This window comes from Plutella xylostella, chromosome 18 (assembly GCF_932276165.1).
Source record: "Plutella xylostella chromosome 18, ilPluXylo3.1, whole genome shotgun sequence".
Lineage (NCBI taxonomy): Eukaryota > Metazoa > Arthropoda > Insecta > Lepidoptera > Plutellidae > Plutella > Plutella xylostella.
The window spans coordinates 3,508,867-3,580,955 of record NC_063998.1 but is presented as its reverse complement, the minus strand read 5'-3'; the positions used below and the strand labels follow the sequence as shown (position 1 = coordinate 3,580,955).

The 72,089-nt window shown below is 37.7% G+C and overlaps 2 protein-coding genes and 1 long non-coding RNA gene across 3 annotated transcripts; 2 read left to right on the top strand and 1 right to left on the bottom strand.

The window, feature by feature from the left end:
* Positions 1–14,864: 14,864 nt before the first annotated feature.
* LOC125489898 lies at positions 14,865–15,717 on the bottom strand. Its single transcript, XR_007267335.1, has 2 exons — positions 15,304–15,717; positions 14,865–15,196 (listed from the first exon to the last, which is right to left on the bottom strand). It is a non-coding gene; the product is annotated as an uncharacterized LOC125489898 (long non-coding RNA).
* A 2,568-nt stretch (positions 15,718–18,285) lies between these two features.
* On the top strand, positions 18,286–33,899 carry LOC105392961. The gene is made up of 13 exons (XM_038113933.2): positions 18,286–18,449; positions 19,776–19,936; positions 20,961–21,121; positions 26,577–26,721; positions 27,394–27,509; positions 29,179–29,349; positions 29,724–29,944; positions 30,262–30,470; positions 30,862–30,987; positions 31,964–32,112; positions 33,105–33,240; positions 33,494–33,556; positions 33,758–33,899. Exons 1-13 carry the CDS (start codon positions 18,368–18,370, stop codon positions 33,797–33,799), a joined length of 1,782 nt encoding a protein of 593 aa, XP_037969861.2. The 5' UTR covers positions 18,286–18,367; the 3' UTR covers positions 33,800–33,899.
* Positions 33,900–35,807: 1,908 nt separating this feature from the next.
* On the top strand, positions 35,808–53,677 carry LOC105392960. The gene is made up of 14 exons (XM_048627490.1): positions 35,808–36,009; positions 36,289–36,467; positions 36,949–37,109; positions 37,372–37,522; positions 37,931–38,046; positions 38,419–38,598; positions 38,779–38,901; positions 39,274–39,453; positions 50,280–50,500; positions 50,628–50,836; positions 51,393–51,518; positions 52,024–52,172; positions 52,553–52,751; positions 52,947–53,677. The coding sequence occupies exons 1-14, from the start codon at positions 35,928–35,930 to the stop codon at positions 52,989–52,991; spliced, it is 2,121 nt and encodes a 706-aa protein (XP_048483447.1). The 5' UTR covers positions 35,808–35,927; the 3' UTR covers positions 52,992–53,677.
* Positions 53,678–72,089: the final 18,412 nt, after the last annotated feature.

Below are 72,089 nucleotides of genomic sequence, written 5' to 3'. Positions count from 1 at the left end.
ATTCTTAGTTTCAAACGCCCTCCTGAGTCTTCTGTCTTCACAGGTGAAGCAACTGCAATCTATGAGGCCCTACTTTATGTAGAGTCTCATAATCTTCATAAATCTGTAATATTTTCTGATTCATTGAGCTGCTTACACGCCATAATTTCATTTCCTTTTCGGAGTAAATCCAAATTCCCTATTATATTCAAAATACGAGAGTGTTTACACCGCTGCGTTACCCGTGGCATCAATGTAGCTGTGGTTTGGATTCCAGGCCACAGCGGAATTGTTGGTAATGAGCGCGTAGACTCATATGCTAAGGATGCTGTCCAAACTGGAATGTCTACGCATTATACTAACTATGCCCATGACCTCGCCTCACTTGCCAAGCCAAGACTTGAAAAATCTTGGCAAAAATCCTGGGATTTATCAAAAACCATAAAAGGAAAGCATTATGCTGATATACAACCAACAATCCCCAACAGACCGTGGTTTTTTAAGTACAAGCATGTTGACAAACGCACCACGTCTACAATCTGTCGACTACGATTAGGTCACGTATGTAGCCCAGTTCATTTGGCCAAGATCCGAGTCCGTGATAACTCATTTTGCGACTGCGGGACGGACGAGGGCACAGTAGAACACCTACTGTTTAGTTGTCCGAACCTCCAATCCTCGTTATACGACTCCCTACCTTCTTCAATTCCTCGTCCTGTTAATATGAAGTGTCTTCTAACTTATGTCCATTCCTCGTTTGTAAATATTTTGTCCGCTTTTCTTAAAACTAATAACATTACACTTTAACTCCGAAATCAATACTGTAAATACCTACATGTGATTGTTTTACTAACATTAACCCTACTAACTTTTGTTTGTGGTGTTTTGTTTCAGACCACTCATTCTCTGGTTGTAATACATCAACTTGTAAATAAGGTTAAGTAAAATACCGTGCAATCTCCAAACGCATGTTATTGGCGGAATTGACAGTGTTAGTCACACACAGTCAGAGAGCCATAAAAACAAAATTGAATTGAATACATGCCAACCAACAAATGGGTCATTTTCAAATGACATTGATATTTCTGATGATACTTATCATGTAAAAAAATAAGCAGAAGCATTTTTTCAGCTGTGTAGGCGGTGGCATGCCCTGGGACATATTATATAGAGGGAGGTCATCTCTTAATACGTACTAATCAATTTTATATGATAAATAAAAAAAAAGACAGAAAGTGTCAGAACAGAATTTATGAAAATGACCCAAATAAACAACAACGTCACGATAAAACGTCAACGTCAGTCAAAAATGAAAGTGACAGTTACTTTGTTTTTAAATCTATAGGCTTTGATCATCAAAATGAATCGCACCTGAAGCATGACGTCATCAGCACTTTTTTACTATTTTATGGTTTTCTCGAAAATGATACATCCAAAAAATACAAAAACTTTTTTTTTGTGGCCTTTAGAGCTAAATCTCGAAAGGGTTTTCGATTTATAGCAGCTTTAGTTTTTTGAAATGTTGTCCATTGGACCCGCTCGCTAAGAACTAATAGTTCAGTGCTTGTCAAATTCAAACCAAGGAACATTAGTAGGTCTAGAACTGTAACCACAGAATAACGAGTACTAGTACTACTGTACTTGTTATTCTATGCTGTAACGAGAAAGTTAAAACACTGCTTAAGTCCTACTAGGTATGTCCCTGGCCGTATAGTTAGTTAGCTTAAGTGATTACGAACTATGTGTTAGTTTTGAGTACTAAAGTTTTGCCTGATTTATTAGCTTTTAAGCTTGCAGCCTAAATCTGCCGATACGGTATGGTTTAGATTAGAGTATTAATCACGATACGGTAATCTATTTATTGAAACTAATGTAGTGTGGCGGGGCATACATGTAAGCTTTGTTGATTAAATATGTAACTAGAGGGAAGTTTTTCTGTTGCAATGCCAAGTACAGTGTAACTAAAAAACGATAAGAGGAGTTTTTTTACTTCTTTAGAATAACAATTGGTATACTGAGGGAACACGAAAAATGAGAAATTCTGACTGCACCGACAGTGATTGCAGGCTTTTGTTATAATAATATTAATTATGATATATCTTAATATTGAAAGTAAGGAAACCTTATATTCCGTCATCAATCCGTGTTGTGAGGCTCGTACAAGTAGAGAATAAAACGGTCTACTGACTTTTGGCAAGTTTCCAAAACAAAATACATGACTATAGTTTCTTGTTCCCAGAAACTTGGTAGTGCGAATGAGAGAATAACTTATTATTATGTGCGAAACCCTTGTTTCTTTATTATGGATATCTTAGCAATGAAATTGAATATACTTATCGTAAGGAATACATAATGTTATTTATTGGAACTAGATAAGACTAGGTCTTGCTTGCGAGCTCAAGTTCAATTTTTTTCTTTACTGATAAAGTAATTTAGGCTAGTAATATTTAATAGTCCGCAACTTTTTATGCGATTCATTGAGGATAGTTAAACTACTTTAACGAGTTTATACCTACTTACACTAACTTTGTTAACAACACTAAACCCATTAAATAGATAATAAAAAATATTTATTAGGCTAGGCTCTCTCTATACGTATATCCACGGTTAGACGTGTTTTTATTTCTCACTATCATTATACTTTAAAGGTTTTCCTCACTGACTTTGTTTATATAAATTAGCCACTTTTTTATGTATCGCCAAAGAAGGCATAGAATGGCGTTATCCTATAACAAGTGTGTGTATGTGTGTGTTGTGTCCACATATTATTATTTGGCACTATGCAAATGAGTGAACAGTTCCTAGACTCTAGAAATTACGACAAGTTCATCACTATTTAAGTCGGTACTCGATAAAAAGTTATAACATAAATATTCCTTTGAAAACCTATGCAAACCACTTCAGTGCTTATAAATTATATCAGTGGCAGATCGAATCGAATATTATTGAGATAAAATAAAGATGTTACGAATAAATAGCACTTTTAATGGGTTCCTGAATTTTCGTAGCATGTAGAGTTCATAAATATTTATTATATTCTAAAGCCCTGATGTTTTCCCGTACATAATGATCGATAAAATACCGATTATTCAAATTCGTTACGAAGACTGATCATGTGAGCGAGTGTAGATAATGGCGGAAAAAATATGTAAAATATATTAGAAGCACTTTGCCTCCTGCAAGTTATTTAGAACGTTTATTTTTTGTCGGAAGAAAATACACATACACACATACATATTATGCCCACGACTGTAATCTCCGAAGCGGTAGTCAGACGTGATACCTGTCACGTCTCACAGTCACCTGCTTTTCACTGTACATTTGTACTAAGTACCAACGTGATACATAGCGAGCCGTATCGCCGTTTTTGTCGGAAGAAAATAAAGATAGATAATGGGTTAACTTATCCTAAATTTGGCAAAATAGTGATAATGATAACGATATATTATTGTTCAGCGTCTGAAATGGAATATTAGTAAGTAAGTAGCTACAAGCCTGCGTGACGGCGCAAATCCACACTCGCGGAGATAAACCCATCTAGACACTCATGAGCGGACCTACGTTCAATTAGGTATTTTCCGACGGCTCCATTAAGCCTAAGTCCCGATTCTGTTAATTGAATTTCCACAGTTTTTGTTGGTGGCAATTTGTGAATGATTGGAAAACAACATATTCCGTTTATTACAGTGGAGTAGAGTGTATAATGCGCATTCCACAATTAATAACTTGTCTTAGTGCCTGGTTGGACCTATCTTATCATTGTTCATTTTAAGTACATGAACAAAATCTATTACTCAATTTATTTTATCTTATTTAAGTATGTAGTAAGTTAAGGAAGCATGACGCAGCAGTTTTATACTATTATTTAACTAGAATCGGTCCCCTGGATCTAGCATGAATGGTGGTGGGAAGCGTCACATCTGCGGATATTGGGAGGAGATCAAATAACCCGTATTTTTCCGCATCTTGCGCTACACTAATCTATTTCCAAATTAATTGATTTTATCGGTTTTTCCGAAAAATCTACCAAGGCAGGTAGGTACAAATATTTTCTAAAAAAACAAGAGCCAAAAGTTTGAATAGGTGTTTTTGTTGGAGTGGAATTGCCTTTGTAGCCTAAACAATCGAGAAATAACAGCTCTAATTGGTGAAAATGTAAAATTTTGCGCAATATACGTGATTTATAAATGCAAGTTCCGTGTAATGTATGCGTAAGGTTGAAATATGTTTATTTCTATTTGGCTCGTTTGTCCCAGTATTGTAAAGAATTATATTAATAAAGTTTGTGGATTTGTTTACTTTGAATACCGTTTATCAAAGGACGGAGTTCGACACAAATCGTCGCAGTCGTAGAACAATGACGGATCTGCAAAACAGCAACTTTACAGGAGAGCCAGTTAAAGTTTTTAAACAACGTTTTGTTCGATAAAATGAAAACGGCTGAAGCAATTCATTTGAAATTTGGTCACATTATTATACGAATGGACTTTTGCAATATAGCCTGTATAATTAGTCTGTAATAAGTCTAGGTTTCCTGAAAAATCAGACAGGTCATTGTTCTATGTATCCTACTATGTCGCATTATATGATACGTCGTTTTTTTACGGACTGTTATTGCGTATCTAATGGCGTATTATACTTTTCGTCGTTGTTTTAGGGAATATATGGAAAAATTCAAAGACGGATCTTTAAATAACCTATTTAGGAGGGTGCTGATTGCGCTATATAATTTTTTGTTTAGGTCCTAATTTTTTTTTTACAAAATACAATTATTTTATAAAATGTTTTTTGAAGACCCCATTGTGTCCAAGCATCAGTCAATAACCATCCAATGCTAAACATAGGCCTCTCCCAAGGAGCTCCACAACACTCGGTCCTCGGGCTTCCTCATCCAGCCACTACTGGCTACCAGCCTACGGTTGTCTTTATTTGTGACTCGAAAATTCGTCGACCCCAACGGTCATCGGTTCTTCGGCAGATATAGCCAGCCCACTGCCACATCAGCTATGCCTTTTTTGACAGCTATGTCGGTAACCTTAGTCCTCTGACGGATACCCTCATTTCTGATACGATCCATCAGAGAAACCCCAAGCATAGCACGCTGAGCGACTTTAAATCGGTGGACCAGTACTACCGTGAGTGCCCACCTATCTGCCCCATACGACATCACTAGCAAGATGCAGTGGTTTAAGAAGACTTTTGTCTTCAGGATCTAATGATAAAAGTCTTCTTCTCTGATCAGGGATGGCCAAGGAGAATATGTGACGGAGTTTCCCAACTCAATTGTGACATTTGTGACCCTTTGCTGGGCAAAGGTCTCTTCCTGGGTCTTCCAGCTATCCCTGTTCATGGCCTCTTCATTCCAGTTCCTACTAAACACGTCTAGGTCATCCCGTTATCTTTTTCTGGGTCTGCCCCTGTGCCGGCGGCCGTTATCGGCTACCCATTTGGTAGCATTTTTACCCTACCTATCCGGCTGCATACGACAGACTACTCACTTCAGTTTGGCGGTCTTAGCACCCACGACGAAGGACGCTATCTCGCCCAAATAAATTACTCATTGACATATTGTATTTCCTGCCTATCTACCTCAACCCTACGTTTCGTGCTGTTGGTCATGTCTGTTGTCTTCGAACGGTTCACCTTTAGTCCAACTTCAAGGCTTGCCATGGATTGCTCTCGCAACATTTGTTGGAGCTCGGGCGTTGAGTGGGAGAATAGGGCAATATCGTCCGCAAAACCGAGGTTTATTACTTCCGAAATTGATGTCCTTGTCCTCCCAGGAATGTGTCAACTTCTTGAAGACCTCTTTGAGGAAAATTGTAAAGCCTGTACAGCGAGGGTCGCCTTGTATGACACCCTTTTCAATCGGAAACGTTGGACCAGTACCTACCAGGTTTTTCCAATTTCACGTTGGCTGAGCTGTTTATGTAGATAGTACCAACGAGTTCGATGTAGGTTGGATGAATTTTGTGGTGTTAAGGGCGGAAAGTATTGCTTGATGGTAGATACTGTCGAAACCTTTTGTATAGTCAATAAATACATGGTAACGTGGTGTGTTAAGCTCTATGAACTTTTCAATAATCTGATTGAGCGTGTATAGAGGGTTCGCGGTAGAACAACTAGGTCGGAAACCGGCTTGTTCTGGTGGTTGATGTTAGTTCAGCAGAGGACGGATGCGATTGTAAATTATTTATACATGTGTGATGTCAAGCTAACGGGTCTATAGTTTCCGAGGTCGGATTTCTCACCATTTTTATGGAGAAGTAAGTATAATGTGAGAATTACAGAATTTACGGGGAATTTTCCCTGAAATTAATACGTGAATAAAGTGGGCTCACCTATTTTTAAGACGAAAAGCCCCAGTATTAATCGAATGCTGGTGATTGTGAAACAGCTGAGGAAAATTATCATCCCCAAGCAGTTCAAGATGATCCTTACATAGCTACGGATAAGATGATACCAATTTCCTTAATTATTTACTGCCCGCAAACAGTAAATTCACTGCTGTCCGATCACGTTGACTCCCCCGCGATGCCATTCACCCCTAGAACTAGAGAATTTACTGATTGTGGTCAGTCAATAAAGGAAATTGCTGTCATCTTATCCGTAGCCATGTAAGGATCCTCTTAAACTGCTTCGCGATGGTCATTATCCTCAGCTGTTTGACAATCACCAGCATTCGGTTGATGCTAGGACTTTCCCTTTGCAGTTGATGTTACGGTAGCTGTTAATACAGAAATTTAATGTTTGATGTGGATTCTGCGGCTGACTTGGTTTGTATGTTTGGTAACTCATGGGAATGGCTGGAAAAACATAATTCCAAACCTACCCGCATGGTACCGTGCTCCCATCCTCACCTGCCTCTGGCAGTAGAGTTGATGAACAAAAAAAGTACTTAAGTAAATCATTTTACATTGTTTTTTAGCACATAGTTTTAAAAACATAATAAATTAGCAAAAATATACTGAAAAATCATAAATTTATTTATTTTCCATTGAAAATACGTAATATTAGGAAAGAACAACGACGTATCCTAAAATAATTCCAAAGAATAACGACGGTTATCTACACACGTCAACCACTTATCCATAGAACAATGACGGTATATACAAAACACCAATAGTTAGGACAAAGAACATAGTCGCATTTGAAATACCGTCACTAAATTTAACAAACAAACAAAATTGTTTTTTTAATACACCGTACCTAATTATAACTAACTTCTCAATGATTTTAGCTAAAACTAGGGCTTTTATTTTTTTTTAAAAAAGTTCCAAGAATAACGACGGATTTAAGAGACCGTCTTTGTCTATGGGAGAAGTATTAAAAAAATATTTACATGGAAAACAGAACTTTTTAAATTAATAATTATAGCAAAAAAACATTTTAAGTACTCATTTCGTGTTCCATGTGCTCCTACATAGAACACTGACAGAACAAACAAACCGTCGCGCGTGAGCGGCTCGCGGGGGGTGAGGGTCACCGCGGAACATCGACGGGACGGCACAAGCGCCCATGTTCTACGCGAAAAAATCAAAACCGTCAGTGTTCGACTCTGTATTTCGCTTATTATAAAAGATTTTTAAAAAAACTTTTGTTGTATAGGTAAATAATGAAATTTTAAAGAAGAATCTGCAATAATCCGAAAATCGAAAAAAATCAGATCCGTCACTGTTCTACGACTGCGACGAAATATTTGAGAGTGAAGACGTAAACTGGGTCGGCAGGAAACTCGACAGTACAGCTCGCAACATGTTTCGATCACTAATTATTTTTTATACGCCAATTTGTAAGTAAGAAATATATGACTAGCTACTTTGCTTGTTGTTGTCCTAGAGGTGCATAGGGTCTCCACTAACGTCCGCCACTTTCGCCTATGTATACATATTTGGCTGTACTTTTAGCCTCGCTCCAGCTAAAAACTACTTTGGTACTATTTACCAATAGTTAGTAAATAATGTACTCCTACATTTCCATAACTTAAAAGCTGTTAGCTAAGTATTGTAGGTACTTAAATAATAAAGTAGGCAAAACCTAGAATTAAAGAGAGTACTTATGTTTCAGACGGTATTGGTTTTCGGCCATTGTAGTTTAGTTTTTGTTTTTACGAAGCCATTGGCCTATTTTTCTTCTGATATTTAATGCTTTGTTTGATTTATTCGTAAACAAGTTTAGTGTACCAATTTTTCCCTAATTAAAACTTATTTTATAGTGTCTCCTATTGAAATAGTACTAAGTATTTAAAAAAACATAAATTTTATTATTAGGCTTTGTTGGCCCAGTATAGACTAAGTTAAGATTTACTTGGAATCGGGATAAAATATTTTGTTCTTGATCACGACTATTACTATTCCATACTGTTTTTGCGCACCTAAAAAGTGCTCTGACAAGTTAGTAATATGTTTACGAGAGTGTGCCGGCACATGATACGTCTAACAGACTATCCATCTTTGTTCTTTCAGCTATAAATCCTCAGGTGTATAAGAAAACATACATAAGTCATGAATCATGAGCGTTCAACCTAATTCAGAACTAAAGATTTTTTGTTTTTTTTAGATAGGTTTATTTTGTTAGCTGCGTATTTTAGATGAACGGAGTTCAGGATCTATTACGTCATGGATAATTAAATTATGTATTAGCTGAATGTACACTGGGGATTATTTACTAATCTGGTAGGTACCACGACGGTATGCCTAGTTAAGTAGTGAGAAATCTGTACAAGTCAACGTAATATTTCTATAGATTTACTTCATAAGTATGTACCTACCTGCCTCTGTACTATATTTCTTCGAGTAATTTAACTCACACCGATATTGTGTAATGATGTGAAAACACTTCTTTCAGATACCACAAGCGAAGGGTTAATGTAGTGAAGTAGAAATACATAAATCACGTAAAAATAAAATATAAGTAACTTTTCGATTGGATAAAATATTATCTACTTCATTACATGACATTATACCTACTTACATCTTAGGAACATTTACACTTATATCTGATGTGATGAGGTAATGAAACTGCATAACAAGGTACGGTGTAAAAGTAATGCCAGAATGATTCTACCATACGATCTGTTACCAAAACTTAACCACTTTACTAAAGAGACGTACTTTCGCAACGCAATCACTGTTGAAATTTATTTACACGCATTGTTTCATCATATTTATTGAGACAAATAAATAGATGCCGCAATTATGTATTTGAACCTCAGGATTCAAGTATATAATATTAATAATCTAAACTTTGTCACGAAATGGAAAAAAAATATAGTTTCAGTAACCTGTAAATTTAATTAATGTGGTAAATGTAATCACCACGATAACATTTAAACAAAATGTCCCCTAAAATTATTTCAGAAATGTCTTGTGAAAGGGTCAGGCTATAAACGGAATAAGGAATGCTATATCGTAATCGTAACGAGCAATGGCACCACTGAAGCAGTCAGAAGCAATTAGGGAACGAAATCAACATTTATTTGCGTACACAATGTCGCTGTAGGTACCGTTTCTATTGCAGGCTGTTGTTATTTCTTCCACTCACTCGTCATTCTAAACAACTTTTATTCTAAAACTTTTGGAATTTCCCTTTATGTAACATGCTGTAAATAATATAAATACCTAAGTTAATAGTTAATATTAACACTATTAATAAGCCAAGCTCTTTATAAGTCTGTGTCCAGACTGGGATTGTCGTCTACTGCTAACAACCCGCCGGCTAATTCCTCATAATAAACAAAATTAAGATGTTCTCTCCATGAATAAATATCACAGAATTTTACTGCATAAATTACTATGCAAATAAAGAATTCTAAACAAGGTTTTATTCCAATTTCGTTTTCGGTTTTAACGTAAAAATGGCTTTGAATTTTAATTGTACTGGTTTTCTTCAGCATATTTTGTATACCATACGTTTCAGATTATATTTTTTTTGGAATGTAACTTTATTTATTAAGAATACCTGGGTGTTCAAAATACGGGACGCGTTTCGAAATTAAACGCTACCATATTAAAATTACACTGTGAAAATATAACGAAGAGTTTAAAAGTTCCTAGGTTGAATTTTTTTTCCAGTACTTAAACGTATCGATTTTAAAATATGTTAATCATCATTTCATGCTTATTTATTTATTTAACTCTTTATTGTACAAATATTACAATTACTTATCATTATAATGTAAATGAAACTAAAACAAATACCTATTCTTGAATTAAGTAGGTATAGGTATTTGTTTTAGTTTAAACTCCATAATATCCTGAAAACACATAGGCCGTATAATGCCAGTAGTTTGTAGCGGCGAATGGTTTAATATTGCGGGTCATAAACCCGCACTCCTGAAGGTTCTGAGTGACAATAAATACATTATTCATGTCTCCCTGCCGCGTCGTTAACATATCTCTTTTTTCTTTATTGCTGTACGATGCTAAATATCTCTCCAGCCAGTGTCAGGCCACTCCAGATAATTTACGCCACTTGTCCAAACTTTTTTCTAACTTTTGTGTAGTGGCCTCCTTTGTTGTTACTTGTGCCGGTACGTTGCAGGCGAGTAGTCTCTTGTTCGTTTTCCTCTATTCTTCCGTGCCTAATATTTTATTTTCTTCCTACTAAGCCCGACAGAAAAAGGGCCACATAAAAGTCAAGCGGATAAGCGCCGGGACAGAGCATGTCTGCTGAACAATGGATATTCTACATGAGATTGTACATTTTGTTTAGATTTATTTGATCCATTTTATTTGTAGCCGCTATTGTGCATTACAAAGTAAATCAATCTTCGCGAACTTAAGATTTGTAAAGAAGATTAATTGTGAAAGTGAAAGGGGGTAATCGATGAGCCCGAGAACTATTCCACGGAATAAATCCTTCTAACGATCTGCCCATTGTGTTGATTAATGAAAATTGTGTAAGTATTTTCTAGCAGTATTGTCTGGTCTTCTATCATCCTATATTTTATTGCATTAATAACGATAAAATCTAAAAAAATACATGGAAAAGCGCTAAGAGACTGATCGTGACAATCCTTTATTATGTAGTCTGAGCCTATCTGAAACCTAGTTAAACATTGTGAGATATGGCGTTTCGACTTTCTCCGTGTTCGGCATCATAAGGGTCACAGTGACAGTTAAATAAAGTCCATTTTTCTCTCCACCTTTAATTTGCAAGGTGCGGGTGCCTATATAAATAGAGTGAGTCGCCCGCGCGCCTCAGTTGGTTTTTGATTTTTGAAGTGAACACTTCGGCAAAATGGCTCAATGTAGCCACGGTTCTCGTCGGCTTCGCTCCGACGGGGAAAAATATAATATTGAATTTGCGGAGTCCTCGCTGCCGGGAGCTGTAGCGTGATGCGGACCAGGCGGCGCGGGGCCTGCCGGCTGCTGCGCACGCAGCCATTGCTGAGGATTTCGCAACGAAGGTTTGAGTTGATAAGCCGTGAGTAAAATGCTATTATTTACTGCTTTTAAAAGCTCAGCCACTGGTCATAATGCTCCGGCGCTTGGGGTTTTTATCCCACGCAGTAGGGTCCGATTCAATAGTCGTGGTGATGATTGATCACATATTCCGGTCCTACTAGTGGCGCTTGAGCTAGATACTTACATTAATGACCGCTTTAAGTAAAGCATTATGTTAATTTTATACAGGAAAAAAAAAATTAATAAATATATATTTTTCTACCCTCAATTTCTAATATTTTTAGAAAACAGTTGATAAAAACTTTGCTATTACATACAATAATGCACTTGATTATAGCTTATGTAAGGCTTTACAAACAGGAGCTTTCCAGGACAGTCATAGGATTTTTTACAGGAAGCACGTGGCTCCGAGTTTCAGTATGTTGGGACATTGTGGCATGTGCGGCGAGTAATGTGATCCGCCTGTACCTACCCGCTGAGGGTAGGCAGGCCGATTCGGTGAAATTGAAGTTTCGTGTAACCTGCACCCGGCCCTGCGCTCCTGCCCTGGCCACCGGTTTGTGCCACCTGCATCGCAGCATACACCCGGACCTGTGCTCCTGCGCTGGCCGCCGTCTCGTGCCACCTGCATCGCAGCGTACACCCGGTCCTGGCCCTGGCCACCGGTTTGTGGTACCTGCATCGCTGCATAGACCCAGCAATGCACTCCTGCCCTGGCGGCTGTACACCCGGTCCTGGCCCTGGCCACCGTTTTGTGCTACCTGCATCGCTGCATAGACCCAGCCATGCACTCCTGCCCTGGCGGCTGTGTTGTCCCACCTGCATCGCTGCGCACACCTGGCACTCCTGTTCTGGTTGCCAGATCCAAACGCCCCCTGTCTGGGAAGAGATTTTATGCTCAGCGGAACCGCCTGCACTATTGCTAGCACGGTCATCATCATCATCAGCCATCATTATGAGTGACTTATTTAGAAGGTATCGAGTAACGTGCGCTATTCATCAGTGATTTTGGCATATGCAGACGAACGTTTACTGCCAAGGTTGGTCATGTTAGCCATACAAGGGCACACCAAGGAAGCCTGAGTAACCACCTGCAGTCGCCGTAGCCGCATCGGCATGGATGACGACAAATCGGGTAACGTGCACCGCTTCTAAAAGTGTTATAGCACTTCAATTTGATGCCTCCGCTGAGGTAGGGTATTCTATTAAAGCAGTTTTCTTCTGAACTGCCCAAAGTGACCTGTAGACTGCTCCTGGGGATAGTTGTGCAATCATTTTTTATTTTTTATTTCGATGTCTCTGCTGAAGAAACTGTCTAATGCAGCTTTTGTTCTAAACTGCCTTAAGATCATTGGACTGCTCATGGGAATGGTGACGCACGGTAAGTACAGGAGCGTTACTCTATACTGATGAGAAACGAACGAACGAGAGCTGTCGTGCAATCGGCACGTTTAATACATACAAACAGATAGAGCGGCTCGCGCCGCAATGCACTGAAAGTTCGTTTTTCGTCATATAAAGTGACCCCCCAGACACTATCTTAAGTGTCATGACACATCGGCAGATTCCAGCTTTGAGTCTTTTCTTTTCTCGGCTGTGAGCAAAGTGAATCCCACCGGCGAGTGTTCAACCTAAAAGCACTGAGCTAATTCCTGATTTCGTGAAAGTCGCTGTTGCTATACCATACCGCTTCACAAGTTACCGAATTTATTATGATCCTACTGTCGGGTGATCATGATCGGAGTGTCATCGCGGTTTCTGAGTGGCACCATATTAGCTGTCTTCCTTATGTCCCAGTGGATTGTGAGTGTGTATCCGAGCTCTTTGTTGAAAAATGCGTGAACCTCCTACGCAGCAGCTGTCTACTAGTTGTGTATCGAATAAATCGAGTAACGGTGCTCTTGCACGAGGCGACTACCTTTTGGTAAAATTATAACTTCCACTATTCTGGGAACATGCATATACCTACTGTGTACTGTGTATCACATCACGTGTAGCCGCAGCCCTACTCAATGTACGGGGCTAGATAATAAACAATGGCAGTCGTCATGAAATTTCTATGAATTTCGAAGGTCATCATTTGGAGCACAATCCAAAGGGTGAAAGTACCTATTCATGCCTAAACGGCTTCTCTAATGAAAATGTATTTTTAATTCGATTCTGGCGCAAACGTTTCATAACTATTTTTCAACACTGTATCTGCTGAAACTACTTAGACTGTTGAGTAATCCTCAACTGTTTTATGGATCTTTCAGTTAGTTACGTAACTAGTTACCAAGTAAAAAAAAAAATTACTTGTGTCATGCTCGTACTCGCATCTCATTTAGGAGCTCTCTGGCCTCTAGCTGAAGGCTAAAACTGGTATGTATATCTACTAAGCTAGTACAGAGTTATAACCGGGCAGCGGTGACATGGTAGCTGCTTGATTTATTAGAGTTTGCTGAAAACTTTCTAAATAAGTAATAATTATTAGTCATAATATTAACTCTTCGCAGTTCTTTCAGAATGCAATACCAGGTCGCTGAAGTAGGTAACCTTCCTTAGCTGGACAACAACAAGCCTTTTTGTTTTAAAGAGTGTCACAGTTATTCGCCGTTCCACTGTCATATCGATGTCCAAGGACTTTTTCTTGGGTATAGCTAACTACCTAAGTTTACCTATAGATAGCCGCAAGCTATCTGTACGTCTAGTATAGGTTGTTGATAGTTGACACAACGTTTATAGTTTCAGTTTTCTTCCATACATTTACAAGCAGCGCATCTAGCGGAAACTATCATAAACTAAAATTGGTAGTATGAGTTGTTTCAAATCGTAGTTTTAAAAAACGAAATAAGTTTACGTGTAAATTATAGCTTTTTGGTAGTACGAGTTACATGTTTGACAGATCTTAGGTAGTCAGCTTCAACGAATTCGAAAACTTTCATAGTTGTTGCTCTCACTGAAAATTTGTAGGTGAGAAGCGTTTTTGTTGTTGGTTAGGATCTAGTTAGAATTTAATTTGTGACTATCAGCGATCATATTTTGCGTGGCGAATGGCTGCAGAGGCAGAGGAAACCCTATTAACCACTAGGAACTAACACAAACTTAAGAATGCGGAGTAATGATGGCAGGAATAGTGCTTGTTATTAGAGATAGTTTATATTGGTTCAGTGACTGGACCCAGTAGAGTACTATGTTGGTACTGATCCCGCTTGGACGCTATTTTCAACCAAGTCCAATGCGACTGTGTCGTGAAATCTGCCTTACTGCGTCCAGGCACTGAACCAATGTATATCACCATTAGGGTGCTTACATAGAGATACTGGTTACCTGTATCTACCCGTACCGGTAACCTGCTGTTTATCTTTCAGCGAGTGCGCTAGAGCATTTCACGGTTTTAAATTTCTCAGTGAGCGATACCTAATCAAGTTACCGGTACGGGTAGATACAGGGAACCCGATTCTTTACGTAAGCACCCTTAGAAATGAAAAATAAATGTTTAAAAATAATCATTTATTACTTATATAGTTATCCATTACATAAATGGCCTAAATCCCCACGAGAGGACGATAGCGTCGCGGCGTTGACTGCCTCGGACGAATCACGCGTCGACGGGTTGTCCTAGGACTCTGCCTTGGTCTCAGTGGGGCAACAAGTATTGGGCTTCTTCCGACGACAGGGCATCTTGGGCTTCGTCCAACGACAGAGCGTCTTGGGCTCCCCACATGTGCAGAATAGGTCGTAGGAGATTCTACACCATGTACGGACATTTATTTATGGCAGTTAACCTGCCGTGGGGTCCATCGGCAGGCTTGTTTAGGTCCCCATTCCTGTAAATAGTACGAATAGATTAGGTCTAGTAAAATATTATTTATTCCTACAATTTTACCTTAAGTTATCGTAAACATAATAAGTATATAGGTAGGTAGGTACTTACCTTTCCATAAAATCTACAATTAGGTACTTCGAATTGCGATGCACTTGTGAGGATCATTCTTAATTTTATAATTTTTACAAATAAAAGCTTGTAAACCAAATTTCAGTTTGTTTTTGTTAGAGTCATTGACATTGATTGACATATATATTTTGGTTAGAGTCATTGACATATAATATACGAAAATCAAGACGCCAAAATGACATGTGTGTTTGCCCTTTCTTTTTACAAGCGCTAGAAAGAGGTAAAGTATCTAGAGTGAAGTTCGCACAATCGAGTTGTAGCATAAACGATATCGCATGAACTATAATAAAAAAATGTAACTCATACTACCAATTAACTTGGAAACTAATAGTTTGGCGTGCTTACGATTTCTATCAACGTTGACATATATTGCAAGCCCGTACTAGACGCTCTGCTGTTGGCGAACTGTCAGTTCTGATTGATAAGTCAGACTCGAGGTGGCTCGTCCAACTGTCCATGTTTCCGTCACCATGATTGTTGCTTCCACAGATTAGAGAGTCTATGTTGGCTGTCGTTGCATCAGGTCTGATCAGGTACAACTAACATCTTTACGTACCATCTTTATTTAATCGAGCTATTTTATTTTGTTTTATCTAGGTTGACTTAATAGTTTCAAAATCGAACCTACAACAATGTAAGTAGGTACCTACCTACGTACTTACCTTTGAAGTTGCAACAAGGCGAAGCCTAAATTAAGGTTTTGGCCGGGACCTGCCCTTAGTGTTGACGAACATACCTAAAGGTGACCTTGTTAATGTTTTTCATATGAAGTACTGAACATTTTACTTATCCTGGTGGCATGACTGATCATTTACTTACCCAGCTAAGACATGTTAGCCGGGTTTCATTTATCAACTATTACAATTGTTATTGTTGTGTTAATCAATGTTTATTAATTGATGTCATCTACCAAGGAATGCTGCCAGAGCTCATAATATTCACACATGATGATACAGAATGATAGTAGCCCACAAAATCGGTGCAAAGGCTTATAAAATAACTTTCCTTCCTAGTAGGACTGCACAGGAACTCGTTAACCGCCGAGTTAGTTAGAATACAAAATAAGACTGTGTGTTACTTGTCAATCTAGAATATGAATATAGTGACCTGCATCATGTTTTGAAAAACTGAATACTTAGTTATCCGCCAGTGTCACAGCCTTCATCTAATCTTTTCCAGTAGCTGATGAGGCTGAGATATTTAGTAAAATTATCTTCCCTTCAAGCACCACTCCTCGTTCCAAGGACTAGATGCCGCGCCAGGTGTTGCAGGCCGTGTCGTCGTACGGGGCTGACTGAGCAGGTCCTCGAGGCTCCAGGGTCGGCTGCTGCATTTCTGAGGTCAGTCCAGAATTACATACCCTAGTCAGCATGTGCTGACCTGAGCCCCAGCGGCCTGGATCGATATTCTACATTTTACAGCTTTTAAATATTGTTGCAAAGTATTTCACTGGTTCCATCCATTCGGCTAGTGTATGTTAAAAATATTGCCTTGACAATAACAAGATTTTGATCAATAATTACTTATAAGTATTGCTTTCGAAGAGGCACTGTGTGTATCCATATGTATAAATACCTACCTATATGTATAGGTACATACCTTCCATAACTTTCTGACAAGTCAGGAATAATAAGGAAGTACAGTCTTATGTATACTTATACCTTTCTTTTTAGTATATCTATTACCTAGAAATCTATGCATTATAAATGTATAGATTCAAATATTTATCTACTGATATACTCATCAGTAGCTTATGGGTCACAGTTGGTTTTCTCTCCACCATGCGATAATAAACACATCTCACAATGTTTAACTAGGTTTCAGATAGGCTCAGACTACATAATAGACGCATTTTTCCTGAAATAAAAATGACATATTATGTATCTAGCCTATCTGAAACCTAGTCATTTCTGCATGGTGATATTACAACTGAGGCGCGCGGGCGACTCACTCTATTTATATAGGCACGGTCCGCACCTTGCAAATTAAAGGTGGAGAGAAAAATGGACTTTATTTAACTGTCACTGTGACCCTTATGATGCCGAACACGGAGAAAGTCGAAAAGCCATATCTCACAATGTTTAACTAGGTTTCAGATAGGCTAGATACATAATATGTCATTTTTATTTCAGGAAAAATGCGTCTACTATTCATTATAACGTATGTACTTGTACATGCACCCTGGTCTAATGTCTACATCTATCCGCGATGCATACGTGAGTGCAATTTCGTATACTAACATCGTTATAACAATGGGTTGGTAAATATGAAATTTACTAAATTATCCAATTACCAATACCATGAATGCATCACTCCTTTTTTCAAAGAAAATAATGCATGTCAGCGCCATGATTCGGGAAATAGTTTAGTTCTAGGAATCAAACTAAACGAGTACTAGAAGAAGTTAAAATTAGCTGTCGTTGACACGTGTCGTGTATATGACGTTGTTGCTACCCCAAGGCTAAGGTACTCCAATGGTACAGAAGTACTTCACAAAAATGCGCCTCGCCGTCCAATCCTCATGGGCCAGGCCTTTCCTCAATGGACCTTCTGTAAACATCAGCAGAATGTTCCGGCAAAAAACGTACTTATCTTATTAGACTGTTAATGCAAGGTGCGTATTGCTTCACAACATAAAAATGTATAAACTGTATTTTCACAAACTATAAGATTCCATTGGAATACTTAAAACTAATTTTATAAGAGTGATTGGTAAGTTGATGTACTCCTATAAATGGGTGATAGAGGAAGGTATGTCTAGTCTATGCAACCCTATAATGCCTTATCTGAAACTTAACCATTTATGAGATATTTTGTATTTGGCAATAATCTACAATAATGGGTTGTAGAGAGACCCGTATAGAATGACCATATAGAAGTACTCAATAATTCTGCAAATTCGCGTGCATGCAAAGAACATCAAGCTTCAGCAATTGACCGATTATGCGATATTTAATGTTCAAAGTGAAATTGCACGAAGGAACGGCCAAAGTGGATTTAGTTTTCAACCGTTTCTGCAGTAGTGTCAGTTCCAGTTCCAGCCATGGAGTTTATTAGCTTCTTACTGTCTTACTTTGCATCGAAAAATATTTTATTTCTTACCGCATTTCTGTGTTGGAGTAAAGGTAAAGTGAAATCTGTAGGTTATTAATCTCTTCAGTAATAGATTTAATTCTTCAGCAATTTTGTTTTCAAGTGATAAAGCAATTATCTCGATCGGTTTACTAATTCTGATGTAAGACCTACTTACCTGAAGATAAGGTTTGCTAACAATTTTCAGTGGCCTCTCGTACTATTCTAAATCGTGTAGAACATAAATCAATCCCGTTATGGGCGTAAATTTATTATCAAATGTCTGTTTGAAGTCATATTAAAAGATTCCCATGTGCGAGTATTTTAGTCCAGTTCATGAAAGACGAAGAATTGTTTTTAATACTAGCAGAATACTTCGAGTCGAAGTCTTCGACTCCACTTGTTTAAATCATTTGTATTCAAAAATATTTAATACCTTTAATGCTATTGAAATAATGGAAATATAGTAAAAAAGCTATGTCACCCTAGAGAGCATACACCATTATACACTAGTCAAAGGTTATCCGAGTATCATATTTATTAATTGGTAGGTATTGTAATTTTAGCACTAGTAAAAGTTTTACATGTTAGTGAACAGAGTGAAATGTACCTAAAGGAAAAATTGCTAACATGAGAAAAGGAATTTAGTCACGTATCAAATTTATTGCTCTCATGAAAGAAATCATTTTGTATGGCAACATGCAAATAAACGGGATTTAGAAGGTTTTTGAGAAAAATCTCCGAGAAATATTATTTAAATTGTCGTATTATTCTTGCAGTGCAATAATATATCGCGTCAGCAACACGGGGTATTCGCTTTTGACAGCCATTTGTAAGCGCCTCGCTGGCAGCTTATTGCATATTATTTTTAAGATTTTTACTAAACTTAATATTAAAGTTTAAAAATAGCAATTCGAAACGTTTCGGGTTTCTGAGTATGATATTACATGAACGTATTATTAACAATTCTAGTTACAACCAAGATACTTACTATTACTTTATTGCTATTTATAAATGCAAGTGAAATGGGCTCTACCTCTGATTAATGATTTCGTATTGTGAATCCAAAAGGGGACTACTGAACTATTTTGTTTGTTATGGTATATAACGTAGTAGGTGTTACTACGATTTTATACTTGCAGTTATTGTGAAATGTTTAACGACACCTTTCAGTCTATAGGTACAGGGTGTTGCAAAAAAGATAAACCTACGTGTGCAGGTTTCTTTTTATTTTGTGTGGCATGTTATATCTAAGCCCGGATATGAAATCAGAATGTCAAAATTCGTGAAAAAAATAGCCATAGCAACGTGAGTTTTTATTATTGAAAATGATTTTTTTCAACATCCTGTATATTTTTTCCTAACACCATACCTTGCAGAAGACATCCTGCTACTCCAGCGCACGGCGTCCCGGCGCGGCCTCCGCTTGGTGGTTCACTCTGGCCCGGGGCTGCCCCGGCTGGAGGGCGACGGGCTGGAGAGGGTGCAGGGGTACGCGCTGGACGTGGACTGTCCCGGGGCGGAGCGGGTTATTGCTCAGGTTTGTTATAGCGAAAGCTGGAGGTGAAGATAGCTGATGGTGTAGTGGTCAGTCCCAATCATTGTAATGTAATACGTATAGGGATGTATTAACACCGATACCGTATACCTATATAAAATAAATATAACTGTTTCAGGCAATTTAAATTCATGCACATCATTTATTCATGCAGATCACAAAGATTGGAAAAGCGTTCTATAAACTTTGTTTTTAATAAGTATTATGAACACGAAAGGTGTATAAGGTTGGTATAAGCTGGCCTGTCATCAGTTCTCGAGCGGAACGCAAGTAGTTAACGTAAAGTTCATCTCTGATTTGTCCCGGGTCTCATCAAGTGATCTAGTGCAAATGGTGTAAACCTAAAGCTTGAGCTCTTTGACCTTTTGATTAGAATTGCGATTGAGAGCATATTTTCTGCGATCCCTCAGGACTGTCTCTATTGATGGAATCGTCTCTCAGAGCGGCTCCTACAAGTAATGACATAAACTTGATAGTATTTTAAACATAATCGACTTCACCAGATTCCATCTCAAGTTAAATTAGTTTTATGTGAATTGGTTGGGAGTGCAGGTGGGCTTTTGGAGGGCAACGGTTCGCTGCAGTATTCCCCGTTGAATTTAACACTGTGAAAACTATTAAATTTATAGTGCTATATTCGATAAGGAATATAATAATTTGATTTTAAATTAACAATTAATAAACATGAAAATACAGACTATTTTTTAGTTGTCTTTGTCAATGTATAAACGCCTGTTCAGTCACGCCACACTTGCCATATTCGTAAGAAACAGCACTGGTAGTAGCGAAATATCAGTAGCCAAAATACCTCCCCCAATATCGCCCGATATTTGGTAGTAGTCGGAGCCCCGAGCTGCTAAAACCCTTTTGTCAGTGCAGGGGTAACGATGTCACACGAGTCTCAATAGGCCATACGCTACCCACAGAGTACTTTGTTAAAACTGGACGCCTACCGTTGCCGCCGCAGTAGGGTCAACCAGGGTACAGCGAGACACTTTTTTTTCAGGCGTCAAATACTCGAGCGTTTAACCAGCGCCATTCCTGGTTCCTTTTTGAAGACTCCGCGTACAACGACACAAAGGTGGACTCCATTTTGTCTGACGCCGCCATTTTGCTCGACGCTGATGTTGTGTGGTTCTCCAATGACGTTGCTGTGGATTTGTACAGGTATATTCAATTTCTATAACTCTATGTTATTTTATAAGTGTTTTATGCATGACATTGCATTACCGCATTTATCGTATGAAATTTAGTAAGGATATCCTTTCATCATTATCAAGAGCTCGTAATCGTCCACTGCTGAAAGAGCCTCTAAGGAACGCCACAACATTCTCCCTTCGTCGTTCCTCATGCAGCCAATACAGGGTGTCTTAACCAGTACAGTGGGGTTAAGACCAACCGATCATTAGCAATTAAGGGTCGGCAATAGGAAATCGAGGGTTGGCATTGTCATAGAATTATGTAGTAAATGATGCTCTACAGCCTTGAAAAAAATCACACAGGTAGCCGAAGAGTCTAGGTAGGTGCTGAATGATTCGAATTCAAGTAAATGATTATGGATAACTGTAAATAAAATTCAGTGCTTGTGACGGTAAACAAAAAATCAAGACTAAAGTGGATTTCGAAAGGATTGAAAAAGTCTAGTAAACGTAAAAGGGAATTGTATTTAAAACTAACTAAGAAAGGAGGAAAAAATAACTTAATCAAAGAACAATATAAAAATTACACAAAATTACTTAAAAAATGCATTAATAAAGCGCAAAAATTATACAATGACAATATTATTAGGAATTCTAAAAATAAATGTAAAGCAACTTGGAATATTATAAATAATGTAAATAATGATCTACATGAAATTAAATCTATAAATGTAAATGGACATATAATCACTGATCCCAAATCTATAGCTACGAATTTTAATAATTATTATATCAATTTGACCAACAATGCTAATACCAATAATACAAATCACACAGTTAATTTTAAAAAAAATAATGAAGTACAAAATTCTATATTTTTATCACCAACAGACGAAATTGAAGTGTACAAAATAATAATGTCATTAAAAAATAGTAACTGTGTAGGCTTCGATGGCATTAGTACAAAAGTAATCAAGTACTGTGCAAGGCACCTCGCTCAGCCAATTGCCTATTTGATTAATTTATCATTTGAACAGGGTAAATTCCCTGACAGACTCAAGTTCTCGAATGTTAGACCATTTTTCAAAAAAGACGATGAACAAAATATGGGTAATTATAGACCAGTGACAAAAATACCTATCATATCAAAAATTTTTGAAAAAGTTATGCATGATAGGATTACTAGATTTACAGAAAAAAAATATAATCAAAAACGAACAATACGGTTTTAGGAAACGTCGATCCACAACATTAGCAGGGTTTGAACTAATTCGTAAAGTAACTGATAACATGGATGGTGGAAAACAAACAGCAGCACTATTCCTAGATATGAGCAAAGCATTTGATTTTGTTAATCATTCAATACTACTAACAAAATTAGAGAAATACGGAATCAGGGGAAAGGCATTTGAATGGGTAAACTCTTATCTTAAAAACCGAACACAATGGACGGAAATTGACCGTATTATTAATGGTAAAAAAGAGACTTTTATGTCTGAGTTTAAAACAAACGCTTGCGGAGTCCCACAAGGTAGTGTTCTGGGACCGCTTCTATTTATATTATATATTAATGATTTACCGGAAGCTACTAAAAATGAATGCATCATGTTTGCGGATGATACTACAATAATGGTTAAAAATAACAATAAAGATACATTTAACTTAGAAATTAATGACACATTGAATACTATTATTAAATGGCTAGAAGATAATAATCTAAATATCAATTTGACTAAGACCAAAATAATGCAATTTTCGACATATAGATCTAATACAATTACACTTGACATAAATTATAATAATAACAATATTGAAGTAGTTAATGACATAAAATTTCTGGGTTTTATTATTGATAAAAATTGTAACTGGAAACATCACGTGCTTAGTGTCTGTGAACGAATTAATAAATTTATATTTGCCCTAAGAAAACTACGTAGTACCTCATCATTAGAGACTGCACTAGCTGCTTACCATGGATATGTCGCATCCGTCCTGAACTACGGCTTAATACTATGGGGAAACTCAACTGATGCAAATAAAGCATTTGTAGCACAAAAAAAATGCATTCGTGCACTTTGCAAAGCACGAAAACGGCAGTCTTGCAAAAAGTTATTTAAAAAACTAAAAATACTCACATTAGCAGGTATGTACATAAAACAAATGGCAATATTTGTGCGCGAAAATAAATACTACTTCCCTACACATGGTGAATCACTGAGTAGACAAACAAGACACAAAAATAGATTGTGCTTGCCACATAATAAATTAAAAATTTACAAAAATAATTGCTTTTGCATGGCATTTAGTATTTATAATAAATTACCAAATGATCTCAGGAATGATACAATGACAGATTATACCTTCAAAAGGAGAATAACAAAATGGCTATTAGAAAAAAACTATTACTCAATAAATGAATACTTAAACGAAAGGAGTTTTTAGATTGTTATTTTATTCTGTGCGCTGATAAATATGTATTGTACAGATATATATATCTTTTTTAAATATTGTAGGCCTTTTGTATTATTATTCTTTGTATGTTTGCATGTCAAAAACTTGACAGGAAGTGCTGGACGAATTATGAAACTTAAGATCTTATTGTATTATTACCACTTTTACGCAAATAAATGATTTTTACTTTTTACTTTACTTTTACAGAATATGACGAAAAACCAGAAAATCACACTCCCGTATTGTAACAACTGTGTCGTAATTATTAATAATTTTCATATGATTTTTATCATATTATAAAGTTAAAGGCTTGGACTAGGCGCTAAATACCTTGTTTTTTAATAAACACACACTTATTTTGTGTAAATTAATCCCAAACTTGAGCAATTTTTTTCCCTCAAATCTTCATACAAATATCTATGGCGGCTTTCTGTGTTATAAAATCATAAACACAAGTGACGTTTGACTCAGTTGGCCGCTGGCCTCCAAAGAAGGGTCACGTCGGTTTAGGCAGCACTGACAGCTCGCGATCTTATCGTGTACAGATACAAAATCACTGCACATTGGTTGTCATTGCACTTTTTCAACTTTTATGACACCAACATAATTTGATTTGAAATTGAGGAAGCATAATTCTTCCAGTATATTCAATACATTAAATTAAATTAGATAGTGTGCAATATTCTCGTGACATTACAGACTCGTAAAGGTCTGATGAGGAGCAGGAATATAGCGAATGGATCTAAGTGATGACAATACGCACGAACATTAGGTTAGGGATCAAAAATACAGTCTCTTGGTGCTGGTTGAGGTATGGTCTCGTGAGGATCTGATGAGGGCAGTAACACGGTGGTGGCTCAATTTTATTTCAAAGATGTTAATAGCTAAAAGCGTCGAGGCTATTAAGTATGTTTTTCAGAGAGAGAGAAAGAGATTTTATTTTTCCTCTGGATGTGTTAGGTTTACTGGGTTTACTAAGTTCATTCTGTTAATGGCATCAAGTTGTTATGTGTTCATAAGTAATAATTATTTATTAACAAAATGCTGTTGGTTCTCCACGAAAATGTAAAAATAAAAATAAAATAAATAAAAATAAATTCGTAACGTAAAATTGTCAATGACGGAATTTCTTCTATAGACAGTAGCCACAAAAAAAACAAACGATAGATGGCGTGATTTGAAGATAAAGATACATTTATTCGACACATAGACAGCAACAACAAAAAAAATACAGATTTAAAGAAAAGAAACACATACTTATACAATACAACAAAGAAAAAAAAGGATACACATAAAAATAACTGGAAAAAATATAAGCCCCAATTTACTTGTGTGGGACAGGGAGTACCATAATTTTTTTTTTGGGGTACTCCCCATCTATGCGAAATATCAGCTTGATATCTTTACCCGTTTCTGAGAAAAAGGGCGGTGACAGACAGTCAGTCAGACAGACGGACAACAAAGAGATCCTATAACGGTTGCTTTTTTTCTTTTGACGTTCGAAACCCTAAAATTAAGTAAAAATATTATGCTGCTACCAAAAAATGTACTTACAGGTATTGAAAAAGCGGTATATAGTACTAAACAAATTATAAACAAACAAAAAACCCGACTGCACGCTAAAAAGATGAAAACAAGTCCCAATTTTAATGGAAAGTATCGTAGGCGGGGACCAGCAGAGGGTTCACCATTTAGCTGAATGTTACTTACAAAACGGCCTTGAGTGGCGGTCAAGTTGGTCCCCGCCTGCGATACTTTCCATTAACATTGGGACTTGTTTTCATGTTTTTAGCGTACAGTCGGGTTTTTTGTTTGTTTATAATTTGTTTAGTACTATATACCGCTTTTTCAATTTTTCGTTTGTTTATAATTGTATTTTTTTATTTGTAACTTTTTAGTTGTTTTTATTTTATGAAATTTTACGTCAGTAGTTCATGATCATTTTTTATTTCAATAATTTTGGTGTTGTTATTTAAATACCTTCAATATGCATATTTTTGTAATGTGAAAATCAAGCCCTTTCATTTGATACCTTACACGGCAAAGTTGAATTATTATTTTTTCGATCATCACGTTATGTCCTCTAGAGGGCGCTATGTACATTTTAATGGAACATCACATGGCCTATAACCATCGCGCCATCAATACGCTTCTAACAATACCTCATACATCAAAATCTATCAAGCCGTTTAGGCTACAGGAGGGAACAAAGAAACAGACAAACATACATACATACAATCAAAAAACATTACCCTCCTCCTTCGGCAGTCGGGTAAAAAGGAGTAAGACAGGGGGTCATTCTGAACTTTTGCTCTACGAGTTTTGGAAATTAACAAAAAAAAACCTTTTTCATAGAAACTTTGTTGGACATGGGACTTTTTACCATGGAAAACGAATATTTTTTTTCGCGAATTTGCAAATCGCGTAGAACAAAAGTTGTTCAGAATGACCCCTTGAGTCATCCCCTTTTGGCTTAGTTTAGCCCTTTTGCGACACTATGTATTTACTTTGCTTTGTCGTCGGGGTTCAGTTGGCTGGAGGATGCCCGAAACTTATTATCTACACTTTAATACTTGTAGTTACCTTTCTACAAGTAAATACCACATTTGTTTGAGAAAGCTAATCGGGTTCCGAGTATAGAGTAAAGTGGCACCCCTATTAATTTCTACTCTTTCCTGGTGCCTACCAGTGTAAGTAAGAATTATACTTACTTACCCTAAAATCACCCAAAATGTACTTGAACATAATTGTCAATAAAGTTGGCGAGTAAAAGTTTATCGACCCACTGTGCAAACTTACATGTGTGCGTGTCACTGCGTGTGCTGTGTGAAGAGCATTGAAAACCCAAAATTGGCGCGGCACGTCACCCTGTACGGGCCCTTAAAAACACTCAGAACAACGCGGACTCAGGATGGTAAGCAGCGTCGCTCGCTTGTCAAATTGTATGGATCTGACAGATGTTTGACACGCCAGCGCCGCTTTACTGCTAATGTTCGGTGGTGGTAACCCCACTGTTCTTCTTATATTTCCAGAGTAAACATCCACGAGCCGCTCCTCACCATGCGGCTGAATGTTCCTCGGAGTGTCTCGGCCCTGCAGCAGTACTGGCGCCGGCTGCCCAGCGCCGTAGCTCGGAGGAAGGACTTTGGGGGGGTCTACGTTAAAGCGGTTCTAGTTGTGAGTTATGTTGCTGAAGATGTTGAGATATTTTGTGGGTGAATTTATCGTATGGTACTGTACCCCATACACTGGTCGTATAGAAATATTCCTAAATTATGATAATTATCTAGGCACTGTAGGTTTATTTGTATTTATTGTACTTATTATTGTAGAGGAAATACCCAGCAGATGCTTGCGTTAAAGTTTAAATAGATATGTAGCACTTTGCACAATAAAATAAATTTGTAAATCATAATCGCCTGTCGTGGTAAAATAAGTAGGCTGCTGGTGTTCCAGTTGAAATAAATAAATAAAATTTCCATTGAAAATAATAACTTATTAGACTTAAGATAAATCTCGTTAATCTCGCCAATTTCGATAAAACACTTTCAGGCGCTAAGAACTCTAATTTGGGACATGCCAATTTACAATAGGGATTAGTAGACGGATAATGATGAGGAAGGTCATGCAGAGTTTTTCGCCCATTGTTTCGTTTTATTCCATTTTTCTAAGGGTGTTTTTAATATCGTGCGGATTTAATCACGCACGCGGGATTACCCTTTTTCCCGCATCCCGCGTTTGCACGCGCTACAATGAATGTATGAACGAGTGCTGCTTGACATTCCCGCGAGCGCGATCAAATCCGCATGCTGTTAAAAACAGCGTTTTGCAGTTTTGCGGATATTCCAGATATCCCACCCGGAGAGTTTCCGCGGCTGGGACGACCTGTCCACGAAGCACATCGACACGCTGCCCAAGGCCACCTACCCGCTCGTCATGCTGCTCGCTGATGATATGAACTTCAGGTAGACTGCTTTTAGCGATAAGGCCTATGCTTACTCTTACTTGTAAAGTAATTTATGTTGTATATTTTTCAATAAATTTATATTGTCGAAGACTGATCAATGATCGTGATGATTTCGGTAGTTTACACGAAGGTCTGAAAAAATAGGATTTTGTTATGAAAAAATATTATAGCTAGGGGAAATACGTCAATAGTTTCGGATATACGGCGCGATACTTCAACTCTTCGAAGCATCGTATTTCGTCACACAATAGTAGACCTCCTGAATCCCAAGACATGGATGATTTCAAATTTAATGTTAATTATCTTCATACTGGCATGAAAATTACAATTCTGGGAACATTTTCCACTTCATCTGATTGAAGTATGGTTATGAAGTTGAAAGGTTTCTTTAAATTTCAACATAAAATGAGATGGAACTAAAAATAATTTTGAACTTTTGATGGAAATACTTAGTTTGTTTCGCCGTACGTACCTACATAGGTACTCAAGGCTTTGCTGTCGTCGGCAGCCTCCGAAAGGTTCCACCCACCTTTTGTGTGAGGTCACTGATCCAAGAGTTTACAAGTTTGCGCCTTTCAAACTTGGAGACAAACCGCTGTATTGGTCATTTTAAGCTGAAGTTTTTGAATAAGAAAAATAAGTTTTAAGGGTGAAATAAATAAAACGCATTGTTCATGTGCAATTTAACCTAATGAGAATGTTTTACAAAGAGAAAAGTATTAAATAAGCTCGTAAATAAAAAACCGGCCAAGTGCGAGTCGGGCTCGCGCACAAAGGGTTCCGTAGCAGCAAAATTACAGTTAAATCAACCTATCTCAAAAACTATAAGAGATACTTTGATCAAACCAAAAATCGTTGAAAGAGTTAATTAGCATGCATCACCTCTATTTTTTTTAGAATTTTATACCCCGTAGTTATAAAAATAGAGGGGGGGGGACATACTTTTTACGACTTTGAGAGCTGATATCTCAAAAACCGTTCACTTTAAGAAAAATGTTTTTTAGAAAACTTTATATCATTTTAAAAGACCTTTCCATTGATACCCCACACGGGTATGTACATCGAAAAAAAAAATTTCATCCCTCAGTTACATGTATGGGGGGCCCCACCCCCAATTCTTTTTTTTACTATTTAGTGTCATATTTTTGTAGCGGTTCATACAACACATATTCCCATCAAATTTCATCACTGTAGTACTTATAGTTTCCGAGTAAATCGGCTGTGACAGACGGACAGACGGACAGACGGACAGACGGACAGACGGACATGACGAAACTATAAGGGTTCCGTTTTTGCCATTTTGGCTACGGAACCCTAAAAAAAGGTGCCTTATGGTTTTACCAAATTGGGGGGCGTAGACACAGGCCGACGTAGTAATAATGAAATATGAACAACACTGCGCTTCCTTTTTTCAATCAAGTGTATTTTAATTTAATATTTCTTAATTTATTATAGAAATAATTTTACTACAAAGTTACCCATTTAATCATTTCAGAGGGTTTTAAGCTGCCATTAACTTATTTATTGATGATAAAAATCAACTGAACCGCCTATGCTATGCTTTCCAGATACGACTATGAAGTCTGTTTGCATTTGCATGAGCAGGGGCAAACATTCGGCGGGCTGATGACCTCACTGACCATTTGACACCACATCTCACCTTCCAGATACGACTTCATGCAGGTCCAGACCTTCGGCGGGCTGGTGAACGGGTCCTTCCTCAACAGCGCCGTGGGCGTCGTGGAGCAGGGCCGCGCCGAGGTGGCCGCCACCAGCATGATCTTCCGAAGGGACCGCATGCGGCAGACGCACTTCGTCACTGAGACCTACGACTTGGGGTATCGTGCCTGGGGGTTATTCTCTAAATCGACGAACGCACAAATAAGAATTTTGCGCTATCGGCACGATTACTTAATATAATGAGAATAAATATAATATAATGATATATATAATATAATGATATATATATATATACAGGGTGTTGCAAAATTGGTATACTAAGCCGAAACCTACATGTGCAGCATGGTATATCTAAGCCCGAAACTGAAATCAGAATTCGGAAATTCGCGAAAAAAAAAAATAATTTTCCATAGTAAAAAGTCACGTGACCAACAAAGTTTCTATGGAAAATGATATTTTTTTTTCGCGAATTTTCAATCGCCGGCATTTTGCCGCTTCGCTCCTAACGTAATTGAACTTTCATTTCTTTCAGTCCAGCGTACATCTTCCGCCAGCCCCCGCAGTCGGCCGTGGCCAACATCTTCCTTCTCCCTCTCTCCCGCGGGGTCTGGATCGCCAGCGGTGTCGTCTTCTCCCTCATAGCCCTGTTCCTGGCTGTCTTCAGCAGACGGCTGGTGAAGATTGATAGCAGTCTTGCAGTCATCACTCCGGGAGAAACCTTCACTTTTGCGTTGGGAGCAGTCTGCCAGCAGGGTAAGAGATGGGATTAGATGTCTCAGACTTGAACCTAAGATTTCCTATTCTTCCTCTAAGAGGGGTGTTGTAAGTTTTACATGCTTACTATTTATATTTTGTTTGTTGGAATATGGTTACCTATTGGATGGAATTATATATATAATGCTTTGAGACCTTGAGACACTTTTATCAAAATCTTTTCAGGAGTTCGAAAATAGTTTAGAATCTTACATGTTTTTTTAACGATTATTTAATAAATTATTTGCTTATAAAATATATTTTGCTTCTATTTATATGTACAGGAAGAACAAATAATTAACTTCATCTCCAACCAGGATTCCACATGACGCCGCACCTCCAATCGATCCGCGTGATGATGTTCTTCTCCTTCATCACGTCCCTGTTCCTGTTCACGTCGTACTCGGCCAAGATCGTGGCGCTGCTGCAGAGCCCCTCCACCTCCATCCAGACCATCACGGACCTGGCCAAGTCTCCGCTGACCTGTGGGGTCCAGGACACGCCGTATAAGAAGACTTATTATCTTGTAAGTTTTGTGTGTCATTTTATCAGCCTGTAGATGTCCATCTAGCTAGACCATCACGGACTTGGCCAAGTCTCCGCTCACTTGTGGGGTGCAGGACACGCCGTATAAGAAGACTTATTATCATTTTAAAAATGTGTTCAAATGACGCATATATAACGTACATATTAATACAGTTGAATTTGAGGAGGCTATCTCTTGTATAATATTACTCAGGCTAAGATACTTTTTTAACCCTGCATTATAAATATCCTGGAAAAATTTATGCTGAAGGAAAACTGGCAGGGTAACGCTTCATAGCTCTTTACGCCAGCTCTTCCTGGAAGAAGTATGATTGTCGCATCGGCGCGTCGTTTTACACATGTAAAAACAGTTAATTGTATTTGGTATTCAGGAGAACCCTCACCCGGCGACCAAGTTGCTCTACGAGCGCAAGCTGAAGCCTCAGGGGGACCGCGCCTTCTCCTACAGCGTGGTGGAGGGCGTCGCCAGGCTGCGCACCGGACAGTTCGCCTTCCAGGTCAGGGATCAGCTGCCGCTACATGGGCTCTTTATCGATGTGGATAAACGTGACTGTATCGTGAGGCGGTAAATAGGGTGGTATGATTGGTGGAATGAGCGAGTTTATCGACGTCGATACGGAACCCGTGTAGTACCGGCAGGATCACATAACATCACGTATAGTCAAAACGAATTATCAGGGGGGTCACTCTAAGGTACAAAAAATTCAGTTCGATGGACTATTGTAGCAACCAGTATAGTTTAGTATACATAACATTTTGTACTTACTTTTGAAGTGTATTACGTCAATACCTTAATAATATTATTTTCAAATATAACGAAAATCACGTTTTCCTATTTGATGCTTCCACGAATCCATGTTTGGCCAACGGACGACCACCATGATTACCGTTTTAGGAATATATCGGTTTAGATTTTCATCAATGGATTTCATAGAACTGTATCCTATACAGACGAGCATGTAATTTAGGTAATAAATAAGCCTGTATACATAATACTATGTCCAGCAGTGGATGATTATTGGCTGATGATGATGAATGCTATTGCGCCTGACATGCCAGCTAAAGCACTAAATTTTAGGCTTAATGGAAGAGTTGTTAGTTGATATGAATTATACATAATCAGTATAGTATGTGTATCTGTATATCTATATAAATTAATACTTACATTAATTTATCTATTCATCTATGATTCTGTTTATGCTATGGGGAGGTGTCGATGACTATGCCATTTAAATTTGCATGGTAACAGACGTACTTAAATAAAATTATAATAATCATTACATCCGCCCTCTAAATTGTTACCTTGTTTCCGCTATATATAAGGTTGCCTGTAAGAGATCGCCCTCAGCGATAAGGCCGCCTATTGTACATTAGTTCTAGTCTATAAGTATGTATTTTTTTTTGTATGTCTGATTTATGTGGTGTTCAATAAAGCAATATTCTATTCTATTCTATTCTACATTGGTGTTCCAGGTCGAAGTAAGCTCGGGCTACGACATAATAAGCAAAACATTCACCGAATCGGAGAAGTGCGGGCTGAACTACATCGATCCATTCCGGCTCCAGACTCTCGGGATACCGATCAAGAAACACTCCGGTCTGAAGGAAATATTCTCTACAAGGTTTGAGGGGTCACTCTATATTCTACTAATATTATAAATGCGAAAGTTTGTGAGTTTGTATGTTACTTCTTCACGTCAAGACGAACCAATATTAATTAATGAAATTTGGTATGGACTTAGCTGACACTCTGGATAAACAAATAGGCTACTTTTTATCGCGCAATTCCCACGGGCAAACGTTTTAGGGCGAAGCGAAGCTCGCGGGAACAGCTAGTTATTATATGGCGAAAAACTAAGTTTCAGAGCGCTGCTGCACGAGCCACGACTCTATCTCGTTGTATTAAACGTGCCGATTGCACGACAGCTCTCGTTCGTTCGTATTTCGTCAGTATAGAGTAACCCCCCTGATCTCCCCTGCGTCACGTATTTAATTAAGAGAGTACTTGTAGTACCGCTCGAGTAACTACATCTCATTGGAAAATAAGCATTCTCATCCGGAAAACGGCATCGCATTTATGATTGCCTTTTGCGCGACATGTTTCGTTTGAAATGCGTATATTTCCAATTTAATTAAGTAACCCTCGACCCAAAAGGTCGCTATAAGTTGGCCATCTGTACCGACATAATTATGCATGTGTGCTTAAATGTGTATACTTTATCAGGGTGTCGAAAAGCAATAGTAAAACCTAAAGTGGATGACTCAGTGCTGGCTTATTCTGAAAAGTGGATTAGAATGAGCCATAACTATGACTATGAGATTTGCGTTTTTCTTGCCTCTTTACTTTTATTTATAGCCAAGCCGAGTTACACCCTTTTGAGCTTAGGTATACTACTTTAGAATCACCTGCTAGCCTAGCACGGGGCGCATCACCCTCACATCAAGACGTGACAACAAAAGTTTTCCGTCGCACTCGCTCTCGCCGCGCGATGTGAGCAAGCGGGACGCAAAACTTCTGTCAAGTCTTGACGTCCGAGTCTTGCGCCCCTTGTTAGAGGCTAGCTTTAGACTTGTCTTATAAAGCCTAGCTTCAGTAGATAACCCTATGCCGCAGGCTCCGCTGGTACCGCGACACGGGTCTCATGGGCCGCTCGGCGCGCACGTGGTTCGCCACCAAGCCACGCTGCGACTCCGGCGCGGCTGGAGGGTTCGTCAGTGTTGGCATCACTGACTGTCTCCCTGCTATACAGGTTAGTTGTAGAAGAATTGGCTTTGCACTCACGAGCAATTAAAAAGTTCCACTTACAAAATGTCGACACCTATTATAAAAAAATATTTAAGCATTTTGATCAAAATATTCACCATTTTATTATTGCTTATTAAGCTATAGTCTTTTCCGTTTAGGAGTAATTTGGTGCTATTAAACTTCACACACAATATTGTGTCTTAGGCATGAAGTAACACATAATTTAATATTATAACGTTAATATACTTATATGGCAGGTGCTGGGTATAGGGGCGATGCTGGCTGCGGCTCTATTGCTTGTTGAGATCTCCGTTCATAAGGTATGACCTTTTTAAATCAATAATAATAATAGTTAATTAAGTTCACAGAATAAAACAATTTATCTAAATTATTTGGATGAGGCTTTTAACCAACAATGGGCCATTATTTGCTGATGAAAAGTTTTTTTATATCATAAAATCCAACTACCTACTACCACTACTGAAGCCTACTTTTATTTTAATCTGTTTATTTTGTTACAGTTGTACATGAAATACTCAATGAAAAACCAACAGGATATGTGAATTTTAAGAACACAAGCAATAAAGTAATAGTTCAATAACTTTTTGTTTATTATTGAGTACTTCTACAATATGAAACCACACCTATGTCACGTTTTTTACCGCATTCAGCTATTTGATCAATTTGATGAATAGTTCCATCACATCTCTGGAGAGGTACGGACTGCGGAGAGATAATAATACTATGTTATCTGAATTAATGGATGTTCGTGATTAATGTAGAGCTGTGCAGACGTGTGGTCAGACGGACTTGGTCTGGTGATTCTGGAGTCACTGGTCGGTAAGTGCAGGTGGACTTATTGTGGATGTGGACTCTTCAATCATAGGCTAAATATTGAAAGGAAAAAGAGTAGAAAGAAAATAAACTTACAAATTATTTTTCAAGACACTTTTAAACATAACCACTGTACACTGTACAGCCTAAGACCGTATTAGTAGAAAATCCCTTTGTGAATCAGGTACAAAAATCTAGGGCCTAAAAGGGACGGGGAAATAAATGCGAAGTGTTGTTACTCCCATTAGAGTGTGTGTTTCTTTGAAGAAAGTTTGCTTTGTTACTTGCGGATATTGGATGGCGATCAGAAAGTAGTACTTTTTCTGTAAACATCGCATCAGCTCCTTTTCTAGTAACTGAGGTACCTACTTGTTTTTGTTGGGAACTATACCTATATCTTATTTAGTTCTTATATTATATTCTCCAAAGACAAAGAGCCTTTCTTTGAACGGAGAGTAGTTTGTACTTAAATAATAAGTTCATCATAAAATGTTATACTAACTTATATACGATGAATAAAAGCATTTGACTATGACTTTGTTTTAAGTATTTGTCCTACTGAGATGTCGTGCAATAGAGATTCGTGACCGTATTGAGTGCTTTTTATTGAGTTGTAGTCATAAAGCTTCTAATCCAATACAAACTCAGTCATGTTGTCTAAACTTTTAAGAATATAAGTAAGTACTAAATACTTACCTACCTATAAAGTTAGATAATCTAGACATACGTTGTAGTAATACAGCTTAGATTACCCAATTAAAGAAGACGAATCCTCACAAAAAGCCACGGTAAGCTCGCGGGCGAAAATAAATTTGTATAGAAATCCCTTTATTTAAAAAAAAACTCACCCGTGGTGTCGGCTATTCACAAATTGTACAGAGATCGTCATGTTTCAAATGACAAACAATGTAAAAAATAACAGATAGAGTTTTTAACGAACACGACATGGATATTCAGTATCAGACAAATGAATAGCGTGGCGAGTGCCAACTCCGCTGCAGCCAGTGGTAAGTTAGTTACGGACTAATACAGGGTGTTGCGAAAGTAATATACATGACTCGCCGAAAGGCCATGATTCTGAAAGATAATCTGAACAAAAGTTAAAAGTCACGTGATCAGCACGGGTCCCATGAAGAAGCAATTTTTTTCCCGGCAATTTTTAAGATGTCGTAGAACTACAGCTGTTCACAATGTCCCCCAGAGTCACCCCTTTTCAGCTTAGTCCACCACTTTTGCAACATCCTGTATATAAGCCAATCCCGGTAGGACACTGTAATTGCATACAATAACACTGATTGTGGCGATTGCTGCAAATTGACAACTGTTGATTTACGACCGCAAAGCTGTTGTCTGAACATGATTGGGTTTGAATAAAATATTACAGTTTCCGGTTAAATGGGAAGTTGGATTATGCCATTGATTGTTTTGTAAATGAGAAATATCATTGTTGATTAAAGTTAAGCGTCCACCTATTGGTCTCGTACGTATCGGACCAAACCAATTTTCATAAATAAATGGAGAAATGGTGGCGGCGTTGGCAATGCCGATGAAGTGGACACGAAATGCCCTGAATTTATATACAAAGAATACTGGACACGTTCGTTGCCGAAAGGTGGACGGTAACGTACGGTTACGGTACGACGGAAACATACGATTATGGTTAATCAAGTGTCCACAACTTTTTCTAATAAACCTTTATTAGTTAAATCTTCTTCAATAAAGGAGCTTGGTAAACTAACATCATAAGGCTTTTATTCCTAAGAATATCGTTCGAAAAATAAACATAATGGTATAAAATGAGTGGGTACGGTTTAATGATCTTTATTTGACTCCTTGGAGTGACAGAAAGACAGTGAGATGGATTTGATTAACTTTCTTTTGTCTTATTTTGCGTCTAAAAACATAATTTATGTTACCGCGTTTCTCTGTTGGGATAAAGGTACAGTACAGTATTACTTACTGATAATTAATAATAATTTATGTAAGTGCTTATAAAATAGTAATTAGGTATCATAAAAAACATAAGCTACAAAAAATGATTTAGGTAAGTATGTAATTTAATAGTATTTTTTCATTTAATCTACAAATTTGAATTGATAGGTACCTAATTATGTGAAAGTTTGAAACTAAGTTGATAAAAAGTCATCGAGGCGCTCCTTTAGCATATCATATTTAAGTAAGTAACAATCCCAATAACAAGTAATATGCGTACACTCAGATGCTCTAGCCCAGTTGTACCGCAACGCCTCGGTAGCCGGCATCAGGCTGGTGGTAAGCCCCTTCCCCCGCGTGGCCCCCGGCCCCCGCCAGCCCCCGCTGTCGCCCGACGGACTGGACCATCTGCAGGGAAACGTGTTGGACCTGGCCTGTCCTGGAGCTGATGAGGTTATCCGTAAGGTTTGAAAGACATAATAAGCATACCTTCATTGTAATAAAAAACATAGAAGGTGGGGTAGCCCTGGTTCCTAAACTAGGGTAACCTGTGTGTCAGGAACCATTTCCTTCCAAAGAGTGATAAAATTTAAATGAGAAAAGGATGTAAGTATAGTTTCCTTCAATAGAAAACTGTAAAAGAGGAAGGTCTAAGTTGCCTGTGTTTGCGGGTCTGTCTGTTGCAAGGTTTTTTGTAAAGCTTATGGTCCACATTTTTATAAAAGAAACTCTTTTAGTGCCATAGTAACTAAATATAAATATTCTGCCATATACTATGTAAAGAAGTATATAAAATAATGTAAAAAAAGTATTATAACTTTGTTTGTCACGACTTTGACTGTACATTATGTACTGACCGATGTCAGTGTACAGGGTCCTTCGAAAGGTAAACAACACTTTTCCACTTTTAACCAATACAGTAATTAACTAATTAACACATTTGCAGGCTTCAGAAACTCGTTCATTTAATCAGCGCAATGCCTGGCTGTTGCTGCACGACGCGCCATACAACCTCACTGAGCTAGAAGCCTCCATGTCGAATATTGCCATTTTGCCCGATGCTGATGTGATTCTGTTCACCTCTGACATTACCGTCGACTTTTACAGGTTTATTTTCTGATTTTTATTTACTTTTCTAATTGAGTTTTGTAAAAGTCAAAGTTGGAAATCTTTCGTCAACCCACATTGGTGTTTTGAATGTTGAAAGTATGCTTACTATGTATAGAAACATAATTTATCAACTAATCATAACTTCAATCTTCATTAAATTTGCCCTAAAAAACTTATTTTGCGTAGGCGTTAAGTATTTTTACTGTACGAGTAATGGTACTTAATTACCATATTTTTATAAATATCGTGAAATTTACAGAGTAACCGTTCACAAGCCTCTTCAAATATCGGAGCTGGATATTTCCAGAAACAGTAGTGAGCAAGAGCTGGCTCAGTTCTGGCTGCAGAGGCCGAGTGTTGTGACTCGGAGGAGGAATTTGAATAACATCACGGTCAAGGCTGCTCTGGTTGTAAGTACCTACGATATATCTCTGGGTACAGTACAGGTACAGTATCAAAAGTGTACAAGATATTTTGGGATGCAGTAGGTATATGGTCAGCACATTTTCTAGCTAAAACTTGGCATAAGTGTTTAAAATGATTTTGAGATCTGTTTGTTTACCAAATAGATAAATCTAACTACAACAAAACTAAAGCATATGCTGTAAGCATATACGAAACTCTGGTATACATAATAAAAGAGTTTTGAAAAACTACATTATATGGCCACCTCTAGTCTCGGTTGCATAGCTATATGTCCTCCTGGTTGAACCCAAACTTTGATTTCAGCTTGTCCCATCTAGTCGTTTGAATAAATTAGTCTATTGCCGTTTTCCTTATAATTTTACAGTTTACAGACCTACGATTAATGATTTTAGGTGACCCAACCAGACAGCTTCGTCGGCTGGGATGACTTGACAACTAAAGGCATCGACACCATCCCCAAGGTCACATACCCTCTCATCTTACTGTTGGCACAGGATTTAAATATCAGGTAGGTATTTTTTTCTGTTGCTGGCATTTTTATCATTGTAAGTCTCAATATTCGCTCGTTAACTCGTTATAAAGGTATTTGGAGGTGGATGATGGGACCTAGAGATTCGTCGAGTATTCTATGGAAACCTTCGGAGAAGTGAAAATCGACTCTATTTAGGTACTGCATATTTAAAAAAACTTAGTCATAATATTGGTTTAGATACTTTCATTTGTCATAAGCCCTTATTATCGGATGGCTGTTTGATGTTTTAGACGAATATTCTTCTCTTTCACCATAAAAATTCAAGTACTTACTGCGTGCTGGTAGGACAGCAAAGGCCGAGGAAAGTATATAACCATTGTTCTCCTTATCACCATATTTTCCTCATAGCTTCGACTTCACCCAAGTGCAGAGCTACGGGGACCTGGTGAACGGGTCGTTCCACAACAGCGCGATCGGGCTGCTGGAGCAGGGCCGCATCGAGGTGGCCGCCACCAGCATGCTGCTGCGACGCGACCGCATGAGAATGACCCACTTCGTGTCAGAGTCCGCTGATTTGAAGTTCTTTAGGTTAGTTAACATTTATTTTATGGAGACGTACCTAATTTAAAACAGGTGAAACGTGGAACGAAACCTACATAGGCCTCATGTAATAAATACTTTTAAATTATTCAACTTTAAAAGTATTTATAACATAATAAAAATAAATAAATATTAAATAATAAAAATAATAAGAATAGAATTCGAAAGATCTAATTATTTAAAGACACAAGTAGGTAGCGGTTTAGCTTTAGTACTACTCTACGGCATCGACACCATCCCCAAGGTCACATACCCTCTCATCTTACTGTTGGCACAGGATTTAAATATCAGGTAGGTATTTTTTTCTGTTGCTGGCATTTTTATCATTGTAAGTCTCAATATTCGCTCGTTAACTCGTTATAAAGGTATTTGGAGGTGGATGATGGGACCTAGAGATTCGTCGAGTATTCTATGGAAACCTTCGGAGAAGTGAAAATCGACTCTATTTAGGTACTGCATATTTAAAAAAACTTAGTCATAATATTGGTTTAGATACTTTCATTTGTCATAAGCCCTTATTATCGGATGGCTGTTTGATGTTTTAGACGAATATTCTTCTCTTTCACCATAAAAATTCAAGTACTTACTGCGTGCTGGTAGGACAGCAAAGGCCGAGGAAAGTATATAACCATTGTTCTCCTTATCACCATATTTTCCTCATAGCTTCGACTTCACCCAAGTGCAGAGCTACGGGGACCTGGTGAACGGGTCGTTCCACAACAGCGCGATCGGGCTGCTGGAGCAGGGCCGCATCGAGGTGGCCGCCACCAGCATGCTGCTGCGACGCGACCGCATGAGAATGACCCACTTCGTGTCAGAGTCCGCTGATTTGAAGTTCTTTAGGTTAGTTAACATTTATTTTATGGAGACGTACCTAATTTAAAACCCGCCGGGCGGCCACCGCAGACGCGGTCGCCCCGTGCACACATGGCGGCGCACAGTGGACGGCGAGCTGCGAGCGCAAGGCCTGAGCTGGACGGAAGCCAGAGCGGTTGCTGAGGACAGAACGGCGTGGCGCACGCTTGTGAAGGCCCTCTGTACCACTGGGGTACCATAGGACAGCAACACACCTAATTTAAAACAGGTGAAACGTGGAACGAAACCTACATAGGCCTCATGTAATAAATACTTTTAAATTATTCAACTTTAAAAGTATTTATAACATAATAAAAATAAATAAATATTAAATAATAAAAATAATAAGAATAGAATTCGAAAGATCTAATTATTTAAAGACACAAGTAGGTAGCGGTTTAGCTTTAGTACTACTCTACCTGCGGTATACCTACACCAGGTAGATCAGGTATCGAAGGTAAAACGGACGAAGGACGAATTCTGAATAAAGTGAAATTTAAGTAGTAACTCAAGTGATAATTATTGAAAGAAGCTCAAAGTAAAACATCCAAATTCACTTTACGTTCCTTTATTTTCACAGTTGTGTTGTCTGCTTAACGGTTACAGCCAGAATGAAAATCCGATACTGATATCGCTCTTCCACTACTCGTTAAAAAAAAAATATAACTGACAGTTCAGTGTGGCCGTTCGAATAAAATACAAAAAGTATCGATATCAATATCAGTTACAAAATAATAGTTATAATACTCGATTATAGTTAAAATATTCCATATTGGTTAAGATATTCTTAAATTTTAACATAAACTTAAACAAAATAGTAATTTTAACAATAATAGCTAACAGATTCGTCCATCCTGACTTCATAGTCACGTCCTCGTGAATGTTTAAGTAAACAAATTAATAATCTGCAATAAGTAGGTAGCTAAACACAAAATATGAAAATTATATAATCATTAGTTTCATACTATACAATAAAATTCAAATAACTACTCAACAGCCATTATCCTGCCATTGAACTAACCATATTTTCGATGACCATTATCCTGCCATCAAAAATAACTAAAACTTTATTTGCGTGACCTTTATCCTGTCACTAAAAACAAAATTAACCAATGGCCATTATCCTGCCATTGATCTAACCATATTTTTGATGACTATTATCCTGCCATCGAAAGTTACTGATACTTTATTTCAGTGACCTTTATCCTGTCACTGAAAACAAAATCAACCAGAGGCCATTATCCTGCCATTACTCCTATTAAACTTTTCAGTGACCAATTATCCTGTCACAGAAATTAATCCTCATAATGATTCAGTTGCTTAATTATCCAATTATTATCCAGCTACAAAAAATTATAGATAACATGACCATTATCCTGCCATGAAAACAAACTATCAACTTTACTACATAAACAACCAATAGTCCTCATCATACCATTGAAACAAGCCAATACTATTGTATAACAATTGTGTAGCACAACATTTCTCATATTATCTTAACATTAAGGCGTGGCCAGAGGTGCGATGTTTTCAACACGGCACAAAACCATCCAACAAGATCTACATCGTTATTTTAGCAATTATTGCTACTTCTAAGCACAACCTTAATTAGTTTTCAAACAAATCTCATACATTAATCCATATTACTAAACAAATATGTTATTTTTGATTCGATCCTTCACTTAACAACTCCTACTCATATGTCTTCTACACACTCATCTTCATCCTTTTCCTCTCTATTCTGTCCCATACTATCAGTACTGTCTACAATTTTATTGGTAATTTCAATATCGCTTCCGCTATCATCACTGACACTTTCACTTTCACTTTCCTCGCTTTCATCCGACCTTTTAAAATTTAACCAAGGATGAACTTTATCAACTGGATGCACTCCTCTATATACAGCTTTTCCTTTATTTCTAGTGATTGCTGTGTCTTCGACCATATACCTATCATTACTTAAAACTTTAATGATTTTATAGGGTCCCAAACATTTTGAGATCAATTTCCTACTTTTCCCAGGACATAAAAGTGATCTCTCGACGCGAACCAAATCGCCCAACTGAAACTTACGTGCTTCGCACCTACTTTTGTCAAACCTATTTTTTTGTTCGCTTTGATTGCGTTCTATATGTTCACTAACAGTTTTTCTAATTTCTTCTAAACTTTCATTACTGTTTTCGCTACTAATTTCAATGCCTGCCTTAATTTTTCCTTCTGTCATACTCGTTAACCGTAAACCGAATAATACTTCAGCAGGAGTGCGACCGATACCTTTGTTTATGGTGTTATTTAAACCCCATTGCACGTCAAGCACCTTTTCGTCCCAGATTCGCTCTTCTTGGCCATGGTTCATGGCTGTCAATGCATCAAGGATAGTTCGGTTATACCTCTCCACTTGCCCATTGGCTCGTGGAGTGGCAACCGCGTTCATTATGTGCTTAACACCTATACCCTCTAGAAATTCTTTTAATCTCTTTCCTGTAAACGAAGAATATCTATCTGTAATCAACCTGACCGGGCGCCCGAAAGTTGCAAAATATTCTTTAAAAATTCGAATGGTCGTAAGAGCTTTCGTATTTTTGACTGCTTTTAATACGATGAATTTACTAAAAGAATCTATAATAACCAATAAATACTTGTTCTTTCTTTTACTTTCATTAAAAGGACCCAGGTGGTCAGCGTGGAGGGTGTGAAATGGTGTAGTAATTTTAGGGATAGGGTGTAGGAAACCAGACTTTTTCCCTGATGGAGTTTTACTGTGCGCACATTCCAGACATGACTGTACATATTTTTTAACAAATTTCAAGGCAAGGGAGATCCTCTGTGCCAGGTACGCCCCAGAGCGGTAGTCAAAACCGCGGCTCCTCAAGCGTCGCCCAATCTCCCTGACGAACCGCCTCCCCTGTTCCCCCCAAACCCCAGTGGTCTCAATGGCAAGAGGCACAAAAATATAGCCACCCGCAATCAACTGGCCGTATTTGACGCACTTCTGTCGTGCAGCCGCCTCGGCAGCCGCACCCACCGTGCCAGCAGTGTGCCCCACGTGGGACGGGGCAAATGTGCAGACGCATGTGGCGTCCCAGAGCAGGCACCGACCTTTCTCCCACGGTATCAAGGTGAGACCGTCCGGACGCCTCCCATCACTGCGACTCAACCCCGGCGGCTCAAGAACCGCCGGAATGTCAGCAGAAATGAGAGCCCTCCGAACGATATCATTTATTGCGTGATGCCGTGAGATTCTGCCTGCACTTCGGACACAATGAAGCCCATGGCGCCCCTGCACGTCAACGTTTGCACCACAAACACAGCGATGCGGCTGACATACGTCACAGCCCAGACGAAGTGCCACCGCCACACGCAAGGAATTGTCATCTAACAAAGTCCCTAAGTGCGGCGATGGCAAAGCGTGAAGCCACAGCCCGGACTCAGGGCGGGATACAGCCAGCAGACGCGCACGCTCAGCCCCCGAGCTATGCCCTAGGAGGCCATCGAGGGATACTCGGCAGATCTCCTCATCCCAAGCGCGCTGTCGCTCGGGAAAGTCGGGATCATCACAGCCAGGACAACGAGCACGCCAGAGACTCAAGGCCTCTTCAGCGAACGGAATGCTAAAGTCATCACCATTGACTTGTAAGATACGAGTGACTAACTCCAACACCCCGCTCGCCGAGGCCAGAAAAGCCGGCAGCTCGATGTCCTGAAGGCGACGAATGCCCAAACCCCCATGCCTGATGGGTAGTGCCGCCTGAGACCACTGGAGGTCTGACATCCCCACGTTGAGAACACTCTCAAGCAACTCTCTGAGCATGTTGTCATACCTCAAGGACTCCTCTCCGCACAGCCAGACCGGCGCAGTACGAAGAGTATATGTCAGCCTTGGGATGGAAAAACAGCTGCGCAAAATGGTTAGAGCCACATGCGCAGAGAGCTGCTTGAGGTGGGGCTTAGTGTCTGTCAAATTCCTGAGTTTGGAAAGGATGACCCCAGGAACACCCTCAGCAAAGATGGGGGCACCCAGAAGAGTGAAGTCCGATTTGACTAACAAATTCACCCCCGGGACCGCGGCTTCCACTCGCATGCGGGTATCGCTAGGCAGCTGCCCCGAACATGGAAACAGCTCGCATTTATGTGTGTTCAAGCACAGTCCCAAGTTACTGAGACCCTGTTTCAGGGTCTCAATGTCAGCCAAAACTACCTCTGGGCTGCCCCCCAAGGTACCATCATCTAGATACCACACGTTGAGAGGAGAGCGCAAGTGAGCCACAACATCTTGGGTGGCCAGGCTAAAGATCAAAGGGCCTAAAGGATCGCCCTGTTGAACACCCACCCTTGACTCCACCAGGCTATCACCATAGAATAAATTACTTGGTTTCGAATAGCACTGATGGAGAAAAGGGTACAGCGCTGGGGTATGATCTCTAACCCGCGCCAAAATTATGTCCCTCTCAACCGTGTTAAAGGCGTTCCTGAGGTCAACCTTGATGATCACGTCATCCGAACCATCGCGGGAAAACGCGAAAGACCGCGTCGCGTGTATAGCAGCCTCACAGCCCAAGGGTACGCCAAAACCCAACTGATGAGGCTGCAAACGCTGGGACATAACGTCTCTGTATATATATATATATATATATATTTCTTTAATTTTATCCAAAGTTTTATCCACCGAAAAGTGACCAATGTCATCATGACAAGCTTTCAAAATCTGCCATCGCACACCCTTCGGCACCACCCACCTTGGTCCATTTTCCGTCTTCCTATAAACGTTATTATTCTTAATGCAATAATTCTCTTGAATATCAGCAATGCTTTTACTACTTGTATCCTGTAATATAGTTTTGATCCTATTAACTTCACTATCTGCAGACTGAACTGTTTTTAACCAATCATTAGTTATATTTAATACCGTCGGAATTTCTATTTCAGTTACGTTTTCTTCAACAAGTGGATTCCTACTCAATGCATCTACGTGACACATTAATTTACCAGAGTTATATTTTATATTACAATCGAACTCTTGTATCAGGCTCCACCAGCGTGCAACTCTCGGAATCATATCACGTTTAGTAAACGTAGCCCGTAAAGAATTACAGTCTGTGACTATGGTAAAGGGCATTCCAAGTAAATAGGACCTAAATTTAATTAATGAAGACACTACGGCTAGTGTTTCTAATTCATACGAGGAGAAATGTTGCTCAACTGGTGAAGTCTGACGACTAAAGTAGGCTACTGGTTTTAATTCACCCGATTCCTGTTTTTGAAAAAGTATACCCCCCACTCCCAATTTACTTGCGTCTGTGTGTAATTCCGATTCAAGATTTGGATTATATAAAGCCAATACTGGTCTAGTAATAAGCTTTTGCTTAAGCTCGTCAAAAGCTTTTTGCTGATGCGTTCCCCAACTCCACGGACAATTCTTCTTCAGTAAACCCGTTAAAGGTTTGGCAATTTCTGCAAACCCCTTTATAAACTTCCTGAAAAAGCTTGCCAATCCTAGAAACTGTCTTACATTATGAACGCTATTTGGTGTTGGAAAAGATTGAACAGCTTGAATTTTTTTTTCACCAGGTCTTATGCCTGCAGAACAAATATCAAACCCTAAAAAGTCAACAGACGTTTGAAAGAAATAACATTTGCTCGGTTTAAGCGTAAGGCTAAATTCTCTTAACCTTTTAAATATCATTTCAAGCCTATCCAATCCCTCCTCCACTGTCTTTGAGGGAACCAAGACATCATCCATGTAAGCCACGGCTGTACTAAATCTCAATGTACCTAATGCCTTATTTATTGTCCGTTGGAACACTGCTGGAGCGTTCGATAGGCCAAAGGGCATTCTATTGAATTCCCATTGGCCATCAGGCGTGACAAACGCAGTCTTTGGTTTGGAGTCTTCATGTAACTCAACCTGATAGTACCCACTTGCTAGGTCTAATGTGCTATAATAACTACAGCCAGACAATCTATTCATCTGATCCTCCATACAAGGCAGGGGATAATGTTGTTTTATTGTTTTTCGATTTAATGCTCTGTAATCGACACACAGCCGTTTATCCCCTGTCTTTTTCCTAACCAAAATAATTGGGCTCGCAAAAGGTGAATTTGACTCGCGAACTATCCCGTTGCTACTTAATTCATCGACCATACTTTGAACTTCTTCTCGTTCCTTTTGCGACAACCTGTACGGCCTGTAGACAACTGGCTGGTCGTCACTAAGGTCAATGCTCATTTTCTCAATACTTGTACATCCTAATTCACCAAGCGAGGTTGCAAAACAGTCCCTATATTTATTTACCAGATCAAGAAGTTTACTCTTGTGTTCCTTAGAAACGCTCCCTATGTTTAATTGATCCGAAGTAAATGGCTCTAAAGAAGATGTATTTACTATTCTGTTAATCTCACAAACGCCAAGAGACTCCAAGACAATTTCTGCTCGGGCAATTAATTCACTTTTTTTAAACTGTATTGGTGCAAGACCCAACGGCGTGATACAAATCAAACCTAAGCCTTTTTCAATTTGATATACTCCTTCTTGTACCTGATACTCTTTAGATGGTTGTGACCTGTGACTGCCCTTTATATAAATACTACCACTAAAATCAGAACTGCATGTGATATCAACAAAGTTAGGTCCCGTTACTGTCAGCAAAATATCTTTCGCGACCTTAAGCTCCAAAAAGCGCGTGTCATTCCTAACCATTTCATAGCGGCTCGTTACTTTCAATCCTTGGTAATTTCTCACTATCTCAACATGAGACTGATCAGTGTACGTTTGTCCTACAAGCAAAGGATACTTTAGAAGATGGTCATCCACAATTACACACAGTACATTAGCAACTACTCCTTGTATAGACAGCTCAGCATAATTGGAGCCAATTGAATTTACTAAACTTCCACCAAAACCAGCCATGGGATAAACCACTGAAGAATCCCATCCTCCGAAAATGTCCTTTGCATCGGATTTTCTTATTAATGTTAATTCGCTTCCCATATCTATTAAACAACATCTTTCTATTCCGTTCACAAGTACCTTTTGCACGTAATCATTCTGCGGCTCATTTGTTAACCGTTTAACAAGCAATATGGCCTTTTCCTTACTTTCCTCTGAAACACCTTCCTTTTTTCGTGGCCGGTAACATTCAGACTCCAAATGTCCCATTATCGAACAATTATTACACTTTTTGACGGGCTTTGGACATTTGGACAATGGATGCCCTTCTTGCTTACAATTGTAACACCTGATACTATTGTTACCAAATGATTTATTTAACGTCATTTTAGAATCACGATAGTATTTCTTATTGCCTACTGACGTAATGGTATTATTCCTATTACCAGATTTGACATTTCGCAAATAAGCTAGTAATAGATAGATAGATAGATAGATAGAGTACTCTTTATTTGTACACCAAGAAATGATTAACAATTTTACATAGACACTTAACTAGGGTACAAAAGGCGGTCTTATCGCTTATAGCGATCTCTTCCAGACAACCTTTGGATGGATGGACTAGAGATATAAAAGGGGTACAGTGTACTTACTCAAGGAATATAGTATAATTTAAGTTATTATTATCTAACTACACACTAAATATAAGCAAAAAATAAATAAAAAATACACACAAGTACATACGCCTACTACATGTATTATAATACACAATTATATACAATATAATACATATATAAATATATACAAACACATATATACATACATACATCATATACATACACATACATATCATACATATTATACCTACATACATGATTTTTAATACATATTTAATGATCTGATAACAGCTAAACAGTTGATTTAAGGTAGTGTTCCTTCACCATTCTCTTAAAGGTTTCCAGAGTTGGTGCTTGTCGGATTTTTGAAGGAAGATCATTCCACAAAGTGATAGCGCGTACTGTGTAAGAAGCACTGAAGAATTTAGTGGTATTAGGAGGGATATTAAGGCGGAGATTGTGGGTAGAGCGCAGTGTCAGGTTGTGAGATTCACAACGAAGCTGAAAGCGTTCTTTTAAGTAAGCGGGGTATGTTGGGTTAAAGAGTATGGAATATAAAAGTGAAAGAATGTGGGCATTGCGACGAAGACGAATAGGGAGCCACTTGAGTTTCGCGCGAAAGTCGGAAACATGGTCATATTTGCGTAAGCCAAATATAAACCGTATAGAAAAATTTTGGAGTCGCTCAAGCTTATTTAACTGCTCCTCAGTTAAATCTGGATAGCAAGAATCGGCATAATCTAAAATAGGTAGAAGTAAAGACTGAGAAAGCTCAATTTTGGTGGAAGTGGGCAAGAAATTCCGCAATCTGCGAAGTGAACCTGCTGAAGCAAACATCTTTCTACTAACTACTTCCAGCTGCTTTTTCAAGTAATTTGTCAGGGTCACTAAACTGCACCGCTTCAGCCCCTAGTCTAACGGATCTATCATCTATACCGTGGAGTATACACTCCACTGCGTGTTTTCCCGAAATCCCGCATCGATTTAGTAAAGCGACTTTCTCATAGAAGTAATCTTCAAGTGACTCACCAAACTTAGCTCTCTTAGCCAACATATCTGACAGCATCTGTCCATAATTTTCTTGTGAGGGAAAAGCGGATATAAGTTTGGTTTGCCACTCAGGCCATGTAAATAAAACTGTTGACAAACCCTCGTACCTTTTTTTTGCTACCCCCACTAGTTTAGGAATTGCATAATGTATAACTTGCCTTTCACTCCAACCATACAAAACAGCACATTCGTTCACCTTCGTCAACCAATTGTCTATACTTTGATTTTTTAACGAAGGATCGAATTCAGGTACAACGTTAGTGTTCGAAAAACTTTCCTTACTACTAGATTTATTAAACAATTTTGACAACTGTGACATTAAGTCTCTAGTACTGTGCCTATCAGTAGATCTAGACTTCGACCTTCGGCTACGAGATCTATACGAGTTACGCCGGGATCGACGAGCTTCTACCCTCTCTCTACTCCTCGGTCTACTCTCTCTTTTGGTGCCACTAACACGCGTAGGAGACAAATCGCGTCTGAAACGACTACGTCCTAGGCTCATATCTTCACGACGCGAGATTGGGGAGCGACTTCGTGATGCCCGGTTACTACAGTTCGTTCTGACCTGCGATCGTTCTGGAGTGTGCAGCTCCCGTCGACGAAATCCATGCGGGGTGCGCTCTCTCCTCCTGGACCGGCGACGTGAAGAACGCTCTCTGCTGCGGCCTCGGCGTCCGACGTCTTTGGACGATCGATGCGGTGGTTGGGCTTCCTCGGCGTAGGCGTCCAGCAGCTGCTGAAATCCACCATTTTCACTCGCCATTCTCAACTGAAAATATAAACGAACGATTACTATTCTTCGTTTTAACATTCATTAGTCACCCATGTAACGACTGAAAGGTAAAACTAAAATACTTTTTGAAATCGCATAAATATGAAAGGGTACAAAATAAATAAATAAAATAAATGGTTAACATGAAGAGGCAATAGGTATTAACATGTGCTAATTATAAATCAAGTAGTTGTAGGAATATAAGCAATTCTAGGTTATTACTTTATATTATGTGTGGTATTTATTCTAGTAAAATCATTTAAAGCACTCAAGAACAATAAAGCAACTGTTACCCAACGTCATTTGAAAGAGATAAACCATTATAACCTGAAAATATCGGCATGTCCTGGCTAGCGGCATAAAATAAAAACATTTATTATTATAATCCTCGATATTATTATAGTACCTTTAATTTTCATTCGGAGGTACAAGGAACGTTACCGGAGACTGAAACCATGTGCTAATAATTACAATTAAAATTGTGTAGGCACACACGTGTCACGGTAATAAAATAACCTCGATCGTCACTAGGTATGGGCGTTATTTCACGTCACTATTTACAATAACTGGCTACGGGCATGTAACCGATTAACCAGTTTTGAGATAAACAACAAACTAGTGATTTTTGCAAACCAGTGATTATTGTAAACACGACAAAACATTTGTAGACTGAATAAAAGAGTGACAGGAAATATCACTTATCACTGATCTAAGTTTATTTATACAGTTTAGTTATTACACTAATTTAACTAACAAAATTTTATTTTTTTACAAAAATATACCTCTGCCCTCATATAAAAACATACCTAAAACAACTTCCCCTAAACAACTCCCCAAAACACCTTAGGATTGCCGAGATATTTACAGATTTAAAACGTCATAACATTTTAGAAATATCACTTCAACTGAACAAATATAGGTAATTATTTAAAACTGCACATTGAATAAAGAATTCTGACGTGTAACGAAATTTTTCTTCCTCAAAGAAACAAAAATGACTCCCATAGAAAAATAAAATAAAATTGTAGGTAGGTTACCTACAATTATTTGTATCTCTGATTATGTGCCGTTAAAACCACTATCATTTCGTATAATTAACCTTAACATAGAGGTAGGTACATACCTGGGCGTTGCTGTCCCACTTCTGAATTTGAAAGAAGCTCAAAGTAAAACATCCAAATTCACTTTACGTTCCTTTATTTTCACAGTTGTGTTGTCTGCTTAACTGTTACAGCCAGAATGAAAATCCGATACTGATATCGCTCTTCCACTACTCGTTAAAAAAAAAATATAACTGACAGTTCAGTGTGGCCGTTCGAATAAAATACAAAAAGTATCGATATCAATATCAGTTACAAAATAATAGTTATAATACTCGATTATAGTTAAAATATTCCATATTGGTTAAGATATTCTTAAATTTTAACATAAACTTAAACAAAATAGTAATTTTAACAATAATAGCTAACATTATAAACGTTTCCAGGCCAGCCTTCATCTTCCGTCAGCCGCCGCAGTCGGCAGTGGCCAACATCTTCCTTCTCCCTCTCTCCCGCGGGGTGTGGATCGCCAGCTTCATAGTATTCCTGCTAGTAGCTGCTTTCCTGTCTCTCTTTAGCAGACGACTCATGGGCCTGGACCCGAGTCTGGAAGTCATCACTCCCGGAGAGACTTTGACGTTTGCTGTAGGCGCTGTTTGTCAGCAGGGTTAGTTTTTTTTTGAATGATCACAAATTGTCTTACAATGTCATCTTAGGTAAACTTCTATATGTATAAAATTTATGTAGGTACTATTCTAAACTTATGTTACTTTAAAAATTGCTTTTATTTTCAGGCTTCTTCATGACGCCGAACCTGCAGTCAATCCGTGTGATGATGTTCTTCACATTCATCACCTCACTGTTTCTCTTCACATCGTATTCTGCCAAGATCGTTGCTCTCCTGCAGAGCCCTAGCAACTCCATCCTGACTGTCAGAGATCTGGCCATGTCGCCGCTGTCGTGTGGAGTCCAGGACACATCCTACAAGAAGACTTATTACATTGTAAGAAAGGAGGAAGGAAAATTTGGTTATTTTACTATGCCAACAACCATCACACAGTAGCAACCACAATGCTTTAGTTTTTTGGTACCACGGTAGTTGGTAGGTACTTACACCATACATTACATCAATACACTATAGTTGGTGCCCTGCGATAGAGCTTACCGAGTAGAACATTAGCTAAGCTGCTTCTACCAAGGCAATCGTCACTTAGATGTTTGAATTATACATTATTGGTTCGCATGGTAGCCTGCTGCCTGTCGATGGCAAGCTGGCCACCAAGTAATGCAAAGCCGCTTTAAATTAATCGATAAATTGAATTTAAAGCACTTTGTACAAGCCCAGCCCACTAGACTGACGACCTTCGATAAGAAAGACTGGATAAAAAACCCGAAGAGAGAGTATTGTGGATATTGTGGTACAGGTCCAGTAGACGATTACTAGCAGATCATGATGATCATGATTGAGCTCCCAACAAATAACGCCATAAGGCTGCCTAACTGCCTGCATAGGCTCCTGCCACCCATTAGGGCAAGTTCTGACTATTCTCCTGTCCCAGGACAACCCGCACCCGGCGACCAAGGTGCTGTACGAGCGCAAGCTGCGCGCGCAGGGCGAGCGCGCCTTCAGCTACACGGCGGAGGAGGGCGTGGCCCGGCTGCGCTCCGGGCAGTTCGCGTTCCAGGTGAGAGGTGACCTTTATGGTATAGAAGGGGTTGTAAAAGTGGTAGGTATAATCAGACGCAAGAGGGTCAGGTGAGCTTGAGCTGGCTGAAGTGGGAGATGACCTTTATGGTATAGAAGGTGTTACAAAACTGGTAGGCATAATCAGTCACAAGAGGATCAGGTGAGCTGGCAAAAGTGGGAGCTGACCTTTATGGTATATAAGGTGTTGCAAAAGTGGTAGGTATAATCGGTGAGCCGGTAGAAGTGGGAGTAGACCTTTATGTACAGGGGGTTGGCAATGGCGTTAGTAGAGTAAGCCGTAAGGGGTTGTCTCGTCAGCAAGTAATACTGAACAATTTAGCTCTATAGGATTTAGAAAATATTACTGATAGAAAAGATTTGTTTTGACAATCGTTTATAAAATAATATGCGAGTTTTTAGTAAATTACCATTGAAAGGTCACCATGGAAGAATCCTCGATTGACAGAAAAGCTTCTTTTTGACCTCTATACTAATTGTTCCAGGTTGAACTGAGTGCTGGATTCGATATAATAAGCAAGACGTTCACGGAAAGTGAGAAATGTGGACTGAACTATGTGGACCCGTTTCGTCTCCAAGCGGTCGGTATTCCGATAAAGAAGCACTCAGGGCTTAAAGAGCTGGTTTCCAATAGGTAAATATTACATAGTGTATCGTACCTATACATAGAGTATGATGGCAATAAAATATTTGATTTGATTTGATTTAGAGCAAATCCAGAACACGAGTATAAGTACCTGACTCTCATATATTTGATTTAAATCTGAATTTGAACATAGTAATAATATTCATTTGACCTGTTAACAGTCGTAAAGTCTAGTCAGAGGCCTTTGGGCAGCTTAAAAACATTTGACAGTCGGGTTAACCACTTACCCGAAAACTCTCTCAGCACAAGCTTACTTGTGTTGGGATTGAGGTGCACTATTCCGTACTGCCTAAGCTCTTCTTCGATTGGAAGGAGACCCGTGCCCCAGCAGTGGGACATGATAGGTTGTCTTCATCCACTGATTGCAGGCTCCGCTGGTTCCGCGACACGGGGCTCATGGATCGCGTGCGCCGCATCTGGTCCGTGCAGAAGCCTCGCTGCGACTCCGCCAGCATCTCGGGTGTCGTTACCGTGGGGCTCGCCGACTGCCTGCCCGCCTTCCAGGTGCTGATGTGCGGGGCTGCAGCCTCCGGCGCAATCTTGGTCATGGAGGTCTTAGTGCACAAGGTTAGTTGAAGTGGTTATTATAGTTCTATAATTCTGGATTGGAAGATATTTTTGGTAAGGTTTTTCTTTATTTTCTGTTTCATCTTTGGGATCTGGAGGAGGGGGGGAGGTTCCCAGTAAATGAACGTAAAGCTTGTAGACATTATGTGAAAAAGTAGATCATATTGTAATACCTACTATTATTTCTTGTTACAGATTAAACAGCGTTACAAAGTGAAGAGCACACATTTTATTAATTAGCTGAGGTATTAACTTTGAAAAATATCGACACGAAGATTTGTTTGTACATACTTATTTTAGCCACCTTACCTAAATTAGTACATTTTAAATGATCGTGCATATACTAAATCACTCTTCCAGATGTAGATTGATAGATAGAATATTTTTATTTGTACACACACGGGAACAGAATGTACATGCTTGTAAGTATACAAAATACAAACCCATGTATCATGATGTATAATAATACATAATATACATCACAATATTCACTGAACAATGGCGATAGATACATAATAGCTTCGAAACTTGTAACACAAACATGGATATGGATACGACAGCACAAAGAGATTCGTCGAAGCGACTGACAGCGTGACGGGAAAGAAGGCATGTCAGCCAATACATAATCAAATTGTTTGAACGTTATGTCGATTAAAATATTTATATATAAGAAAAGAAATTGGTACCGACAAAATTGCTAAAATAATATAAACTAAAGGTAAGCTACCTATCGGTATCGTGGGTATCGCATCACACGAACTTTTGTACTAATGCGTCCACTGTTTCGGAACCAATCCCGTATCTGAGGTGACCTCTAGTAATCGGATTGCCGATGTCACTTTCATACTTACGGATTTTAGAGCGACACTATCATACGTACCATTTCAGTTCGGTATATCCGTCGGTATATAACGATAGATGGACGCTTACCTGGACGCGTACGGTCGAATGGCGTAGTGGTTAGTGGCCCTGACTGCTATGTCGAAGATCCCGGGTTCGATTCCCGGCTGGGGCAGATATTTGTTTAAAGACAGATATCTGCACTCGGGTCTTGGGTGTTGATATTTATATTTAGTATCTATCTATCTATGTATTTGTGTAGATATATCAGCTGTCCGACACCCATAACACAGGTTCTGCCTAGCTTGGGGTCGGATGGCCGTGTGTGAGATGTCCCCACATATTTATTTATTTATTTATTTATTTACCTTAAAGGTCCCCTACGTAGTATTCATTCTGGCGTTCATTGATCACGGGCAATCGAGGTGTTGCAAAAGTGGTATAATTAAATGAATTGGCGGACTCAGATTTTTATTCTTAACTAATCTATAATGAATAGTCACGAGGCAAATAAAATTTATATTGAAAAGTAAGTAATTATAAAACGTTTTTTCCCAATTTTTTAAAGTTGCCTATAACTAACATTTACACAAATGGCCGAGAATATCCGCTATGTGGTTGAAAACATTTTTTGTATAAAACACCACTAACAACATCGAAAGAAAAAAAAACTATACAGACATGAATGCAAAATTCCGCCCTTGCAATAACAACTCTTGAAGCTGCATCACAAATGTACTTGAACTGAGAGCATAAACGTAAATGTAGAAAGTCCATTCCTCCCTTCTTAGTTTCACTTTGCCTTTTTGCAGCCACTAGATCCGATAGTTGACATAGGAACTTGAGAAAGAGGTCGGAGTCCAGTGGAGATGCGAGTTTTGTTAATGCAAATATTAACTTAGGTCTATGTTGTGCTTTCCTAGCCGCAGAAAGTATATCTATATTAAAAAGGAGGTGTAAGTTAATATTGAAAAACGTTTTGGCTTATTTTTGGGGTTCCCTAGTTTGCTTTAGCTTACTGCTAGGTATCTGTAAGTATATTTTTTTTATAATTATGTTCTGATATAGGTACAAGAACTGAAATATGATACAACAAGCATTTTTCATGACTCCATAACACTCCCGTATGATCGATTGCGAGATAACAGATTCAAAACTAACTAACTTTTGAACAATGGTTTTAAAATACATTCAAGAACAATGAAAAAGATCTACCCATTATATTCCAACACCAAAGACACCAATATTTTAATTTAATTTAAAACTATTTGTAGTACATTCTATTGAATATCTCATCTAGTAGCCTGTGTTCGGACTTGACCATATTTTTATTGGCAAAGTAAACATTTGAAGAAAAAGCAATTTCCCGACTTACAACAGCTGCTTGTTGATTTTGCCCTCAGTATATTTATAGATAACATTATTGTAAAGAGAAATATTAAAACGCTATTGAAAAATATACATTATTTATTTTAAAATATAACTGTATGTAGAAATTGTAGACGCAAGTCCCAGTAAGTATATTGCAAATGACAACATATCAACTATCGTAATGGCTGCCACCAGACAGATATGCATCAACGCTTTATATTTGAGGTTGGATTCATCTACGAAACCTATTTCATGTAAGTATGAAGGCAGTTTAGAGTGGTTTCGGCTACACAACACCTTTTCAGAAGCACGGTCGGCTTTATAACGATAGGTATCAATAAGCGGTTTGTGAGTTTGACCCACAAACCAAACAGGTTTGACCGCACCGTTTTAATTTCATTAAATCCGCACTATATTAAAAACACCCTAAGGGTAATCTGACAATCTGACTATACGTAAGTAAACATCTAATGAAGTGGCTCGACAACAATCATCAACAATCTACTATTAAATGTGTTCAAATTTCAACAACGTATTTGTTCCGAGAGTAAAACAACGTGTCCTGCCAAGTTACAGTATCAGCAGGGTGATTCTGTAACCGAAGTAAGTTTGATTACTAAATGAGTAAAAAATAGTATAGCTCATGTATTCTGATTCTGAAGACTGGTAATACCTACAAGTAGCATCAATTTATAAGTACCCGTATAGATACATAGTTCTTGATATGGATGATATCAATTTTAAAATGAAGTTTTAACAGTACCGATAGGATATAATAAGAACCAACAAACTTCTTATTTATTTAATATCTCATTAGAAATGTGTATCTCAGAATGACCCCGCTCGTCATATTTGGGTCACACTTGTATGGCAATATTTGCCAGATGCTGTATATTTGTTGCTGAAACTCCGTTGTTTTACGGGCCAATATATTTAATAAGTTTCCATTTCATTGGGTCGATCCTACGCATTGCAATTGTCACCTGAAAAAGTCCGACCGATCTCAATTACAGTTTTAAACATATTTAATAAAAAAATAAGATCTATGCAGTTATGCACGTAGGATAGGCAAACTCGTAGCTGCTGACGGTCATTAAAACATTGGCGATTTGTTGTTTTTACAAGGTACGGAACTGTACTTAGATATTGCTACTTATGAAGCTGACCGTACCTATATAGTCTAGTATATTATGACTATTTATGACATATATGGGATCGCCATTATAGGGCTGCTGACTCTGACCGCAATAAAGTAATTTTATATTGTTTAAGTTACTATCAGCAAATATGTCAAACTTTATGAGTGGTAACACTTACACGTTGTGGTAAGTTTAATGTAGGTAATAATTTGGTTGTCGTTTTACTATCTTTACCTCTTTCGATTTGTTCGATTACTTATAAATTATTATCAAGCAATTTTACATTAAAATCGAGTAATTTATGTTTGCAGAGAGCTATTTTTAACACCGTCAGACCATGCAGTGATAATTAAAAATAAAATAAAATCCGACTTCAAAAATCACTACAAAGTAAGAAATAATTTTATTATGTGACCAATACTTTGCGTAATTACCAAAATACCTAAGCCAAGTATATTTTTTGATGATGATGCCACGATACTCCTTTCCTAGCAACTAAGTATCAAAAACTTGTTTCTCAAAGTTTTGACACAATAAAGATAGGAGAAATTAACTTTGTCGCGTGTTTGTTCCCACGGAAGAATCTCCAACTAATTTAAATATTTGTAACTTTGTTCGTCCGACATCGACAGGGAACTAAGCGATGCTGAAGTCTTGTTCAAAGCCATATTCAGGAAAAACTAATCTATTCATGTTTAACCAATATCAAAATTGCCGTATCTGCCAAAATTTAAAAATTCCTATACTCAAAAACATCTTGTCTTACCTCGCCGGTGGAAAATTACTCGCCACCATTGTTTAGAATTGCCCCCAAAAGGCATTAAATTTCTGACTCTTCCAAGTAAGTATCGGAACAGCATATCCATATCAGAATACGCCAGCCGTGTCCCCTGATACAAATCTATGAGACTGTAAGTTGGTGAGCCGCGTGAGCTGACACGAGCCGTATCAGACAGATGGACGGAGTTATTTATGGCTGTTCGCTTCCTTCAGACTTTCCGGGGGCCGGGACCAAAACAACATTCGTTGAAGGGAGATTGATGTGCTTTGTTGCGATATCATTTACATGCAGACTGATAGACTCCGGCTTACTTATTTGTACTCTAATTTTTTTTCTGGTACCTATCGTAAATCGTGAAGTAGCTTTTACCGCGAGCTTTGCTTCGTCCTCAAAGGTTTTCGTGGGATTTTGGGGACAAAAATACTTACAAACTTCCTCTTCCCGTAAATTCTATGTATACAACTATACATACATAGAGGTAGGTATGTATATACAGTCTGTAGTGATTATAGTGAGCTTATGTAGTGATTGATTGTGAAGACCTTCTTGAAATGAGGATTTTCAGAAATACACTTAAATAAACTGTAAAGACATGAACCGTAAGTTCCATTAATAAAGAAACCATTCCCCATGAGCTTTTAAAGCTAAGTAGAGAATACAGTATTATAAAACTTCGTCTAATTTTTACAGTGTTCATAAAACTTGCTAAACTTAGTCCAGCAGTAAAAACCGTACCTACTTAAATTAAGTTTTGTGCCGAATACCTGTATAAAAATAGAACGGCCATCTTAATAATGGAAAAACAGATTCTTTCTCGTAATGGCTCTTTTTATTGTTGCCCTACTTGAAAATTTTGTTTGAAAACATTTTTTTTAGTTCTTTTATTCATTACTTACACTGTGTTTTTGTTCTTGAATTATGCTGTAACAGTTAGTATATTTCAACTAAATAAAGATAGCTGAAAAGGAAAATAAACAGTCCCCAATTATTCAATATTCAATGTAATAAAAATAATAAGTATACCAATAACTTTCTTTGAGACTTGCTTTACACATTACATACTCGACGTAATGTTCTTACTGTTGTTAAATTTATCAAATATACATAAAATACCAAAATGATTTTTTGAAGAAGAATATTGTCACTAGCAGAGCGTGAGACAAAATTACTCACTATGGATGTTTCGGTCTACACCACGTTGCAGTTATTCAACTATCTGCTGTTGGCTGGAAGAAACAAGTCGATTACAGTTTTTATATAATAATATGTATAAATACAATAGCAAAATGACACACGAAAATTGGCCAAGTTACGTGAATTTACCTCTCTTCTATAGTTCCGTCGCTAACTTGTGTCATTGTTATAGTATCCCGTGTCAAATTGGAAATAAAAAGAGTCTCCCCGTATTTCCAAAACAAAAGTTGTTTAGAAGTTTTAGTTGACTCTAACGCTAAAACAACAGTACTCTAACGCCATAAAACGAGAGTTATTGTGAGTTTCAAAATATATTTTTATACGGAAATTAAAAAAAACCATTACAAACAAGGAACATCCGCCTTTGTGTTTAATTTAAATCTACATCGCTACTACAGGGAGTTGCAAAAATTATGATGAGCAGCCAACAATCACAAATCATTATGCAATACGTACGATAGCGCAAGATAGCGCAACATAACATTTTGCATCTTGGTCAACATTGAGTTGTTATATTTCTCTTTTTACATTTCAGAAAACTGCATTTCTTACAGAAAATACTTTTTAATTAAATAAAAATATTGCGCTCCTCTTGCCAGCACCCTTTACCCGTGGTTGTTAGTTCGTTTGCTCAGATATTAATTTCATACTTGCAGGAAATTTCCTGCCATGCCTCGTGTTCCTACTGTATAAACTATAGTAATTTTATTTTCAGAACTTATTATAACATAAATCTGATAATTTAACAAGACGGAAAATATAAATCTTACTAAATTACCAGAAGTATAAATAAATATAAGTAAGCAAAATATCAGTGTTTTGTGCTAGTGAGTGGATTGGTGGTTTAAATTATAGAATTATTGGCCATGTTCTATCAAAGTCTTAAGTACATCAATATTACGGTACTTTATGAAGGTTTAAATGATATTATGTACCTACATAGGTAATTAGGAATTTGTATGTGTTCGTAGAATTTTAATGAAAACATCATACTCATAACAGAAAAACCAGCACCTTTTTCTGCTACCCACGATGCCGACGCTGAAACGCAATACGGCGTTATTTTAATTTATGCGCAAAATTAATTACTGTGTAATAGCTCTGGCAAACGTAATTATTTATAGTAAATGAGCTGTGATTGAGTCCGTATTGGGTTCCACGCGTGGCCTCATTTTGTTATATACGACATTTTCACTCAGCAGACATGTATGTACCTCTATGAATATAGATTGTTCCATGATTCCAGGTAGAAATGGTGAGTGCAAAGTGTCTATAGAAATACAATGAACGCGACAAGCCGTCTGCTGTAAAGTAGGTATCCCCATTTTCTCGGCTGCAATATGGCAGCTTCAGTAAATGAAGAATACGGGCTTCACGTATCACAAGTTTTTGTAAATAATTATCGCATTTACGTTCAAAAGCAGATTCAAAAGTGAAGTAATCTCGCCATTGTTGTCATTTTCAAAGGTTAATTTAAATCAGGTTGTTCAGTATAAAACTACAGCTATTAATGGTCCAACTGACGAGGGAGTCATCATTATAAGCGCGTAAAAGGCCCGTTATAACCACCTCGCTTGAATACTAACTACCAAACGCGACTGTACACCGTGCAGGGATCATTCACTTCATACATTGCCTCTTGATTATCAAACCTGCGACTCTTATTTTGCCCGTGATAGAGTCAAGTTTTGCGTAGTATCCGTGACACTAAGGGTCAAGTAGGAATGAACGGAGTATGATATTGAAACCCTAAACACGTAGAGTTGAACTTGAAATTTCCTCAGCCTGGAAGGAAACGGCGGATACAGTTAACAAACGCAAATTGTTATGACTGTCGTTTTTGCATCTTTGTATTGTCAGTGTAAATACAGGATGTGGGGCAATGCCGGTGCGCGCTGGTATGGACATTTCTATGGCAATGTTTGCGGCAAAATTCCTGTTATTCCCTCAGACACCTTAAAAATATTATTATAATCGAAAATCTTAAAATATTTTCTGCCCACACAAGTTACACAGTCAGATGAAAAATTTATATACGTACTTCTAACATTGTTCTCCCTTGCTCTCATTTTCACGGATATTAATAGCCCTATTGAATTCAAATACAAAGCATTGTTTTGTTTATGGCATCTACCTATCAATTTATTTCACCGAGCCCATTATGTAATGTATACTGGAATATAAATATATTTTATTTCCTTACATATTGAAAAATCATCAGATTCATCAGTGAATTCAAAGAAAAAGCATTCAAATTGATACATCCTTTTTAAAGCTTAGCGGTGGCACACACTAAAAACTTATGTAATATGTTACACATAGCACTGCTACTTTTTGAACTTTACGAAGTAATTAGTATCAATTAAAAAAAAAAACAAGTTTGCGATAAGGCCAGGGGTTAAAAGTATAAGTACCTCATAAATCTTTTAATTCTACTGCGACATCCAATCCAAGTAACTACTGTTTATACAGGATTAGGCTATTTGGTCTGGAAAATCTGAGTAAATAAGTCGGTTTTTTCTTTGTTGATATTACGGGAAATGGATGGCGCCCACGTCCACTGGAGGGTTACTCTATACTGACGAAAAACGAACGAACGAAAGCTGTCGTGCAATCGGCATGTTTAATACAACGAGATAGAGTCGTGTCTCGCGCAGCCGCGATCTGAAACTTAGTTTTTTGTCATATAGAGTGACCCTCCTGGATGTACCCACGATAATCTGATTTAACCAATTTGGGGTACATCATTTAAACCTTTTTTAACTATGATTTTCGATAAAATTATCTTGCCCAAAATAGAAATAGCGTTTTAAATGTAATTTGAGTCATCAAATTACTTCATGCGATCACGAGGGTGCTTTTAAATCTGAAATGAGAAGGAAAGGATTGGGTTTGAGAGTTTCAGGAGGCCCCAATAGAGACATTTCAAAAAAACTCATTTAAAACCAATTTACAGATTTTGTTTGAAAAAAAAAACAGTTACTTTCACACCATTTAAAGGATTTGAAGTCACGTTATATTGCAAAGCTAAGCTAAGAGGGTATATATTTTAATTAAATTTTCATAGATGGAAAATGTTTATAAATACACATTAACACAAACATGGTATCTTTGAAAGTCTCAATCAATATAAACTAACTGCTGTATCTTTTACGGTGTATGTGTATGATTTTTGTATACTTACCCATACCTATTTGTCTGCGTTTCGACTGAAGTCTAACTACCGCATGTGACTTTTCTATTATAGTCCCTGCCTTTGCTGAAGATTTCAGTGTGCACGAATATTGTCGACTCTAGTCGATAGGTAATCAAATAGCAATTTGTATGACATTTTTGTAACGTTCTAACGTTAAAAAGCATACAAACTCCTGTAAACCGTCTATCGAATATAATATTCGTGATTCGCACACATTGGTGGGGCGAACTGTAGTATGTTGTATTGAGGGATATCTGTGTCAATTGGGGTTCTTTTGATTTGTGGCTATCAATAAATAAAATAAGAAGGCTGAGGTCGGGAAGTGAACATTATGCAATCTCACGCCACTGTCTAGGTCCGCGGCCTACTTCCCTATTTCTTTGATCTACCATAAAAAAAGAAATAGATAGCGTACACTGTTAAAGGTATCAAGGACACTGTCGTGGTGGGAAAATGATAGGAAGGGAGTTTAGATCTTGGGGATATGCACAAAGGTTTCATTCGGGAGATCCAGGTGCAGGTACTTACACCCCCACAAATTAGGGAATAGAAAAGGTATGTATGTAGGTTCTAATAGAGATGATGATGATCATATTTGCTAAACTTTGAGTACCATTGATAACCTGAGTTAATTTTTGGTTAAATAAACATTTTTTCATTGAAAGCTGAACGATGCAGCTGTTAGTAAGTACGTATAAAGCCTGGAAAGTCCCGAGTTCGATACGTATGGCACCCATCGTTTAACTAATTTGTGGCAAACTAACACTCAATAGTAGATAGAGTATTGCCTCGGTACCCAACATGTCTACATGTATATATTGTATATCGACGGTGGAACGGAAGAGTTTTATACATTTCCGGATTCAAGTATTGTTTTTGCATTCGACATGTTGAAAATTTATTTAGCTTATAAATTTAATCTTATTTTCTACCGTCGTCGTCGTCGTCAATGTGTATTTTGGAAAATACAGTAAAGATTCATTTTCTGTTACTTAATTTAATTTTCATTTCCCCGTCGATATGGATTGTATGGTAAACCAGCTCGTAAAGATTCATTGATCAAGTTAGCAATTATGAGAAGCAGGCTCATAAATATTAACAGAACTTGTATCTTACTCCAATGAATAAGAAGAGAAAGAAAGCTCCCGTTGTGTATTAGAGTAGTATTAAATTATGGCCATTTTGTTTTCCGACATAATTTCATTCATTCTCCTCTGTATTTGGGGCGTTATTTAATCGTCATGTCGCGTGACCTTTTTTCCTTTTTACTCTTAATTTATGTGATTTACTGGAGCTTCTGTTTAGTACTAGATATATGGAGCTTCGTAAAAGCTTTTGAAAATTAAAAACGTACTTACATGACGAATGAAACGAGGTAATTTCTAAGAAAAAAAGACGTCACACTCCTCAGAAAGAAAATATTTATATCCGAAAAGTTTGTAGGTAGAGATATACTGTGCGAGATGGAGGAAGTATTTAGCAAATTACTTAATGTTGTGTTGAGGTTGAAGGCCAAAATAAAATAATACAGTGAGAAATACTGTAACAAAAGATACAATTTCCACTTTTACCATAATGGGTACTCCTGGGGTTTTCACAATTTTCACAAATGTTGTTGAAAAAAAAACCGGCAAAATTAGACTTGAACTCGCGCACTCCATTTGATACGAAATTAGACACCTCGATATTCACCCTTTAAACGACCATGTCTGCGGCAGTCCGCGGCCTTAAATAAAAAAAAAACTTAATTTCAAGTTGGTAAAAACACAAAAAGTTGTATTCGTTGGATTGAAGTTAGTAAAATTCCTATGAAACGCCGTTTTGAATTGTTGCCGAAACTTCCAAGAAAAAAGTAAGAGTAAGTTTTTTCAGAGTTTTACTGAAAGGCAATTAGTTACTTACTGCAAAAAAAACTTGAATTGAAAAGAACTTAGCCCCTGTTTCACAATGTCTGGTTAGTGGCTACCTGTCGGATAAAATACATGCTGTCACTGTCTAAAAAATAATAACAGAGAGTGACAGCATGTATTTTATCCGTCAGGTAGCCACTAACCAGACATTGTGAAACAGACCTTAATCTGTGTTTTTTTTTTTGTGTAGACATAATACCTATAGTGCCACAAACTTATCTGTTCCGGTGAGAGCGAACTAAATTGGTCCATACCTCATTACTTACTAATGAATTTCATATTGACATGACATAGATTATATGGACCAATTTAGTTCGCTCTCACCGGAACAGATAAGTTTGTGGCACTATAGGCAGAGTTTATAGAGTAGTAATATCATCACAGATTACATTATAGTGAACTAGGTTCGTAAGTATTATGTTCATCCTTTAACAAAACAAAACAACAATAGTTATACTCATTTATTGGAGTCCAGCAATCGCGATAAAATATACAGTGTGTTTAAAAAGAGAGCGAAAAATCAATGAGCTCACTAAGAATTTATTTTTCTATCGCAATAATAGCATTAACTGGGCTGTCTTTTCGTTTATTTTGGTGACCAATAAATATTAACTAGCGAGCAATGAAATAGTTCCACTTTCAAATGACCCACATTATTATAGTTAAAAAAACATAAGTAATTTAGAATTTGATAAATAATAATAATAATATGTGGGCACATCTCACACACGGCCATCCGACCCCAAGCTAGGCAGAACCTGTGTTATGGGTGTTGGACAGCTGATATATCTACACATATACATAGATAGATAGATATACTAAATATAAATATCAACAACCAAGACCCGAGTACAAATATCTGTCTTTAAACAAATATCTGCCCCAGCCGGGAATCGAACCCGGGACCTTCGGCATAGCAGTCAGGGTCACTAGCCACTACACCATTCAGCCGTCTTCTATAGTTCGTTCTAATATATTTATACGTTTTTGGTCGGTAATATTAAGGTCATATTCTGATCTAATATTGGAAACATCGGCGTCACCAAACTACCATTTTTCATTTAGGAGTAATTTGGTGCTATTGTCACTGGAACTTTTTCGTTGCTCGTGAGTTTATATTCAATTCTATCACGTGAATCTCGATTACAACGAATGTTGAATAGTCGAATCCGGAATACGGTGAATCCAGCAGTTATTCCTATCTATGTTACCGTAAAAAAAACTTAGGGTGCATTCTAAGAAACGCATGTCCAAGAATTTACGGACATACATTACCGCACATATCCATAATTCAGCTGAAGTTTCTATGATAACCAGAACCCAGTCCGGAACAAATCTTTATAATTAATTAATTAATATTGTGTTTTATATTATCTGATCGTGATAATGTTATGTACATAGGTTTAGTTTGTATAATATATAGGTAGTTTAGTTTGTAATTGTAAATTATATAAATCATGTAAATAATTGTATGTTAATAAAATTTCCAACTAAGACTAAGTACTGTAAAAAAATGTAACAGTATTTTTATACAGTCGATCTATTTAGTACTTATGTTTTTAAACAACTCCAAAAATACAAAAATAAAAACACATCCATCGTGATAATATGAGTATTGATTCAATAAACAGTTATAATTATGTAAACACGTGAGCGTCTGAAATAAGTATACGAACATTCAGAAGTAATTTAAACAAAATGCCTGCTTTTTAAAAATATTGTGCATCAAGTTATAATATTACTTAAATACCTTATTATTTTCAATAAGTCCTATTAAGTACAAATATACATATTATAAATACTAAGTCCACTTAGAATTAATAAAGCGTACAGAACACGAAAGTCCGTCTAATTAACACAAACGAAACGAGGCGAAACGTATTTGACGATCAAAGGCATTTTGCTCAATTAGGGACATTTCCAAATGAAATCTTTTAACAACAAATTGTTTACAGCTACAGTCTGGAGGGTTACACTAGATTGTCAGAAAACAAATGAACGCTCCCATGGAAGTGGTACGTTTATGCAACGAGATGGAGTCATGGTTACGCCTGGGATACGCGATGTTTTTTTTTTTTTCAAGCTAGATAGCAAGTTAACGTTAGCAAGCTATCAAGCTAATCTTACCCACTTCTGACTTTGAGGAATAAGGATAGTTTTATATAAACTAAGCCAGAAGTACTGTAACTTGATTTATCTCTCTCCAGAACCCAGAGGTTCAGTGGAACACTAATCTGTGACCGCTAAGCGAGAGTGACCCCCTGGCCCATACTGCGGAAGACTTAATAATGCTGTTAGTGACGCTGGAGGTGTCAGTAAGAACCTTTTTACGACTACGAGCAAATTCTTCCACTTCAAGCGCCCATTCCACTAAACACAAGTAACAATGCTGTCGGTGTCGGGTCTGTTTCGGGGTGGTAGTTTTGACTAAAATACTGTTTCTTTTTTTTTATTTGTAGTTAAGTATATTGTTTTGACGAAACTTGTGGTGGAAGATATGGATGTTTGTAATTATTATTTTAATATTGTATCGAATTGAATAAAATACAGTGTATGTTAAGTAACAATGTAATTGTAATCGTGTTGTATGGACCCTTCGCCAGTCATACTCTATAAGGCCAGAAGAGTAGACTTGACCCTGAGCATTGCAAACGTGATGGCATTTTCTTCAATAGGCTTCTAAATTTTATTTCACAGCTTTTACAGAGTGAGTTTTCCGCGTCAACCGATATTGTCTGGCTTGCGTGCGTCAACGATCAGAGGGGACTCTATACAGGGTGTTGCAAAAAGGGTAAGCTAAGCCGAAACCTACATGTGCAGCATAGTATATCTAAGACCGAAACTGAAATCAAAATTTCAAAATTCGCGAAAAAGAAAAAAAAATCCATAGACACTTTGTTGGTCACGTGACTCTTTACTAGTAGGCTTAGTATTCCCTTTTTGCAACACCCTGTTAATTACAGAAAACGAATGTAACAGCTGTCTTGCAATCGGTACTTTCCAATAATGCAACGGTTAGTCGAGGTTAGCCCAGCAGCGCTCCAAAACTGCGTTTCTAGAGTGACCTCCCTGGAGCAGAAAAACCTATTTCAAGTATGTATTATTATTATCCAGCAGTATGTCTACGAGATGGTGATTCTTAATCATCTAACCTGTACTTATAGTAAAAAATCCTGAGCCAAATTCAGAAGCAAAGCACTGCCTGCTACGGAAGCGAAATAATGTTTTATCATAAACTAGCTGTTCCCGCGAGCTTCGCTTCGCCTTAAAAAGTTTTCACGTGGGAATTTCGGGATAAAAAGTAGCCTATGTTCTTTTCCAGGGTCTAAACCGTATGTATACCAAATTTCATTCAAATCCGTTCAGTAGTTTTGGCGTGAAAGAGTAACAGACAGACAGACAGACAGACAGACAGACAGACAGACACAGTTACTTTCGCATTTATAATATTAATAATAATTAATAATAATAATAGTTAGGATAAGGGATAATACACGAAATAAAAATTAGTATAATTTGTTAAATTATAAAATAATATTAAGTAATCAGTAGTTTTTAAAACATACATAAGTATAAGACTTTAGTATTGTTACGATCTTTACTGGAAATTGTAGCATCAAAAGAAAGACTCAATGGCAAATATTTGAACAACGTGGGCCCGTTTATTATTGATTTGAGATGGGACAAGGACTGTGCGATACAATTAGAGCTCTCACTTAACCGGCAAACTCCAAGAATCCTGAAAATCCGGAAGCCTCCAGAGTTGAACGACCGCGGGAGGGTGAGTTTCACAACAACCCCCCGCGTCCCGCAGCTTCCAACATGTGCTTGTATATTTCAGCGATCTCTGAAAGCATTAGTCGGCGTACAGCCGTGGCCGGTGATAGTCGTGTCGCGAGTGGAGCCGCTCCCACGCGCCGTCGCGTAAAATACATCGATACGAAACGTTTAGTCTAACTTTGCAGTAAGAGATTCGGTTTATGGGAAGAAGCTGTTGGATGTTGATGGTATATTCGTTGTGAGGAACTTCACTAAGTGTTAATGAAACTTTTAATTTCAGTATTAATGATTGTGTGGACTTGATAACGAACTAGTTTTTTACTTTAATGAATACCTAGTTACTTAATATATAAACTGTATAAACAAATTTAAGTACTTACTGTGTTATTTAATATGAAAACTATCGGACGTTAATCTGTTTGCGAAAAAGTTGCGATCTAGAGTCGATTAATCAATCCGTACAGACAGAACGGTGCATAAACATGTCGACTAAATGTTCATACAGAAATTGGCTGGCGAAAACGTTCCGCAGACAACTGAACTCATGTGAAAATATGAGATAAACACATGTGAAGAATAAAGCGAATAAAGCATAATACGACCGCACATGTTTAGAAACAATTGCCGGGACGTGCATAATATAGAGGTGCAAGTTTATGCATAATTATGTTTTGACGGGCAGTTTCCTGCGGCCACGGAAATAGGAGCTGGATGAAATCTGACTACAAATCAGTTTGAAATTGGAAGCGCGGTCATCTTCGCTGCAGACGGTACGGTAACTTTCTTTATAATGTTTGCTTTCGTTGAAATGTGTGTGTAACGATTTGTGTGAATTATTATCGGAACGAGCTCGCTTCCTGTTCGCTCGTCGCCCATTCATGTTTGATTCCGAATCGGTTTGTTTGGTTTATGTTTAACGTTAACCTGCGCTGTTCCATTTTCAAACGGTTATTTCTAAATGCTTTTTGAAGTTTACGTCAATAATTATCTACTTTTTTTTCTTAAAAATTAATCGGTCTTTGTCACTTACCTGTAATTAACTTTGGCTCACAAGGTTAGCTTCGTCTTAAACACAAAAGCAGCCTCTAAAGAGACAACAACAAAATGAATTATTATTATAGTAGGTAGGTAATTTTTCACTTTTGCGAGGTGCACGAAATAACAAATAAACAACTATTGTTATAAGAACTGAAGTTACTATTTACTTATTATACCATCAAGTATATTTTATCATTAGTTTAATTGATGACACTTTTTAAATACCGACTCTTTAATGATCTTCTGAAACAATGAAATTTAAAAGTATCATTAATATAGCCCCTGAAAAAAATAATACGAAATGCTTACCTTCGTAAAAATAACATCGTAACAATAAGTTATCAGTGTAAGCTATCAAAAGTTAATATGATTAAAAGGGGAACATACCAGAATTTAATGTCATAGCTATAACTGTGACTATAAAATTTTTGATATTCGTTTTATGTGTGACGATGTGGATGATGTAATTTAATTTCCTGCATAAATGTATTATGCATTATGCAATATGTTGTGCATTTTAATACCTATCCCGCCCCGTCACTATGGCGAGTTTTGAGGAAGTGTAAAATAGGGTAGTACCTACTAGTACCTTAGTAGTATGTATGTACCTTGCACCCCCTTTTACCCCCGTTAATTATGTTCAAATTGTCTCTTCCAGCAAAGGTAGAGATTGCTTTAAGCAATAATACCGCCTTTTTATACTATTCTATATATGTTGTCGTATTGTTATGTGTTCTTTAATAGTGCAAAACAAAGAGTATTCTATTCTATTCTAAGTACTATACATATATCCTCATCAAACTTATAACAAACTCTAATTTTGCGGTTGTAATCATGTTGTTCAGCGGTTGTTCGGCAGATAGAGTAATGAATTTCTCTGTTGCCGACTGATTTATTATGGAACAAAACAAGCGCTCGTGTGTTCCTAGTTTCGTACCTAACAACAGACTATGGCCGGAAATTTAGAAGCGAATTCAATACACAATCTACCTACGAAATTGAATTTCAGTAGGTAGGTACTATGTACTGTACGATCATTTTTGATGAATCGAATTTCCGAAAAAAACGGCATGGAATATATTATTTATAATTATCATTGATAGCAGCACAGATATAAGTATCATATTTCTCTGAATGTTATTAAAATATATTTTTTTATCTAAACCTCGAGTTGATTCTGTCAGAATAAATTTTGGAATACGTTTAAGCATTTCAAGTTGTTACGATTTTAATCAATGAACTACATATGAAAGTGAAACTCATACATACTGTATTTAATACGAATAATATTTACTTGTTCTTAGTTCTCTGAATCACGTTAAAATAACAAAATTACCAAGTAATTTCTCAGCTGACTCAGTGTTATTATAAACTCAGTACATGAGGTGTAATGTGAGTTAAAATTTTTAAGTACATGCCGGAAGTTAAGGATAATATGGAATAAAATAAATTACTCCCATACAATACGTGTACACAGTTACACACTGTGATGTGATTGAATCATTAAAACTTAATAAGTTAAATTTAGATATGGCATTTTTTACACGTTACTATCATAACTTAATGGCTATTCAATTTTGTTACTAAACAATCAATTATTTATAGTGTAGGTATCTCACTAAGGACACCCTGAAAGATTTTGAAAATCATCCGTTATTATTTTGAATACATAAAGTATTAGCTTAAAAATACTGTAGTTTCACATAGATCTTTGTCTGGTTTATTGTTATAGAAAATCGATATTCTTACCTGTCGATCAACGTTGGACGCATTGCTGCGTACACTCAAAAATAGTTTCTAACCTGATTACTTTAGTGATAGTTTTGGCTCGTCGCGTGAGAGGCCTGTTCATTACACGCATTACGACGTGTGTCGGACGTGTGACGTCACAGGGCTGGGCGTCACTCTATATGACGAAAAACTAAGGCCCGGATCTCCTATTTACTCCGTAGGTCGCGTCAAGTGTCACCGCCGTAGGCCGCGTCACGATGCTCTTTACGTCTACGCGCCAACGTCGGCGTGTGAGGGAGACCGCATCAGTACATTTCTATAGTGAGCATCGTGACGCGGCCTACGGCGTGACGCTGGACGCGACCTACGGCGCAAATAGGAGACCAAGGCCTAAGTTTCGGAGCGCTGCTGCGCGAGCCACGACTCTATCTTGTTGTATTAAACGTGCCGATTTCACGAAAGCTCTCGTTTGTTAATTTTTCGTCAATATAGAGTAACCCTCCTGCAATTGTACTTCGGTTCTATTATTGGCTCCGGAACTTGGGTGAGTTAATAGTCTCCTAAGAGCTATGGTTACGACTGTTTGAACTGCTAGTGTGGTACGTCACGTTTCCTTGTTCTGCTGCGGTTGAGATTCCCCATACAAAACCTTGTTTCAATATCCTGCTAATACAAACGCGAGTAATTGACTAAAAAGTTCCAGTGACATAAGACCAAAGTACTCATACGAAAGTACATGAGAATATCTATCATCAATTAAACACGCGTAGGTACCTAAATAGTAGGATTTTTTGTTGGCGTTTTGTGGATGGATTTTTTTAATTGCTTTTAAGTTAGATATGAAGCTGATGCTCTGGATTAACACATAGGCTAGTATTTATCCCGGGATCGCCACGTGAAAACTGTTTCCGGCAAAGCGTAGTGTAGCGTAGCGTAGTACACTGGTTTTCCAAAAAATCTCTCTTCATTATAAGCAATTGGTTTCAGTAAGTATTTCTAATGGGTATCTAAACTATCTAAACTAAAAATAAATACAAATGTATATCTTAAATCTTAATGACTGTTTGGCAAGATAACTCATATAAGATAACAGAGCATGTGGCCCTTTGCCTTAGCTATAGCGGTAACTTCAAATACTTACTTACGTGGTCTATTTTCATATTATTACTCCATCTAGCTTTAATAGTTCTTGTGTTTTTTTCATTACTTGACTAAGCTCACGTCTACTGGAATAAAAGTAATATTTTTATCCAAGTTATTGTTAAGATAAAATTAACGAAAATACGTTAAATATTAATACAGTTTTAAAATCATTTTATTTTTATTTTATGGCGGAATCTGTCTGCCGTCGCAACATTATTTACAAACGTATATAAAGGACTTTGATCTGTAAATGTTGAGTTTATTAGGGTGATATCTGATATCGCATCAAGCAAAACACTCACACGGATGATATTGACAGCTTAGTGAGTGAAAATAAATTGAAAGTCTCAAAGTTGGGGAACTTTCCGTTTTGCATCAATGAAGTCCCGATCCTCCTGCCACTGACATCAGAACTTTCTACTGTACGAGGGGTGAACAACCGTGCTGTGCTTATTTTGTCTAGAACTATGAGAAATCATTTTCCGGGCTCCAAAATCTATAAGTTCATATAATAATAATATATAGTTATTATTTCAATTGATGGTGTAGCGAAGGCTTCAAAAGTTTTCAATTTCATCGTTCTATCTTCGTCAAAAGGCAAATCTGACCAAACTTTTTTAGGTAATGTTCTCATCGGGGCTTTTAATCCTACACATATTATTGTATAAAACGAATTTTGCTTTACTTGGCTATACAAAAATACGCTTACTGACATGATCCCTTTAATCCGACCATAGAACAATTATTGGTCTAATGCAAATGATTTGACCCTAGATCTCAATCATATCTTATAATTTTATCTAACTTACAGGATATACAGTTCTTTCAAAATAGGTAATGTTACGTTCTATAATTCACCATTAAATTAAATAACAATCCCTTAATAAAAAAGTAATAAAGGACTATTACTTCACTAGCTTTTCAAGTATAATTAATTTTCTGTCTCAAGGAACATAGTAGGAGTCGTATCCACTTCAACAATAATCTTTGACCCATTTCTGTCCAATAAAACGGGATTAGAGCTACTTGGGCCAAGTTTTCTAATTATGATACGGTTAAACGAATACTTGCACAAACAAAAAGTTTTCGTAGTACTGTTTGTTTGCTTGCTCAAGTGCTGATCTGCCTAAAATATTTAGCGATTCAGCAAAAGAGGTAAATTGGCATAGATTTGAGACTTAGGGCCTGCGCGCTTTACGATTTTTTGTTGCGCAA

Excerpts from the sequence above, each read along its gene's own strand:
- LOC105392961 (XM_038113933.2), top strand. The coding sequence starts at position 18,368 with ATGGAGTTTATTAGCTTCTTACTGTCTTACTTTGCATCGAAAAATATT. Across the intron at positions 30,471-30,861 it reads ATAAGAAGACTTATTATCTT|GAGAACCCTCACCCGGCGAC; the intron begins GTAAGTTTTGTG and ends TTTGGTATTCAG. Across the intron at positions 33,241-33,493 it reads ACTGTCTCCCTGCTATACAG|GTGCTGGGTATAGGGGCGAT; the intron begins GTTAGTTGTAGA and ends CTTATATGGCAG.
- LOC105392960 (XM_048627490.1), top strand. The coding sequence starts at position 35,928 with ATGGATTTGATTAACTTTCTTTTGTCTTATTTTGCGTCTAAAAACATA. Across the intron at positions 36,468-36,948 it reads CTGATGAGGTTATCCGTAAG|GCTTCAGAAACTCGTTCATT; the intron begins GTTTGAAAGACA and ends ACACATTTGCAG. Across the intron at positions 38,599-38,778 it reads GCTGATTTGAAGTTCTTTAG|ATCTAATTATTTAAAGACAC; the intron begins GTTAGTTAACAT and ends AGAATTCGAAAG.